At 39.2% G+C, this 72089-nt stretch overlaps 1 protein-coding gene across 1 annotated transcript; it reads right to left on the reverse strand.

Moving 5' to 3' along the window:
* Positions 1-16309: 16309 nt before the first annotated feature.
* LOC145776624 (uncharacterized) lies at positions 16310-45200 on the reverse strand. The gene is made up of 12 exons (XM_082587853.1): positions 45018-45200; positions 43616-43761; positions 42892-43125; positions 41749-41903; positions 41213-41290; positions 40092-40244; positions 39625-39857; positions 38591-38666; positions 26352-26537; positions 20062-20465; positions 19411-19709; positions 16310-19158 (listed from the first exon to the last, which is right to left on the reverse strand). Exons 1-12 carry the CDS (start codon positions 45116-45118, stop codon positions 17516-17518), a joined length of 3708 nt encoding a protein of 1235 aa, XP_082443979.1. The 5' UTR covers positions 45119-45200; the 3' UTR covers positions 16310-17515.
* Positions 45201-72089: the final 26889 nt, after the last annotated feature.

Raw genomic sequence — 72089 nt, forward strand, 5'->3', positions numbered from 1 at the left:
TTTCAGCCTGTGAGAGCCCACTGCAGAGCGTAAGCCTTCCTCTTTTCATGCCAATTTACATGATTATGTGCTAGTTGGTACCAAGTTTTTGATATGATGGTCAGAAATAAAAACAACTGAACTGAACTGAACAGAGAGACTCAATCCAATTCATTGCGATTATTCAACTCGTTAATCACTGGTGAGTCTTCGGTAGTCCCACGCTGCTAAGTGTTGAAGCTTAAAAAGAAGACTAAAATGGCTGATCTCAAATCAAACAAAAGACGAAAATGAAGAATGTGACGATACGAAATAGTAGGCTCTTGTCTAACTCTCACGAAATGTTCTGCGTAAATCATTGTGTCCAATCATTTCAGGCAGGTTGCGCGTCTCTTATAGAGCGCAGTCGATTGTATAGTTGATGACGTGACCTGTAGTTTATTCTTTCACACTAAACTTCACGGATTGCAAATAGATGTCATCGCTATTTGTGTGAGTTTGAACTACGTAATCTGACGTAGGTGACTAAACCAAACCTAGACTTTAGCAAATGCATTTCGTAACGCATAGGCTAAACGAAATTGAATATTTGAGGCCTGTGGAGTTTTTCCACTCAGTGCTTTCATGATGGTCTTCAATTAGTCGATCTTATGGAAATGATTGATCAGTTTTGCCATCGGTAAAACAGGTACCTCATTTAAGCCATCGTTGGTTATAGCACTCGTACATCTTGGAGCAGGTAAGTAAATTAATAGCCCGGCAGGTGAGCGTAGCTTCTTTGTGATGAAGATAAGCAAGGATAAGAAAGGTGTGATCTCATCTATTGTCATTCACGCTGCTTTCGAATCTCTGCATCAGCACACACACCATTTCTGTAATGACACTCATCGCATTGCAGAAAGATGGATGTCTAAGGCAAGACCCAAAACTCGCTTTTACTGTAACTTGTTAGAGAGCTTATGTTTTCCAACAGCTTCCTCCACCAATACATCTGGCATCACTATGGTTTCCTTACCGCAAGGAAAACTGCACGAATTGGGTATCTATTCTTCAAACTGGCAAATATGTCAAAACGGCAAACATTAGGTTTTATTCGCCTGCAATGCTATTTCAAGACCGAGTCGCCCCCACTGCTCAAGGGTGGTCAAAGGCAGAGCTCCTTGATCTTTGGAATGGCAAAGAAGTAAGAGGTTCATGCGAAGATAAAAGCATTTGAAAGATCACACTGAAGGTATGTAACTGTGCCTTCACAAGGCACTCAATGACGTCTTGAAAGTGAACGCGAAGAAATTTACTGATTATGACTTTGAAATTAAATCAAACAACGAAGTTTAGCAACCCTTTTATTTGTGTAATTTGTCTTTTGTCTAATGTCTTTCTCAAACTTCCACGATCAATCGGTTATTCTTAGTGGAGTTTGAAGTACTGTATGTCTGAGCGTTCCAGCTAGGCCGCATGGGTTCTCAACAGTGGAGGAATTCTTCTCCAGTAAAGAATTTTACTGGAATTTTAATTGCTGGAATTTTAATTTTAATGGAATTTTAACTGCAGAGGCATTTTTGTTTTCAAGTCGACATTGGTTTAATTAATTTATCCACATCACTTTACATTGCAGGAATTGGGGAAATGTTGGACATAAATTTTTTGTATCCTCATTTATGTTTGACATTTTAAAATTCTTGATTGCAAAGATAGGATTCCTAATATATGTAGGTGAACATTTATGTTGGTTAAGGCGCCCCGTTACATTAGTTTCGTTTGACTTAAAACACTTTCTGTAAAATATTTTTTGTTTTAAGCGGCACATAATGTATGCTCAATGCAAATGAAATCTTATGTGGCTATGAGTTCGATTGATATTTTAACACGAAGGTCACACAAACTGTTAGAGATTGTTAAATGTTCTAGAATAGCTGAATAGGCTAATAATATGATAAATACTTTTTTTGCGTGTTCACAATACTCTGACCTTCTGATTCTCAACAAGTGCAGCTTTAGTTATTAGACGCACTTTCTTGCCATGCTCAATTGCTCAGCCGATACTTTGAGGATAAATTGGATTTGTTCATTGTCCCTCTGATTTTGTCCCAGCTCATTAGCCTTCACAGGTTAACAAAAAAATTGGCACAAACTGTGAGAGTCATTTTAGAATATTTCAAGGCTCTTGATTCCGAAAATGTACTTGGTTTTTCCAACTGGCTCTATAGTTTTCGAAATATTTGACAAATAATTTTTAAAATCACCACCCGAAAGCTTTCTATTAGTACAGAGGTCACCAAACTTTTCTCTCTGAGGGCCGGATTGCTGCGAGATTAACAGCTGCGGGCCGATGCAAATTGCGAAAAGATATACAACTATTTGGAATCTCTATTGACTTGAATTGAGCACAATAAATAACAAAATCAACGGTGGAATAGCAAAGTTGTGATGAAAATCGAAAGGTTGCTGGAAAATTTATCCCCTGCTGTGATAGGGGAGAGTGAGGTTAGTTGGAAGGCGGGGTTAGTTGAAAAATGATCATTTTTTTAACTCCCGATAACTTTTTTAAATATTTACTGCCAACATGTGAAGTAGTTTATAAAAACACATAATCCATGTTAGTTTCGTTTGTTGAGTCAAGGTAGGCCTATACCTGTTTGGCTGACAATTTTCTATTTTCTTACTTTCGAAGTAAAATTTTTGGCAATTAAAAAACATCTTATGCGTCGATATCATTAAAGATAGGCAGAAGTTTTTTGGTGTGTGTCAGCTATAGGTGTTCAACAACACTAAGACATAAAAAAAATTTAGTCCAATGCGCCATGCTTGCATATTTTAGGAAAAATAGTTTGTCATATGCTAATGCTAATGGGGCTAGTTGGAAAATAGTGGGTGGGGTTAGTTTGAAAATGGTTTGATAACGGTATGACTATGTAGTACGACACGAGTATATCGTCGTGGTATGATAATAAGTAGTATAAGCTCCAATGTATTTGTTTTAAGCAGACATACATTGTTAAATTTTAATTTGAATAACTTGGAAAGTGTTATATATACGGCATCACAAGTTTTAACAATGCGTTTATTAAAAAATGGTTTTACGATGATTAGGTGTAGAATTCATTGCATTTAATTTTAAAGCAGGTAAACATATTTGCTTACAACCCCATGTAAATGTTTGTTGGTTAAAAAAAGAGCATCCAGTTCATTAGTGGGCATTAAACTGACGTTTTTCAACTAACCCCAGGCATCACTTTAAAAAAAAATCTTTCCGACTAGCCCCACTCTCCCCTACACTGCAGGGCATCGTGCTTTTGAAAAGGCATTACATTTTTCCAAATTTGGCCTAGGCTGTCCCCATTTGTGATGGCCTAATGATAAAAACAGAACACAAACATGTAGGCTGCCTGGTGGAAAAATGTACAAATTCAACATACAATGTTCAACGAACTATAAGAACGAACAATATTAACAAAGAAGTCTCTATTTCACAAAAAGGCAAAGCCAAAGACGGTTGCTAATGCCAAGGGAAGCACATACGTACAGAATATATTACAGTGTCTGGCAGTTTTTCTATTAGGCCTACCGGTATTATAGAAAAAGCATTAATTATAAAAACATTCTTATTTTAGTTTTAGAATCTATAATAATTTGTAGAACTTCAAATAATAATCAAGCTCAAGCTTATGCAAAAAGTAGCCCAAAAGTAGCCCAATTTTTTGGGGGTTCTAAAATGGAGCCCAAGCAAAGAGATAAGTTAGGCTATTATACAAAATTCTTCCAGAGCGCTTAATCATCAGTCCCAAGCTATAAGTGTTTTTTCCAGTTCTTCACATCTTTCAGACAGATTGGCAACCATGCATTCACTCAACTGTTTGTTAAAATAACTACAAACAAGTACCTAACATAAAAAGTGGTTTAATTGCTTTTCGTGATGATCTACGGCAGAGGTCACCAAATGGCGGCCCGCGGGCCGCATGCGGCCCGCCACGCTGTATCGCTGCGGCCCGCGGAAGGTATCAGCGTACAAGTATAACCAAAAATACTTTTCTTGGGGAGTTAAAGAGAACGAAGGCAAAAAATACTTTCCGGAAAGCATATTTTCGCATTGCATACGATTCCACCGACCGACCAATCAGATTGTTGTTCTAGGTGGGGGTTGCTTAAAGTTATTCCAATGCGATGTACAGCCAGACTGTCACTGTCCCAGTGGTTGATTAAAACGTCTGTTTTTGAATTTCAAAATCGTCTGTGAGCATAGGGTTGCTTATTTTAAGTTTGCAAATGTCATGCAAACACTAGTGCGAGTTTCACCGTTATTGTGTTTCACGAGCAGTGTTCTCTTTATGCAAGTTTTTGTGGGCAAAATAGGTCGGTGTGCCAACTCAATTTATAATAAATTGGCAAAATATTATATATAAATTTAGAGACTTTTTCTGATTGTATTATGAAAATATTTAGCTTAGTACTGCAACACGTTTTTTTTTTTTTAAGAAAAATGAAACGCTTCACGATTCAAATTCTTGCCACGCTGATAAGCACCGCAAGTGACAGTTGTCTATAATATAAGAAAGACGGTTTTATAGACTCTCACAAAAAGGATGAAAAACCAACTCATTGCCTTTTTAGAGGGAAGACTGTTCATGAATTACGATAGAATTACGATTTTTCGGTGATTTCCCCAAGCGATTGTTTCATGGTACCTGGTTTCTTTTTCCCTGTTATTGGAGCCTATTTTTCGCTGATATGTTTACAGGTCACTATTGTTGCCTGTATTGCGATGTGTCAAACATTTCCTTGTTTACTGAAACTGTTAATTGCAAGATATCTTTTGCGAAGCGAAGTAACAACACCACTCTTGCTTGGCGATGAATATTCTGATGAAACCGCTCGTCTCGCTATAAGTGCACAAAACAAGTGGCCTCGTTTATTAGGCATTGTTAAAAAAGTCAAAAGTGTTGTAAAAGGAGCTTGGCCTGGCAGTAGCGTTGTTCGATTAATTTTGTTGCTGCGGTAGGCTATTCTAACATAAATATGAACAACATGTAACGCTGGATACTGGGTACGAAATGCGTTTTTTTCTAGCATAAGAGTCAACCTACTTAACATTTTATTAGTGCGGCCCGCCACAGCTCTCCTTAATGCCAAAGTGGCCCGCATGCAAAAAAGGTTGGTGACCCCTGATCTACGGTAACGCATCATGAGTGTTCCCCTCAAGACCATCAACAACTTTGATAACCCACCAAAGTCGATCAACAACTATCATTTTGTCTTGTTTTTTACTCATATAATATACTCATAACTCAATTTACTCATATAAAATAATAATATCTTGTTTTTTTACTCATATAAAATATTAAAAAAAATTCACTAGCCTTTTTTTCCTCATCTTTCTAAATTCATAAAAATTTTAGGTGTTGCGACCATGCTATAGATTAAGCTGATTGTCCGGCTTTGGCATCGAGCATGTTATAGCGTCAGTGTTTTGTCGCTTCTACTTTTTTCTAGAACCCTGCTATTTTTGACATATATTGTTTTCATTGTGAAGGTAAGAAATAAAAACAAACTGAACTGATAGTGATGTCGACTGCATTTTCACGGAAACCTGGATCACTTAGGTTGCCAGAGTTGCGAGATATTAAAGCTTAAACATTCACATTTTTGAAAATTGGCATCTTTATACCAAATTGGTAACCCTGCCTGACAGAGGCCTCCTAAAATGCTGCTATTCCATGAAATAACGAATAAAACTACGAATCAGGTAAAAATCTTAAACATGATACAAATTTTACATAAAAATTTATATTGTATTTAAAAAAAAAAAGTAGCCCAATTGGGTGCCAGCCAAAAAAGCGCGCTCAACGCAAATTTTGGCGCCTGGAGAAATGAAAAGTAGCCCATTTGTGCGTAAAAGCGCCCAACCTGCGGGCAACCGCCTATTCTTAACGTATTAGACGTTTTGTAGCAATTTGAGATTCAGTGATCACACTTTTGACAATTTGGATTCTCAAAACTGTCATTTCAAAGGGATATGAAGTAAATTTAGCTTAAAGTTCAAAATCGAAATTACATCGGCCCTCAGTCAGGCCTTGATTTCGCACTTTAGCAAGGCCTGCGTGTATACTGCAGATCAGTGGTTCCCAACTTTTTGTTGTCATGGACCCAATATTAATTCTGCGGACCCCTACCTAAATTTTTCCTGAAACTCAATTCACATAGGCCTACTATTGACTATTGTAATAATTATGCTATTCAACTACACTGTACTGTGTCATATGACATTGCCGCTATGGCTCCTGCGGCAAAATCAAGTTAAACAGTTGCTCAAATAAGAAAATGAATAAATTGTGCAAGAAATGTCAGCAGTAATTGAATATTAAGGTGACCCAAAGTGCCATACCGAAACTTTTTCAACGTAAGCAAATTTAATGAGAGGGCTGTTGTTGCCTTTCCTGAAGTAAACGACTGAACTGTGGTTGAGTTTTTGACAATGCAACAGGCATGTCATCTTCAACGTCCAGGCGATTTCGATGTTTAGTTTTTATTGTAACAAGAGCCGAGAATCCTGCCTCGCAAAGGTAAGTATGGTTATGAACGGTAACAAAACAATAATCGCTTGCTTTGCCAAGAATGGGTAGGTTTGCAGTTGTGAGCACCAAAATTCTTCCACAGGTTTTGAATGAAATTCAATGCGTAATAACTCTTTTGATGTCAAATCAATTAGGTCATCTTTACTGAGATCGTCATCGCTGATGTTGTTCAAGTCAAAAAGAAAAGGATTTCGAATCCATGTTTCAACTTCGTTCGGCAGGTGTTCTAAATTAATATAACGTTGAAATGAGATTTGCAGGGTTTCAAAGTGTGCGCAAAATTTTTCTCTCATAGAGATTAAAAGAGTACATTCTCTTTGAGTTTCATCCATCAAGATAAGATCTTCTAACATTGGAAAGTTAGCGTGATTACCTGCTTCCAATCTGCGTTTCCAAACCAGCAACTTGGCTAAAAACGCTTTCAGTTTTTCAGCTGCATCAATTATTGTTACACCTGGTCCTTGAATGCCACGATTAACATTGTTAATATGACCGAAAATATAGGCTGAGTAGGCCATGCCGTATAGAAAACTTTTGCTCTCAAGCAATTTTGAATGAGGACTTCTTTTTGCTTTCAAAAGAGTTGATACCTCATTTTTTAGCTGCTGCAGTCGTTTTAAAACTTCTCTAGATAACGAACGTATCTCAGAATGATACAAAAGTACTCCGTAATCTGACCCTACTTCTTGACAGAGCGCTTTAAAAGTACGGTGTACTTAACATACTTGCATTTAAATAGAGAAATGAAAGTAAAAAGATTGCTTTTCGATTTTTTCTTCCAAAATTCATCAAGGTAATCACGGACCCCCAAATGCTTTCTCCCAGACCTCCAAGATCATTATAGTTCACATGCGTAGTCGAAACCAAAAGCAGAAAAACTATTGACCGTCAGACAACGTCACAATGCATCATTACGCGATGATGTATTTTTAAACTTAAAAATTTGTTCTTTGTTACATCGACTGATACGTTGCAAACGTAAAACAAATGTAAGAAAGAACTGAATAACTGTTGAAAATAGCAATCACTTTGCCTCAAATGTGCAGTTTTGATAAACAGTAATGAAATTCTGGTCACAGCTTTCTTATCAACCTACTTTGATAGTGCTATGGTCAATCGACTCAGGTTGTAAATGACATTAGACAGCACCGGGTTGGTTCATACGGAGCTTTTTTATACAGGGCCTTGCCACGTTGAGTGAAAAGTCATAGTAATAATATAAACTCATAAAGAAATAAAACTTAGCAAATGTTTAGTAAACTTTCATATTTATAAACATAACAACAGTTTTAAAAAAAATGTTGTTTGATTAAGTTCATCTGATGGATAGTTGATATTGACAGCAAATAGCTGTGAAAAGCATTGCAAGAATCTTCTCTTATGGTATACATTTTTATCACGCTCAATTTAATAATAATAGCAATCTATGTCCAATGAGCCTTTAGAACCGAGGACCTGTTTCTATACCATCCCAGATTCACAAGGTTTCAGGAATACACTGGAAGGCTACTAGAGAGCAGACAGTCTTTGGTTTCATCATCCATGACGCGCATACGTTGTATTCCATTAGGTGGCTTGAAAATGGCGCAGTTATTCATGTTGTGGACGGCGGTCTGTTCCTCGGCACCACATTTACAGGATAAGGAAGAAGCCATTCCCCATTGCCGCATGGTTGAGCGGAAAGCCCGACGTTCGTACGGAGACGATTGAGGCGCACCCATGCCTGTATTTGTAGTGTCAAACCGATGGGACGGGTGTCGGGCTGTCGGCGTCGGAGATGAAAGAATGGAATCTGGTGGTACTTGACTTCCATTCAGAATTCCATTTATGGTCCGCCTAATTAGCCGCAGAAATGTTTTGTTTGTTTATCAAATTGACTTCGTTGATCAGAAGTTGAGCGGCTGGCACAAATGGGTGTCTTGATTTTGGTTGACAGGGGTGCGTAGGAGCAGACAGCTCAGAGTGAAAAATATGATTGGGCTCCAATGTTCTTGATCAAGGGACAGAGTGGCTTCTTCGCGACGAAGCTCAGCAGGTTGGATGCCAGCAAGAATGACAAAGATGGTTAAAATCGTTTTTTCTTCTTTTTATTTAATTTTATAAATTAATTAGAACATAAATAAGATAATAAAAAAATAAAAACGAATATAAACGTATAGTGCGTGTCTGGTCGTGTCTAATGTCTGGAGGAGCGAAGAACTCGCCTGTTGTTGCTTTTCGACAACAAATTGACAAAGTTTTTCAAATTATGATGAAAAAAATTTTAAATTTATTAAATTTTTTAAATTTTTAAATTTATAAATTTATAAATTTATAAACCGATTCTTCTGATTTGGTGTGATATTGTTTACTTTATTTTTCAAATTAGTTTGTTTCTTTTGCAAAATAAACTAAATTGTGTAATGGCTTCGTACTATTCATTGCTGTACGTCATCAACAAAATGTATTGTGCGATTAGAAAATAATGTAAAATTACATCTTTTTGCAACATTTCTAAAACATTAATCAAAACAACTCAATTCTCGGTTTTGTAAATAAAAATGCGCAATCATCAAGATTGAAGACTTTACACCAAAACCAAACAGGTATAAGTTATAAACATCTCCGTCGCAGTTTCAAGCAATGCGACGCTCAATAATTCTATTGGTTCCATATAATTTGAAAACAAAAGAAAAAGCTGATGACAAGCTGAAATACCAAAGTTTAGTTATGGAAGTTATGTCATATCCCCAATAATATATCAAAAAATTGAAGTAAATTGAAGACAAAAATATGGAATTCTAATATTTGTCATATTCTAGGACATTGTATCAAAAATTGGGCCCTTCAGAACCTCTTGACTTTTTCAATTAAACTGAGAAAACACAAACGAAAAGAGCGAAAGAACTAAAGAATAATAGGCTACTAATTTACTTTGTTATTCAGGTTGCTTTCGAATCGCCGCATCAGCACACACACCATTTCTGTAATGACACTCATCGCATTGCAGAAAGATGAATGTCTAAGGCAAGACCCAAAGTGTATCTCTCATCTAAGTAACTGGATCTTTCAAGAGCATATCACAACACACAAGTGTGTGATATTATGAGTAAGAAGCAAGAAGGCGGTTTCCAAATTGGTTCAACTCTCTTGGCCAATTTTCGTGATGGATCGAGGTGAGTGGCCGTTGGATTGCATTGCATTTGTATTTTTGTTGAATAACACATTTGATTGAATCATCACCTGCTAGACCAGTGGTTCTTAACCTTTACTAACCTGCCGAACCCTTACGCTAATCTGCAAGCTTTCGTTGAACCCCAAATTTTCGCTGAGTCACAAAAACAAAAATCTACCACATTTAATAGTTATACATTATTGTATCAATGAGACCTCTGTTGTTGTTTTTCTGAGACCAACAGTGAGGTTCGAGGCTTTGTCTCGGAAACAGCAATTCTCATTTCATTTTCGCATGCAAGCCGGTTTCGTTTTTTGCTTTAACATCCACCAGAATAGAAAACGCATACTCGCATAAATAAGTGGTTACGAATGGCATGAGAACTTCAAGGGCAACTTTTGTAATAAGAAGATAACTTTCGATTTGTTGGCACCAAAACGTTTTTCGGCAGGCATGTTAGGCTGAAGTTAAACAACAGATGAAGATATTATTATTATTCAACATGTTATGCCTGGCGCATGAAATGAACACTGTTAGAAGTGCGCTGTCTTCGTGCTTACTTTTATCATTCGTTGTTATTAATGTTTACATTTAAAATGGTGTGGCCACCATGAGCCTTTCTTTTTTCTAGCATAAATATCTGTGTCTTAATACAGTGAAGAAATAAAATGTAGGCCTACCGGCACTGGCTGATGGCTGGCTACTGATCACTACCGTCAGTCAATACAAAACCTTGAGTAAACCGGCTACGCCTACAAAAAAGTACAAATATATTAAAGTAAAAGGGCTAAAAATTTCCTTCGATTTCTTAACAAAAAATAATTTCCTTAATGTTTCAGAGGACGTTCGCGCCGAACCCCTGAAACAGCTTCGTCGAACCCCAGGGATTCGACGAAGCCTGGTTAAGAACCACTGTGCTAGACCTTCATTTGTTTTGTGACGTAGACGTAATCTTCTAATGTTTGATGTTAGCGCAAGGTAAACTAGCTTTTGTAATAGATTGCGGTTCGCTTTTATTAGCATAAAGTAGTTTTTAAACGATTCACAAATGCTAGATAGGCCTAACCTACTATAATTGGAGTAATGTTGTTGAAAACATTTATGTATTTGCTGCTGGCATTATAATGAATAGTCTACTTTACGTTGCTATCTATTTTTGTTTGCACCGCAGAATGAGATAAAATCCTTTAAAATAATTTGTGTGATAACTTACTCAGTAAAGGAAGAACTTATAATAATTGAAAATTATACTTTTCTCTGATTTTAAAGAACATTTTGCTTTTCTTCAGCTGCTCAGGCAACAGCGCGACCTTTTTTCATCTAGATCTTCTGTCTTTGTCCTGTACTCAATCTTTCCTTGATGTTTCTTGATAACCAATATCTACCAGACCAAAAAGTAGCAGGCTTGTAGAATTTCCGATTCTGCTTCCTCTAGTAAGTGAATCTAAGTAACATGAAACTAAATTGATTGCTCACGCATCCGCCCGTAACAGATGTCGCGACTGCGCGTATGCCGCGTTAAAGCCTAAACTAGTAAAAACTTTCACGACAGAATTGAGGTTTATATCACTGGATGATTATCATAAGATCAGGGGAGAAAGACAATGCGTGTGTTATTTCTAAGGTAATCAATGTTGTGTCGTAACTTATGACGTAACAAGGCTAATAAACATGAAGAAATTAATGATTTTCAGACCGGGGCGGATCCAGCAAGTAGCTTTGGGAGGGGTGATATTCAGACAAAACACAATGATGTGTAACTAACTAGCACAACAAATTACATTAATCTCAGACGGCCACTATCTGACCCTGATGTGGTAAAGATCTGGTAATTATTCGCCGTTTATTTGACGAGTATCTCCTCCTTTCTATTCGTAATATGTGTCCTGTTTTGGCAGGCCTGGAATGCCATTGGTGCCTGGGCCTGGAATGCCATTGGTTCCTGGGCAAAACTAACATTTTGACCGTAGTCACAAAGAAATCACATTATCTAGCGTGATGGTTTTATACAACATAAATAATAATAGTGAGACTGGTCAACATACATGCAGTTGTCAAATAAGATTCCACGGTTTTAAAACACTTTCATTGTCATCATGTGCCGTCTCCGAGCCGAAGGTTGGCTGTCAATTGCTTCCATATGTCACAATCTTCCGCTACACTTTTTGCTTTTCCGATGCTTGACACGTCAGCCCACTGTTTTACACCTTTTCCTCAAGTTTGTCTCCTTTCCCTGCACCTTTTCCTTCCACCACACCTTCAATAACTAATTGATGTAGTTGTCCTGTTGACCCTCTCAAAATATGTCCCGCAAATTTCATGTTTTATTTGGCTAAATCGTTTGCCCATCTATCTTGTACTCTAATTCTTTTTCTAATAGTAGGCTAATGTGTTTTATCTGACATTTTTAATATTCTTCTGTAGCACCAGAGTTGAAAAGTATTATTTTTTTTAAATCTCTTTGTTGTAGGCTTACTTTAACTTCGTGATATTTTGGGGTCGCTAAATCCAAACAGACATTGGTGTTTTTGAATTACTCTAATTTTTAGTATTTTTGCTTAAAAAGTGTGCCAAAAACCAGCAAATTTGACATTCTGTTTGCCTTTATGCTGCAATAACCTCGATCAGACTGTATTTGTCTGCCCAGGCATTTCTACACAGTATTCTTTTGTTTTTGTGGCGATGTTTTAAAACAGGGCAATTGTTACCCAGAAAGCCATCTGTGCTTAAATTAGGTTTCACGTGAATATCAAGCAAAAGCTCAACAGATTAAGCATTTTAAGCGGGAAGTAAGAGATTTTCCAACACAAAATTTAATTAAATCAAAGCGCAAATACTATTTATTTCTGATAGGTTAGCAGTGGTTCCCAACCTGGGGTCCGCGGACCCCTTAGGGGTCCGTGAGAAAGCATTTGGGGGTCCGTGATTACCGTGATGAATTTTGGAAAAAAAAGTTTGTTCTATATTCACGGATGGAGCACCAGCTATGCTCGGGAACAAATCCGGATTTGCTGCTTTAGTAAAAAACGAAGCTCCTCGCGTAGTTGTTACGCATTGCTTCTTGCACAGGTAGGCTACGCCTTAGCAGCAAAAACTTTATCAGCAAGTTTCAAAGAAATTCTGACGAATTGCGTGAAAGTAGTTAATTTCATCAAAAGCAGAACTGCAAACCACCGTACTTTTAAAGCGCTCTGTCAAGAAGTAGGGTCAGATTACGGAGTACTTTTGTATCATTCTGAGGTACGTTAGTTATCTAGAGAAGTTTTAAAACGACTGCAGCAGCTAAAAAACGAGGTATCAACTCTTTTGAAAGCAAAAGGAAGTCCCCTCTCAAAATTGTTTGAGAGTAAAAGTTTTCTATACGGCATGGCTAGGCCTACCATATTTTCATCACCCAAAAAGAAGACATGTTTAGTAAGCAAGTAAAATGCAAGTGGATTTTTACGTTTAAACAATTTGTACCTTCTTAGATGATCATAGGCCTATGTAGCAAAAGTGACAACTAAAAAACATGACCTATTTATTTTTCAGATTCAGTCGATGAACATTTTGCTGTTCTCCTGTTTATTTAATTTTCCTCACAGAAAACATGCGTTTTACATTTGAATTTTGAGCCATAGCCTGTTGCAGACGAATAATTGCTCGATTTTTAACGATTCATTAAAAAATTCATAGTTCTGCAATGTTTGAACTATTCTGTCCATTTTCTAATGTGCCATCATTTAAAAAAAGCTAATGTGGGCTAACTATCAAGTTAAGACACCTTTGCACTAGCTTTGGTAAGTTATACAGATCCAACAGTTTAACATCATCAATGCCAACATTTTTCTCTGACAGATAGCCCAATTCACACACCGCTGAAAAGCGTTATCCTATTCTTTGGTGTAAGACAGAATAAGCATCCAATCAAAGGATGTGAACTCGGAAAATGAAATTAGTGGTCTATTCATCCAGATAGGCAACACAAGAGTCGAACTACATCAGACATGGTCACCGAGTAACACTGCCTTGGTTTGCCACAGAAATAAATGTATCTACCATACTCACAGTCACAGCAAGCAATGTCTTGTCAACTTCAAAGTCAATAAACGCTTTTCTTAAACAAGTATAGCCTACTTCTGCCACAGCTCACAGAAAACATACTTCTCCTTTTTGGTATCGTTGCTTAGCCTTATTTAGCTTTCGCCAAACGTCACATAAATAAAAAACCTTGTTGAAAATAATAGCAATGCAAAAAAGAGGACATTTGAGCATTTTCAAGTGTCCTCGAAGGACAATTCATTTTTTATGAAAAAAGAAGACAAATCCTCCTAAAAGAGCACATATGGTAGCCCTAGGCATGGCCTACTTAGCCGATATTTTTGGTCATATTAACAATGTTAATCGTGGCATTCAAGAACCAGATGTGACAATAATTGATGCAGCTGAAAAACTGAAAGCATTTTTAGCCAAGTTGCTGGTTTGGAAACGCAGATTGGAAGCAGGTAATTACGCTAACTTTCCAATATTAGAAGATCTTATCTTGATGGATGAAACTCAAAGAGAATGTACTCTTTTAATCTCTATGAGAGAAAAATTTTGCGCACACTTGGAAACCCTGCAAATCTCATTTCAACGTTATTTTAATTTAGAACACCTGCCGAACGAAGTTGAAACATGGATTCGAAATCCTTTTCTTTTTGACTTGAACAACATCAGCGATGACGATCTCAGTAAAGATGACCTAACCTAATTGATTTGACATCAAAAGAGTTATTACGCAATGAATTTCATTCAAAAACTGTGGAAGATTTTTGGCGCTCACAACTGCAAACCTACCCATTCTTGACAAAGCAAGCGATTATTGTTTTGTTACCATTCATAACCACTTAACCTTTGCGAGGCAGGATTCTCAGCTCTTGTTACAATAAAAACTAAACATCGTAATCGCCTGGACGTTGAAGATGGCATGTGTGTTGCATTGTCAAAAACTCAACCACAGTTCAGTCGTTTAGTTCAGGAAAGGCAACAGCAGCCCTCTCATTAAATTTGCTTACGTTGAAAAAGTTTCGGCATGGCACTTTGGGTCACCTTAATATTCAAATACTGCCGACATTTCTTGAACAATTCGTTCATTTTCTTATTTGAGCAAATATTATTTTTTTTCTTATTAACCTGATATTTTCTCTTATTAACCTGATATTTGCCTCAGCAGGCCTACTCATAGCGGCAATGCAATATGACACAGTACAGTGTAGTTGAGTAGCATAATTATTACAATAGTCAATAGTATGTTAATTGAGTTTCAGGCAAAATTTAGGTAGGGGTCCGCAGAATTAATAATTTGTCTAAAGGGGTCCGTGACAACAAAAAGTTGAGAACCACTGGGCTATAGCAATGACCTTACGACACAAAAAAATCGAATGTTTCAACACACTTTTATATTGCAACTTGTAAAGTCTGTGTTCAACTATTTCTCGGTAGTTTTCAGATTCCAAGGAAATGGTGTGACATCACAAGGACCAACACAAAACCTTACATTGGCTTCATTTTAGTAGCATGATCGTTGCTTACTTCACAAATGTAGATACAAATGATATGCTTTAGCCCAGGGGTCACCAAACTACGGCTCGCGGGCCGACTGACTTCATCCGGCCCGCCACGTGCTGCGGAAATAACAGCTGCACTACAACTGTTAAGAAAAAAAGTTACTGTAGCAAACTTTTTGTAAAGGACTGACGTTGCTGTTGAGCTACACACAACCTGCTAATGATTTTTCTACATTGTTTCTTCTTATGACATCACAAACTTTGTTGTTGAAAACACCCTAGCCTAGGCCAAATTTGGAAAGATGTAATGTTTTTTCAAGAGCACGATGCCCTGTAGTGTATCACAGCAGGGGGTAACTTTTCCAGCAACCTTTTGATTTTCATTGCTATTCCACCGCTGACTTTGTTATTTATTGTGCTTAATTCAAGTCAATGGAGATTCTAAATAGATATAGGCTATATCTTTTCGCAGTTTGCATCCGGCCCGCAGCTGTTAATCTCGCAGCAATCCGGCCCTCAGAGAAAAAAGTTTGACCCCTGCTTTAGCCTGATGCTGCGAGTTCTCTGTGGTAGTAGCGGTTTGTACTAGCTTTCGGATCACAGTTCCCTAGTCATGTGCTATGACGAATGGTGTTAAAGTCAGTGAGTCGTTTTTTCTTCGGCTTGAGGTTGCTGTCTTAAATGCTTTTAGATTTTCAAAACCTTTTCAAATACTTAAAACCTTGCTTTCAAAAGAGAAAATGGTTAACACTCCCATGCAAGGCGTTCACAAACTGCTTCATCAAACGTTCAAACCTTATCGTAACTAAACATTCATTGGTACTGCTATTTATTGGTGATGTTATAGCTTCACCAAGTTTCATTGAATCTCTCAGAGGCTGCACTTTACCTCCCAGCCATGAGTTATGGGTAGGCATACGCGCTATCCTGTTTGACAGGAAGATGATTGCATAGAAGGCCACCTTGGCATGACCAGTTTGGTGGTCACGCAAACAGTTTATCATTTTCAAAGACTTACATATGAAGTAGGCATTTTAGTAAAAGTCATCATTTAGTTTCTGTAATAAGGTTATGTTTTTGCAGAATACTCTTTCACTAGTTCTTTGGAATGGGAGACTGAGAAATGCATATCCGCTGCATGAGTATACTATGTAACAATACAAATTTTAAACTTGTTTTCGAACCAATCGAACGTTATTCTCGTCCACTCATGGACTACGTTATAGGCCTATGATTAACGTTTGACTATGTTATCAAAATAACATGACGATTAAAACTCGATATAAAAGTGAACAAGCAAATTACGACTGCTTGCCTTGTCAGCTATACGCAACAGAACAAATGAAAACATTTGATAAAAACAAGCAAAAAGTTTTAGAAACTTACTAATGCATTCCTAAATTTTGAGTAAGTCATACAAATGAAGCATCATATCACAACAAACTAATCGTGTCACTTTCAGGAAACTTGAGCTTTCACAATCTGAGGATGTTCGAATGGAGCAGGCCAAATTATGAACAAATTTGTTCCTGGTAGGGTGTGTGGCAGCGCGGTAGAAGATCCAGGGGCACTTAGTTAAATGCCCTCTCAAACGCGAAAAAGTCATGTAAATTTTGTAAACAAATAAATTATTGAAACTCTTCTGCGGTCGTAGAAAACTAACTGTTTGAAACGTAAGTCCAATTTAAAATCAAAGCTTGTCTCTAAAATTTCTAAAGCAATCTAGTTTTAATTTAATGAATTTGGATAAATCTGGCCTTGTGCCTACCAAACTTTTTTCTCGATTCGTTATCGTAATGCTAGAATGCTAGAACAATTCATTCGCTAGTTGTATTGCACATTCAAAATTGTAGAGGAATCAACGAGGAACGTTTGTCATGGACCTCAATGTAGCTCCGGATTGGAGGATATTACAACATCCTACTCCTAGGAATGTTGCGAAGGTACGAAGTGGATAACCATGGTGATGAGAGGTAATAATGCTCTGAAACAATTCACAAGACCAAACACGTAGAAACACTATGAAGTCACAAGGACCACGTTACCATTGATTAACACGTTATTGCATAGCCCAGCACTCCTAGTGTTCATTTGATGCATAAGGATCAAACGTTATTTTCATCCATCAAACGTTAAAGTTAATTTGCTACTATGTGTAGTTTTGAGATCGATAGCTACTTGAAGTGTACTACGTTTCGAATACTACGTTCAGTGTAAAAAGTAGACGGTACAGAATACAGATTAATTAAACTAGATTAATACAAAAACACATTCTCTTTTATAAATTAAACATTTTCACTTTTATCTAAATCTTGGGAAGATATAATTGATTTCTCGTCGTCACTGGCAATCTCTGGTATAATGGCAAGTCCAAACGTGCTTGCCTCCAAGCATGACTGCTCCACGCCGTCTTGGGGTAAAAAAGAAATTGTCACATCATCTGAGAAACTGTTCAGACGTGGGTTCATTTGCATATTTTCGATATTGTCCTTCTGTAACGATTCGGGTGGATATGCTGTTTCGTCGAACTGTCTTGTCGTTTCATCGACTATCAAAACGCTTGACTGAGATAAACCGGTCAAGCTTCTTAATTCTTCAGGAGTTGTATTATCAAACGAGTCGCAAAAAGTGGCCGGACTAGTTTTGACAACGTTTAGTATTTTATTGTCAGCCCCGAAATCACTTTCTTGTGCTGGAGATATTATAGAACATAACTTTACAGGTTTGTGTGAAATTATTTCGTTTTCATGCGATTCATCCGAAATGTCGACAAGATGCTGTCCAACAACTGAGACAGCTTCTGTAAATCGATGCGCCGCTGGAGGACGCAAATGGGCTACTTGTACTTCCGTACTTGTAAGTGTTGCTGAATATTTTTCGTCAGTTGTTGTAAGATTTGTTGTTGATTCGTAAAGGTTTGTTTTGCTTCTGACGATTTCATCATCATCATCATCAGTGGTGCCAGCCACGGCGTTGTTTCCAATCTGGGGCGGCTGAAGTAAATGAGAAGTTTTATCGTCATTTTTGAAGCTGGTGCAATCTTGATGTTCCCATCCAAACACTTCAGGTTTTCGTGGCAGTGAATCGTTTGCTTTTAGTTGCTTTTCAGATGCTGCAGGTCTTTCAAGAAATTGAAACGAAGTATTTGAGTTTTCTTTTGACATTGTGCTGCCGAAATTGGTAACGACAAAATTTGCTGTAGTTGGTTTTCGCTCTTTTCGATTTCCATGATAGACATTATGAGGCTCACATTGCTTTCCAATAGAAACCATCTGTTGCTGCGCCTTGGGTAACAAAAGAAATTCATCTCGGTTTCTTTCTTTCACTTCTTTTTTCTTGGTTTTCCAAGTTTTCAAAGCATTCCATATCCCACTGCTATTCTTTCGAGTCTCATTAGGAACAATGGTTTGAGTTGCTTGATGTATTCGTTGACACAAAAGCGGGTCGTTTTCTAAACTAGAGATTTTGTGTTTCGATGCAGGACCGTCTGACACCGGAGCTGATAATTTTGTCAGATTTTGTGATAAGTTGTGAGATTTTTGGCTCTTTCCTGCTTTAAATTCTTTCAGTTGTTTTTTCAAAACTTCGGCATGTCTTTTCATTGTTTTGGTTTTTGAGCTAAGCTGAGGTTTCGATGATGAGTAAGATGAAGAATTGTTGGTAATTTTCTGGTGTCTTCCGGTCAGTGGAGATGCTGGAGCAGGGGAAGACAGAGATACAATTTGCAATCTTTTGCGTAAATCATCAGTAAATGGAGTAATTGTTTCTTCTCGGCCAGATGATGCGTGAGAATTGCCCCTTCCAATGGTCAGGCTGGAATTGTCTTGCAACAATGGATTGTTTTGACCCGAACGAGAGTCACCTCCATTCAACCAGTTCATTCCTAGAGGTGGAGATGTTGCAGAATCGGTTGCCAGGCCTTCCGTTCCTAAATGGAAAGGAGATGAACTTTCTCAAACGGTTGTTCTAACAAACTTCATATCACGGAAAACCAGCCCTCAGGTTATTATACTTAATGTCAGACCCCCATCTTGCTGTGTTCAAGGAATATGAACATCTAAAGCCCTATAGCATAATTTTAAACCCGCTTTATCGAAACACAAAAAAGCACAGCAATGTAATAGTAAAGTATAGACTACTTTAGCAATGATGGATAGCGACGCTTGTGTACATTGTTTACCAGAAGGACTAGGCACTGAAGACGTGGCGGATGTGTTGTCTCCGTAGACGTTGACGGTTTTGCTTCTGAAAGCCCACCTCAGCTGCTTCGGTGACGGAATAGAGGTTGTACATGACATCATAGAGCCAAACGGAGAGTCCGTGGTGGGCCCGGAACCGATGTCGCTCTCGCTGAACATCGCGTCACCGCCTCCTGGGTGAACCTCACTTAGCTTCCGCTGTTGGCGACGAAGCCACAAGCTGTAGCCACTTTCAGAGCGACGTGTTCTTTTGCGCGGAGGAATAGCGTTTCGAAATTTCCTGCAATTTGTTGACATCTTACTTTGAATGCTCGTAAGTAGAAAATGTTGATCATCCCCTTCACCAACTATACACTGTGTTCGATTTACTTGTGCTGGAGTTTGTTGTATCACTTTTCTGAACAAACACGCTCACCGAAGGTAGACACAGCAAGAAATTCGCAACCTCAAAAATAGCGAAGGACCATCAAGTTATTACCATGCCAACGCATGCCTGCAATATATTTAGCCGATATGTAATGACGGTATTCTAAATGCGGATTATTATGTAAGCAATCTGTTGTTGGAATATATGGTTGGTGTTGATAATTAACCTATTTCAAACCCTTGTAGTCTACTGTAGCGTAACTGACCTTCTGCGGGAAGCAAGGTAACTTCGCTTTTCTGCATTTTTTCGTTCTTGAATTGTTTCGTCATTTTGTGGCAAAGTTTCAGCACAAAAACCAGCTTCTAAGTATCGTTGATTGGAAATCGCCGAGAGATCGAGGCGCAGACCTCCACCTCTGTTCTTCCGAGAAGATTCGTAGCTACGTCTGATGAACAAAGGGGATTCTTGTTGTTTGGGGGATGCATTAGTGGAATGCATTCGATTTGTTGCCATTTCTTCAGCAGATAGCTGCGATGTTAAAATGTCTTTGGCATCATCTTGTAGAGTGACGTCACGAATCGTTGTAGGCTTCACGTTATTGTTTTCTACGTCACTATCGAAAAGTGTCTTGAATTCTCTGGAGCCCATGCTGGTACGTTTCTGTTGCATCTGAAACAAGTTATTTGAGGTAAGATAGCCCAATCAAGAAGAACAAAAGGAATTTGCGGACTGTTGTCGCTGATGATTGAGTTTTATTCGCTGAGAACAAATGCTTAAACCAGGTCTATAATGCAATTTAAAACTGTTGAATTTGGGGGTGAAATGATGCAATATTACTGCTTGGTTATGATTACTAGTAAGCAAACCTTGTTTTACTTTAATAAGCGTTTTAATTGTCTGCTTCGGGTTGGATACAATAAGCAGTGGAAATGCGTTTGCTGAATAAGCGTAAACACACGGTGGTAACAATAAAGAGAATAGGTGGTAAAGTGCAAACATGTGCCATAAAGGGGAAGAAACGCTTTCGTGTGCTTCATATCTATTGTCAATGCACGAGGGTGAGTAAATTGTTCTACAACAATCTATGAGACAGATCTATTGTTGGAAAGTTAGTGATATTCCAAGTTAAATTGAAGTGGACATTGCTTTGTGTCACGAGAGAAATTCTCACCACCACGTGATCGACTGATCGTGCCACATGCTTTATTTCAGAAGATTTACTGAATTTACAATTAAAGTAATTCTCGGCAAAGACAAAGAACTCCTGTGTACAAACAAAGGCTCGGGACGACAAAAAGAACGAAGGGTCAACACTCCAGGAATTATTGAAGGCAGCGAGGCAGGGAAACCATAAAACATCTTGGAAATATCATGAACTAGCTTTGCCGTGACACTATTACGGCGAACTTGCAAAGTACTGTATCTTTACTGATCAGCTCTTTGTGCAGTATCTTTGTTTTTGTGTAGGGGGGGAAGAACAAGCACCTTCTCGTAGTCCCTCCCGTCAGTACCATATTTTCAAGAAAAAAAAATATGCGAAGCGAAGCTTGTCACACTCGAGCAAACCAGCCCCAGGTTCAGCGCAGGGTGGATAGGGAAACGCCCTTATCAGGGCGCGGCAGCTCCTCTGTCGAAAAGTACCGACGACCCACCGTACTGCAGCTGAACACCGAGGGCATTACGGCCAGCCAGCTCAGCATCATCGAGTATCTGGCAACAAAACATCAGGCCCTCGTTATTCTCCCCCACTGCACATCTGTGGATAAGTTGATATTACCCAACTTCACACTCGCAGGCGCAACCATCAACAGGAAACACGGCCTCGCCACGTTTGTCCATGAGCAACTGAGCTGGACGCCAATCGACCAGTCCAGTGCCCAATCGGAGATAGAGTGGCAATGCATAGACATATCAGGCTATCACATCATCAATGTCTATAAGCCACCACCCTCACGCTTAACACCAACAGCCATCCCAGTGTTCCCCCCACCCAGCCTCTATGCTGGCGATTTTAATTGCCACCACGTTGACTGGGGCTACAACACCACCAATATCGACGGAGAAAGCCTGGCCTCATGGTCAGCCAATAATAACCTCACCCTACTACACGATCCCAAGGGTGCAGCGAGCTTCTTCTCCGGACGCTGGAACACTGGTACAAACCCCGATCTGGCTTTCGCAAGTGACGACCCCGATAATTGCCAACCGGACAGACGTGTGCTAGAGAAGTTCCCCAGGTCCCAACATCGACCCTTGATTATCACGGCTCCAACGCTCATAATGCCTGTCCCGAGCAAGCCTGTTAATCGATGGAACTTCAGAATGGCTAACTGGGAGTACTACAGCCTCCTCACCAATAAAGCCACACAATATCTCCCATCCCCTCACACCAACAACGTGGAAGAAGCCTACCAGGACTTTTGTGATGCAATAACATCAGCGGCAAAACAATCCATCATGGGATAAGGAGTGCGAAAGCCTCTACTCCGACTTCCTCCACGCCCCTCAGGGCAATGACACCAACAGCTCAGCCACAGCTCTGCTGGCAAGGCTGGAATCAAAGAGGAAGGAGCGCTGGACATAAGCCGTTGAATCAATCGACTTCACACGCTCCAGCCGCATAGCATGGAGTACACTGAACAACCTAACTGGCAGATCACGTGCCTCTCGTCAACAATGTCCCGTTTCAGCAAATTCCATCGCCTCACAACTTGTGGAGAACGGGAAATCCAAATCGAGAGACCGTGAATCAAATAGATCCGTCTTGCAAGAAATGACGGACCTCTGGAGGGTAACAACCCCAGACGGGGACAACATCTCGGGTGAGTTCACCCCGGAAGAATTTTCCGCCGCCCTCCAGCACATAAAGCCAGGTAAAGCCCCGGGCCCTGACCACCTATGCCCGGAGTTGATACTCCATGCTGCTGCTTCCTTAAAGTCCTGGTTAAAAGACTTCCTTTCCTGCTGTTTGCGCCACCTGAGAATTCCCAGAATCTGGAAAAGAGCCCTTGTGGTTGCAGTTCCTAAGCCGAAGAAGCCCCCAGGGGACCCGAAGAGCTACCGTCCAATCTTACTGCTCTACATCCCCTTCAAGATCCTTGAGAGACTCATCTACGCCCGTGTCAAACCAATAATAGATCCGCAGCTCCCCCGTGAACAAGCTGGTTTCCGACAAGGACGATTAACCGTAGATCAGGTCACACTTATTACCCTAGACATTGAGGACAGCTTCTCGGCTAAAAAGAAGGCTGGCGCGTGTTTGTTGATCTCACGGCTGCCTATGATACCGTATGGCATAGCGGCCTTACCTGCAAGTTACTCCGTCTGCTCCCTGACAGACACATGGTCCATACGATGATGGAACTTGTGCAAAACCGCAGTTTTACCCTCACAACCGGTAGCGGTCGTCAAAGCAAACTACGCCGACTTAAAAACGGCGTCCCACAGGGCTCAGTCTTGGCTCCTCTCCTGTTCAACATATACACCTACGACTTACCCCCCACCATCTCCAGGAAATATGCTTACGCAGACGACCTGGCACTTCTGCACTCAGCAGGAAACTGGCAGTCAGTGGAGAGGAACCTCAACCAAGACATGCAAACACTATCAGCATACCTCCAGAAATGGAAGCTACAGCTCAGCAAGTCAAAGACAGTGTCGGCGGCCTTCCACCTTAACAACCAGGAGGCACAGCGTGAGATAAACATCAACATTGATGGGGAACGCCTGCCCTACTGTGCCGAACCTACATACCTCGGCATTACCCTGTACAGGTCACTCACGTACCGCCGGCACTTGAAGTCACTGCGCAAAAAACTATCTACACGCGTCGCACTTTTGAGGCGATTGGCGGGTTCCGGCTGGGGAGCTGGTGCTAAAACTCTTCGTACAGCTACCCTGGCCCTTGTTCATTCCACCGTTGAGTACTGCGCGCCGGTCTGGTGTCGTAGTTCTCACACCCACCAGATTGACACCGCCATCAACGACGCACTGCGTACTGTGACTGGATGCCTGCGTCCCACTCCAACGGACTGCCTACCCATCCTAGCAGGCATCCAACCCGCTGAGCTACGCCGTAAAGAAGCCACGATTTCTCTCGCTCGCCGCGCTTTGGACCCCGACCATCTCCTCCATGCAACATTCGGGCGACCACCACCTATCAAGCAGCGGCTGAAATCAAGACGCCCCTTTGTGCCTGCCGCACAACAACTACTTAAGAACGCAGAAGAACTTGGTTTAAGTGCGGCACACTGGACGAACCACATGTGGAACACGGAGTGGCAAAATCACACCTCCACGCTCCGTGACTTCAAAGCCGACGCCGATCCCCGCCCACCAGGGATGTCCCTCGCAAGGCTAACCTGGGTCAGGCTTAACCGCCTGCGAACTGGCGTCGGCCGCTTTCGTTCGGACATGCACAAGTGGGGCCTGGCTCCTTCATCAGAATGCGAGTGTGGTGCCACGGAACAGTCCGCAGACCATGTCATCCACCACTGTCTAACCCACCGGCCTCCACACGGTGCGTATGGTCTGAGCGTCCTGGACGACGAGACTGCTGAGTGGCTGAAGATTTCCTGCCCTCCAATCTAGCCTGGAAAGATCGCTCATACGCCATCATCATCAGCTCTTTGTGTCAAACACCGCACAGGCTTGTACTGTATAAAGTTTGCTGATTTTTTTAAGCAGACCCATAACATCTTGCGAATATGCTTCTCGACAGCCGATAGTAGCAAGAATTGACAGCGATTGAAAGCTGTGTTTCGCCCATGAGGCTGGACTCGTCAGTATCGCATCACTAATTCTCCCAGTTATGCTTAGCGAATCGCAATTACTCGCTGTACTACACTCAGCCTTATGCTTATGGCCAGTAATAATGCTCCCTTCTTCACAATCTATGTCCTTGTGGGTGGAGTGATGCTTTTTTAATATGTATGATTTCAGCACCACTGACAAGCCAACATTGTTATTGCCTAGCAAAAACATTTCAAACGATCAGAAACAAAATTGAGTTGAACTACCCGCTCTACAAATATACATTTTGCGATATTGTTTTCAAAATATTGACACAGGTTGTTGAAACGTGATCAAGTAACTACAAACTTGAGGAATTTGAAACATGCCAAACAAATGTTTTCACTACGAAACTTAACAGAGACAAAAACGAGGATAATGAAATTTAGTAACGAAACGAAACAAAAATTTGAACCCTCCTGCATCGTGTTTGAGACCCTCAAGCAACAATAGTTCGCAAATCTTCACCAAGCATTTTATGCGCAACGCTACAAATTTTTTAGGTTACTTTGCGACGCTTGCAGCGTTTTAACTATTCTTCAGCATATAACTTTTCCTTCGATTGGACAACCTAACAAAATAGCCAGAATTTCAAAAAAAGACAAAATAGTTTTGTGTTTCAACGACAAAAATAAACAAAAAGAGAGTCACGTGTGTCTCTTCTGAGGTTTCTGCGTGTGTTTCATATGACACAGGGTGGCGCGTTAGGCAACGTAGACGGACCTAAACCATACTTGGACGCGGCAAGGCCTATGTAGGCTACATGGCACTTGGCAATTATACAATGTATAGGCTAATATGTATATTGAAGAGCTTGTTTCCAAAACCGCTTAGGCGCCACTTTTACCAAAATTGAGTTTAGAGTGTCATTAGGTAGAGTATTACCATATGTACCTACTATCAATTCCTTTTTTTCCAAAACCTTCTCTTTCTGCTTCAAATTCGACACTAAAAATTGCGTTTTCTTCCAAAACCGCTTACGCGCCATCACACTTTGTTTCCAAAACCACTTGTATCCACAATTAACCAATCATATTAAGCCATTGTATCACGTGACATATCGCTGATTGTTAAACCGTTTTCGTCATCGTTTCGTGATAAGCAGCAGTGTTACCATTTGGTAAATTTCACTACCAAATTCGAGATTTGGCAGAATTTTACGTTGTTTGGCAGTAAAATTTTGAGTTGGCAGAATTTTTGCAAACATTTTTGGTGAGTTGACAGTCAGTCTCTGGTCAGTTTGGCAAAATTTGAAATGTGTTTGGTAGTTTGAAGCATCTACTATCTGGCAACACTGATAAGCACTGTTATGTTATAGGCTTGCAGCCTATTGTTGCAGCTACCAACGGTGCTTAGACTGCTTAGTAGCCTACTTGAGCTTTATAACTGTGTTTTTTTGCTTTGTTTAAAGTGGATTTGGATTGTGGTGGTCAGCTTGGGAAAATGGTTTCAAAAATTGGTTTCTGTCATTCTGGCAATTTTTATTCTCCAGTTTATTTCCAAAACCGCTTATATCCACATTTCTAATTTTATAAAAAGGCGATTCTAAGCCTTCTAATATTTCTTAGATCTGGACAAACGTCATGGCTCAATTCAGTAGGTAGTTATACATCGTTAGAAATCAAAAGCGCATTACATTTACCAAGCGAAACTGTCATAAACGTTTTTCGTGGTTTTCTCGAAATCACCGAAAGTGGATGTAAGCGGTTTTGGAAACAAGCTCTTCAATTATACATGGCAATGGCAATTAGGCCTAAAGTTCACCTGAATCACTGTATGATGGCTGTCGTCATCACTGCTGTCGTCACTGCTAACTGAAGGAGTTGTGTCGTTGCTCACACGCTTTTGTCCAGAGTAAAGTAACAGAGGAACACTCGCTGGCTGCTTGGTTTGTGTCGACTGGACCAGTTGAGGATAGCTCGATAAATTTCCTCTTTCTTTGTTGAAAATCTGCAATGTTGGAACACACTGTATGAAATGTTTCTCGAAAGCCGGTTTGTAGAAAAAATAAACAGCGATAGACACCGTGTTTCGCCCATGACCAATCGGCTGCCGAGAAACTTAATATTGTTGATTGGATGGTCTGAATGGCTAGCGTGGAAGCTACACCGTTATGGTTAGCGAATCGCAACTGCTCGCTGTACTAGTGAGTGCTTAGACCTGGGCAGATAGCCGGGGGGAAGAACGCCCCTTCTTCACACTGTATGAAAGTTATCTGCATTGAAATTATTACTTGCCAGTGTGCTGTAAGTATGAAACGTTGTAGTTGACCTAAATACTCTCTGTACATTGGCAAAACAAAAGAAATGACTCTCATGATCTTGCACAGTTTTTGTAACAACCCTGTCTGTGAATCAATTATGACAAAGAGAATGAAGTTTTCAAAGTAAACCTATAAAATTACAGAAAGCCAAAAAACTGAAATCGCTTATGCCAGGGTGTCCGAACTCATGAAGTATGGTTTAACACCAAACACCCCTGCCCAGTAAGGCGATGTGAAAATCAAAAAATTTTAAAAAATCAAAAATCGAATCATCACACAGGGTGACTATTGCTATGTAGAGTATTTCTGTAAAATTTCACGCAAAAATATTCAGTAACCTTAAACATGTAGTCGATTCTGTCTTTGGCATTTTTTGCCAGCACAGAGTTGCCAGGTACAATTTTTTTGAAGAAAAAACTTTGTTTATCTTATTTAAATTGTAAAAATTTCCAACTTTAACAACCACAACAACAATTACATATGATGTGACTGCTAGTTGCCCTTTTAGGTAAAGTCTGGCGGTGTACGGTAAGATATTAAACAATCACCTGGCAACCCTATTTTTGCTTGGTCAGCAAAAACTGATGATATTAAAGCCTTTTTCACTTCTATGGCAAGAGTAGGAATGCACTGTGCATAAGATGACACTTTGGTTTTGTTGTAGTAATATGTATTACATAATCACACAACGCACTGCATTAATATTCGATTGTTTTCGCCGATTTACATTTGTTTTTTGACAGATATAGTAACTGCAACTCTCCAATGGTAGCTTACATATCAACCAACCAACTTTATATGTGCTTGTAAAACGTGCACAAACGAATGAAGAATAAAGACAATGAACAAGAAACAGTGGTGAATATCAAAACATTATACTGCAGCCAATGAAAGAAAGTCAGATTTCGTGTCTGCTTTCGGCAAGACCCTACGCGAAGCAATTCTCGCCCGAATGAAACCATCCCGTCGTTGATGGCCAGCAATACTTCCACAATCGTTAGTGACTTCCCAAATGAGACGCTGCACAGCCTGAGTATGGGCAGGAAAATGAGGGTATTCAAACTTTGTGTTTATCAAACCCTTTAGTTCATCCATGGTCAAGTGTGAAGTAAGGATAGACTCAGTAAGCGTGGCATGGTCCCAATCAAAGAGAACAGTGAGTTGGCATCCAAATTTAATTTTGATTGGGTAAAAGTGCGGACAGAAACATCACAAGAGTTACTGCCTTTGCGAATATTTTCTAACATGTTCACAGAAAAAGATTGCAGAGCAGGATCATCACTGAATACCGGGGCATTGTTACATTCAGATGTACCAGGTGCAGCTGGTTCGAAAGGAGAGTCAATTTCTTCATCAATTGCTGCAGAAAACTGCTGTTTCTTCCAGTTCTCTTCCTCTATCACTTGTGACTTCTTTGCTGCAGCGAAATCATCTCCTCGCTGTTGTTTGAGGCTCTTGAAAAACAAGTTTTTTGTGTGATTGATAAATGTAAAGAACACAAAATAATCCATGTAAATCAGTTCAGTTTGTTTTTATTTCTGACTGTCACAACAAAAAACAATACATGCCAAACATAACAATTAATACTCTTTCGGACAAATGGCAGTAAAAATCAGTGATAGTCAAGAAAAATCTTCTCGCCATAGCACGACTAGCTTTAGTGAAAGCACAAGCCTGCCTTTACAGACATAGAAATCAGAACATCTGAATCACTTTCCCACGAGGAAATGCTTTAGGAAATCGAAAAATCCTTAAACCACCTACTATCTAGAGTTGTTTGAACTACATCTGCAATGGTGAAGTGGGGTTGTAGAATTGGCAGTAACCCATTCTCCTTCTCATATGGCTCCATTCAACAAATATTGTTAGAAGAGCCATGTCAATGGCAACAACAGACCAACCCCAGTACACAACATGGGACATGTCTATGCATGACCCTGTTATCAAAGAATATACTTATAAAAGCCTTACATTTCATAGAAAATTACTAGACAAAAAAGTTTGAAAAGATACCGTATGTAAGAACTTACCTTTTTGTTAACTCTCTTTTGAAGCGTTGTCGTTGTCCTTTTGTCAAGAGGCCCAATTTGGTATAACGGTGCTTCTACTCTACGATAACGTTGGGAGAGGAGAAACCTCAATTGTTTTAGGAATGCGATCTTCATTTGAAAAGAGAATAGTTAGCTTTTTTCCAGCTTCCTGAAAAATTAATTCCTTATGAGTGCTCTGTCTCTGTAAACGTGCAATTAATTATTTCAACACATTAAGGTTTTGAAAAGTGTCTTCTAGTTGGTTATTGTAGCCTACGTGTACTGTTCATTCATGCAAGCTATATGTTAGTATTTTTAACAACTACCCTTCATCCATACGAAGATATACGAGTTGGTCTATGTTTTATGTCACTACCAAGCTTAATTAAAACCAGTCAGAGAAAAACTTGCAGTAATAAAGTACTTGAGTATCACCTTTAACAAAGTACAGAATGCAAGAACATATCGTAGTGTTGGTAAATCAGCAGTGGGAAGCTCCTTGGAGGGTCCAATGACAGAAGAGCTTTCCATGCTTCTTACTCTCTTTTTAGAACTTTTAGGCATGATTTAACAGTTAACAATGCTACCCACAACAAGGTCAGCTTTATGAACTAAAGATAATATGTGAAGAGATTAATGTATTTTTTGAAGAAAAAAAACATAGCCCACTTACAGTACGGTACACAGAACTAAGAATTTAATTGCTGAAAACTTAGTTGTCTGAGCCTTCCGTAATACTATGAACTTTATTAGTGTCATTCTCAAAGCTACATATAAAAAATACAGAACCACAAACAGCAACTTCACCTGAATAAGCAGTTCTTATTCCAGAAGACCTGATAATTACAGACACTGCCTCTTAGGCCTACTTTACACAATTTGGAAAACCTAGCCTAAACTAACTTTGAACCGAAGCCTGAATGATTATTTAACAACCAAGCATAAAATCATAGCAAACATTTCGGCTGAACACAACTTCTTATCCGAATTTTGCAGCCTTATCTTCAATAATAATAATCAGCAATTCAGCATCTCAAGGTATAAATCTCTCAGCAGCAGACAGCAATCGCTCGCGCGCGCGCGTGTGTGCGGCACACAACGCGTTTTCCCTAACTAGCCATTCAGAGCGCGCCATCTGGATCACGTGGATTGATGCGTTGTGATAGTATTTTTTGTGGAATCACCTTGCAAGAATTAGAAAATACTAACCTTAAAACGCTTACATGTTTACGGATACTGGATTTTATTGCATAAAACTTCACAAAAATACTCTACACAACAGTAGTCACCCTGTGTGATAATTCGATTTTGTCCATTCAAATTTCACATCGCCTTACTGCCCAGTAGGGTGGAGTGAAAACAATTTTTTTTCTGAAATTCAAAAAAGTGTAGTTCTTAAAACCCGACAAATGATCCAAAACCACCATAAAAATTGATTTTAGGGGGTTGCCACTTTCATTGTCCTGGCAACCGGCCACAAGATGGCCGAAGAGGCCCCAATTTCTGAAAATAGCCATAACTCCTGAACCGATCATTCTAGAAATACATGGTTGGTCTTAAAAGATGCAGAACTATCAAGTTTCTATATGTCCTAAAAGAAGTTTTTGGTCTAAAGTCAACAAGAAAAAAGTTATGTGAAAAAATGTACATTTCTCCCAGAACGAGCAAAAGCATAAAGCAAAGATACATTTAGGAGCAAAATGAGTGGAGCGTTTAGTTAATCAACGCTAAAATATAAGAGCCAACAGATTATCAAATAGACTCATATCTTCATGAGACATTTTGGATAAAGACTATATCCAATTATCCATCATCAGTGTTAAAATTAAGCTAAATTATTGCATTGACACAATAGAGTCATTGAGGATCAATACAAAATACACATCACAGACCTGTTTACACAAATTGCTTCTTGGTATCAAATCGTTTCATCAGCCTCCTCGATTTTATTCTTTGAAGAATCATACCATCTCTTCGATCATGTCCTATTACAGCAGAGGAAGCTTCCGAAATTAATTTGACATGCCTTTCTATGGCTTGATTGTGGCAGGGTTGTATAAATGTTAAGGGTTTCATCCTCAGTTCTTCAATAAGCGAGTCAGTGAGATTTCGGATTGCTGGAGGTTCTTCGATGTCAACTGCATTGAGGTTAACAAGTCTGTGGTAAGACTTGGCATTGAGGTTGAGACGGGGTAATAGAAATCGCCTTATTGATCCGCATCTGGCATCAGTTTTGGCATCGTCCTTGTCATCGTCACGTTCAACATACCCTCCTTTAAAATTATTATCACTTATTACAAAAGGTATTTTACCCCTTAATGCCTGGACTTTGTTGACTGCTAACCTGCGGATATTTTCATCCTCATCGGAAAGCATCCCAAGAAGAATATTCTCAGGGTGTCCAAAGAATGCATTTCTTTGCACAACTTTCAATGAAATATCTCGAATTTGTTGGTTGGGAAATTGAAGAATTCTCTGCACAAGATTGAAGAAATTCTTGGATCCATCAGTGATTTTGTTTTAATTTTATTTCAAACCAAGTAGGAAAATAGATATGAACACAGAACTCAGCCAGGAGTATTAAATTTTTGGATGGTCTCCTTGTTGAGGTATAATATCGGAGGATTCGGCAAGCAAGAGTGAGCCACCTTGCATGAGCAATTGGACCTATCTCCAACAATTTTAGATCCGTGTGTACCGTACCAAGAATGATTGCCATACATATTCTGTAGCCATAGTATTGATCATGGCTTAAATCATCAATAATTTCATTTGAAAGTGTTGGGAAATTTTGGTTTGGTATCCGCTTGAAGTTTTCCACTGGCCAGTCTGAAGCAACCCCACCAAACATTTTGCCAATATAGGTCTTGAAAATGTAGTTGGACTCTGAGTTGTCCCATCCAGACTAAGAAAGACATGTCTCAGCTGGGCAATTCGTTGCAGCGTAAAAGACATATGGCCCATTGTAGTGGCCTGTTCACTAGTTCTTCCAAAGCTCTGATGCACCCATTTTTTGCACCAGTCATAGATGCAGTGCCATCTGTCCCAGCAATAACCAACGCTTCCTCTAAATCAGTACCTTTGATTGTGTTGTATATATCTTGTGCTATAGTGCGACCTTTACCATTCTCAGGGGATATATGTGTGAGGTAAAACTCTCCAGGCTCGCCAACTATAGCATAATGCTCTTGTAACTGTGTCGATCTATACAATTTTTCCTTTTCCCCCATAAGCATAACCAGAGTGGCATCCTTTCTTCCATCAAAATACAAACTATCGACCAAATCAAAGTACTTCTTCTCTTCTTCCTGCACTATACATCTATATTTATTTCGCTCCCTTCTCAACTTGCTTCTGTCAATCACGTAGGATTCATCTGCATCAGTTATTACACCAGCATCTTTTATCATGCCTCTAGATCAGTGGTTCTCAACCTTTTTTGGCTTACGGCACCCTGCAAATAACCAAAAGATTTTGCGGCACCCTGCAAACAGTCTACAGCCAAAGAAAAGAGTTTTAACAAAACTAACAACAGCTGCGGTATCATATTATTAACGATTTAATGAAGTTCATTTTAAACAAAGTCAGTGAGAAATTTGCGCTTGATTTTTAGCACAAATCCTTTCAATGTCTGGGCGCACATTTGATAATGCTACTCTCATCTCTTCTTCAACCGCAAGTAACCTTTCTCGTTTTTTTGTTTTTATGTTAGTCAAAACGGAAAATCCAGTCTCACATAGATACGAAGTCGAAAATTGAAGTAAAATCACAACCGCCTTTTCTCCAATGCAAGGAAATTCATTTTGAATTTTAATCCAAAATTCATCGAGCGACATCTCATTGTACAATAGCTTTATGTTTCCGTCATTGCGAATGTCAATAAGTTCTTCCTCTTCTTTGAGATTCAAAGTAAAATGGTTGTCCTGCTGCAAAAATGGGTTTCTGACCCATGTATAGTTTTCTGAGCATAGTGTTGGAAAATAATTCTCTATTTTTGCTTGCAAAGATTTGAGATGCTGAATAATCAATGGGATTATTTCCCGGTTATTTGTTCCAGAGAAATGAGAGAACATGCCAAAGGTTCCTTCTTTTGCACGTACTGACCACACTTTTAATTTTTCTTGAAATGCTCTCATTTTGTCAGTTGAAGATAAGAGATTTTCACTCTTGCCTTGCATACTAGAGTTTGTCTTGTTTAAATGGTCAAAGATATCTACCAAATATGCTAATTTGGAGACCCAGATGTCATCGCAAAGCAAATCACAAAATTGTTCTTGTTTTTCAAGTTTAAAAAAAGCTAACATTTCTTCCTTCAGCGCATATACTCGTGATAATGCTTTTCCACGGGACAGCCATCTTGCCTCTGTGTGTAGCAGAAGATTTTCATAATTTGCTTCCATTTCTTTGCAAAGTTTGGTAAATAATCTTGACTTAAGTGGTCTAACTTTGATGTAATTAACCATTTCTACAACTTGTTTTAGAGGTTGCTTTAAATCCGAGTCTAATGTTTTCCCAACAAGCACTTCACGATGAAGGAAACAGTGTGTTGTTATTATTTCATTATTTACCCTTTTTGAAAGTGACACAAATCCTTTGATTGACCCAACCATGGATGGGGCTCCATCCGTACAAATTCCTACACATTCTTTCCATGTTAATCCATTTTCTTCCAAACACTTACTTAAAGTATCAAAAATATCTTGACCAGTCGTCCTTCCCTTGAGCTCTTTACAGCAGAAAAACTGGTCAGTTATTTTTCCATCATTGACAAACCGCATAAATGCCAACAATTGGGCCTTCCCACTGATATCAGTTGATTCGTCAACTTGCATCGTAAAGATTTTGCTTTCCTTCACAGAAGAAATTACAGTATCTTGTATATCTGTGGACATGTCACAAATACGTCTACGAATGGTATCATTTGACAAAGGAATCTTTTTTACTTCTTTCTCAGCCTCTGTTCCAAACATTGTTTTCACAATTGCAGTGCAAGCAGGGAGAATAACTCTCTCCGCTTCCGTGTGAGGTTTACAATTTTTAGCTATTATCTCTGCTACCAGATAGCTGGCTTGTTTCGATTTCGTGGAAACTTCAAACGTTTTGGTGAATGTCTGACTTTGTTGTTTTCGCTCATCCAAGAGTCTTTTGAAATAGCTCGGCGGTTTGTCGGAGAGGTGCCCATGCTTTGTCGAAAAGTGCCTGTTCAATTTACTTGGCACCATAGCTTCATTTGACAATTTTGCGTGACAGATAAGACAATCTGGCGAAGGTTGGGTTTCATCACCACACCAAGTAAAGCCGATGTTCAGATAACTGTTGCAATATAGGCGAATTTTCTTTGCTTTTTTTTCTAATGTACTTCCACTTTCGATAGCTGCTCTTTTTTTCGTTATAAACTTCTCCATTACAATAATGCAAAAAGTAAACTATTGTACTGTATTAGTGATCTGTAATAAAGTATTGTATCCTGTATGAAAAACACTGCGTTGCTCTGTTATAAAGCTAATCATTTATTAAGGCTTTAAACAACTTAAAATGTAACATAAACTCTGAAAAACACAACATTAAAGACAACTCAACAATCACTGAAAAGAACCAACTATCTCGATCGACTGCACCTCGTTACTGAATACGATTGCGAAATGTAGGACAAACGTGTAAGTAAGACAAAGGCAACTGAGCACGTGTAAGACAAAGGCAACCGATTACGTCACGTCACAATGCTAAGTCATAAAATTCCGTCACAAGATTCCGTTCCAATTAATTTGGATGTAATAAGAATTGTACTGTAATATGCAATAGCTCGCGGCACCCTTGCTAAACGTAAACGGCACCCTAGGGTGCCGCGGCACCCCGGTTGAGAACCACTGCTCTAGATCAAAAGAACTAGCTCATTTACATACATTAAAAATGCATTTTATTTTTGGTTGCACTTGCTCTAAACTATAGATTTTTTTCAGATAACTTTTTTTCTAGTGGATTTAGACCAAAAACTTCTTTTAGGGCTTATAGAAACTTGATAGTTCTGCATCTTTTGAGACCAACCACGTGTTGCTAGAATGTTCGGTTCAGGAGTTATGGCTATTTTCAGAAATTAGGACTTCTCAAACCACCTAGTGGCCGGTTGCCAGGACAATAAAAGTGGCAACCCCCTAAAATCAAATTTTATGGTGGTTTTGGACCATTTGTCGGGTTTTAAGAACTACACTTTTTTGATTTAGGAATTTCACTCCACCCTACTGCCCAGGGCCCGATTAACCATGAGGCACACGAGGCACAGGCCTCAGGCCCCCTGGATTTGGGGGCCCCCAATTTTTTTTACCTTAGTACCGTAGGCGTCAATACTTTTATAGGTTTCAAGCAGTGCCGTGTCAAGGGGGCCCGGACCTCGGGCCCACCATCTCAGGGGCCACAAATAATACATTTTTGCGTTTCAGTAAAGTGTTTTTGAGTTGCTAAAGTTCACTGCAGGTACTTGTCCATTAAGAAGATGATTTAGGCCCTTATTATACTAAAACATCTCAAATTTGGGCCCTATTATACAAATTTGGGCCCTAACTACACTGAAACATCTCTAAAAACAAAGTTAAAATGGAATAACATTAGTAACATGATCTGCAGAAATGTATTTAACATATAACAGGTTTGATGCAATTGAATATATGAATTCAAAAAGGGCCCAATTGCCACAAAGTGTTTTTGGCACAACTGTTTTAATTATTTTGGTCATTTACTTTTGTCGTGAAACTTCGATAATGATTATATGCTTAAACATACTGGTAAGAAGCATCATACCTAAAAAGTTCACTCAGTGAGGATTCTGTGGAGAAACTACAAAGAAATTAAAGTGCAATTGCTGTAGTTGGACCCATTTTAAAATCAATGGAAAAATTGATAGGGTATTTTTTATGTGTCTACCGGTATGTTTGAAATATTTGGCTGTTTTTTTAAAGTATCATTTAGAAGACATTGAAAGAAATCGGAAAGCACAAAAAGTGAAAAAAAAACTGGAGGGCCCTTTTTGAATTCATATAATCAATTTCTTTTCATTGAAAGAAATCGGAAAGCACAAAAAGTAAAAAAAAATGGGGTTGGGCCCTTTGTGAATTCACATATTCAATTTATTTTCACCAATTGTTTTGTTTTGTTTTAAAAAATTGTTAGGTGTAAGCAAAATAGCATTTCAGATAGTTTAATTATCATTTCATTTTAACATTTACAATACCGTAATTATAAATATCCTCGTGACTAGTGATGTTGCGAGCAGGAAAAACCTGTCCTGTACTTTTAGCAGAAACGTTCTTCTGTATTTAATTTTTCTGAATATATGCACATGAAATTGCTCTTATCTTCAAATACCTTATAAGCCTGGCATATCACATGTTGTACGGTACAAAACAAAAATCATTCTTAACACAAGGAAGCTGTTTATTCTTGCCACTAACCTAGGCTACCATACCCTAAAAACTTTAATTAGACTTGAATGCCTACATAAATTTATGAAAGCTTTGCCTTGGAATGAAATAATGTTGAATAAAAATAATTGAACACCTGATCCTCAAAACGCTTTACACTCCTTTTGTTTACAATTACTGTTAAGGCTACAATGTACAGGCTACAATGTTTTTACCTTGGTTGACAGAACAAGTAATGTTGCCAGATAAAAAATAAAAATGGAGAAAAACAATTGTTACCAGATGACCAAATCTGAATGGAAATTAATAATTTCTACAGTTTTGGTTTTGTCCTCAGATTTTATCTGCGCGGTACCGGGCGGCAAAGTTCAAACAGTCAAACTTTTGTACGATGGTATTACCGCGTCGTGACCGATAGCCTATGTTTGATATGTTCCATTGCCAGTATTTTTTTTATTAGAAATTGTTAACACTTTTGGCTTTCATTCCGAGCAAAGGTGTAGCTAAGAAATGATAAACCTGTGTTTGCGGTTACTTACACTTGTGTTGTTTTCTAAACTGGTGGGAAAGTCTATTGAAATGAACCACATTTCCATGTCGGTGCAGTGAAAATATACACAATATTATAGGTCTGCTTGACGGTAGAGAGCCCGAAATTATTCTGGCCCCGGGGCCCACAAAGGGTTTAACACAGCACTGGTTTCAAGGATCCATTAATAAACTCTGCTAGTTCAAATTCAAATGTAGCCTATATTTTGCTAGTGTTTCCAGTATGAAATTGAAATGAGCTCAATTTCCAATCTGTTAGAGAGATTCTTCATCCAATAATTTTTGTAACAAGTATAAGAGTGTTCATACTGTTAGAAAGTTGTAGGTAAATTGCAGGGACTCTATCCACTTTTAGAATTCGGGGGGGGTGATTTTTGGACAGTGGGCTAAAATTGTCATAGTCATTTCACCTTCTGGGGGGCTGCGCCCCCCAGACCCCCCATTTGAAGCATCAACTTCTTTCTGATCGAAGCATAGGGTTTCCAAGTCGTTTCACAAAGTAGCCTATGTTTCGGAAAGGGCATTTTTGGGTAAGCAAACTGGTAGTTACTTAACAAGAAATATTTCTGGCACTGCAATTGAAAACTCGAACCAATCATAAACTACGTTTTCCGTGACGTGAAAAAAGAGCGAAAAGAAAATGATAGCCTACAAAGCAAATCAAGTGCTGGATTTTCTATCAGCTGTTTGTTTGTTTATTTGTTTTTCATATTTTTACCCTGCATTGCGAGAAAGCGGACTTGAACGCTATGCATCGGTGTACGCCTTCTGACGTACACCTGACCCACGCTGCAGCCGACGGCAATGTCTGTTTCCGGTTGTCTACTCTACTTATGACTTAAATTTGGTACTACCCATTACTCGAAATCGATCACTGAGTAGAGGCAATTATACTCATAGTGAAGTTTCTTCCCCAGAAAAACAACAGCAAGTGCGGGGGGGTGGAGTCGAATATGCAGGCTCTCGACTGCGAGCCCAACGCGCTAACCACTCGGCCACTGCTGCCGACTAAGTTGGCAGCTGGTTGGCTGTTTAGGGGTTAGGGTTAGAAAGTAGTCATTTCATTGACGTGGGTTCGATTCTCACAACTGCTATTGCTCTTTTTTCTTCTGTAATTACCAAATAAAGTTTAAAACAAAGATTAACTCTCTGGCTAAGTGCGAGAAAGGTCACAATTGGACGGTAGCCTCTTATAACATGTTCTGATTGGTTGGCGGTGTCATTCTAGTCATTTGCAGTGGCAGAATTTTTTCTTGTTAAAGTGGCTGCCAAGCAAACTAAGAACACAGTGTAAATGCCTGGCTCGTAGTTCAGGGTTGCCAAACCAAAAAATCACATTGAAATGAAATATATATTCATATTAATAAAAAATTCAAAATGTGCTAACAGCGAAAATATATTTTTCAAAATTTGATCAATAAAATATCACAAAACCTTGTCAAAGCCAAATGAGTGGGGGGGTGATTTTGCATTGATCACCCCCCCACTCCAATTAGTGGGGGGGTGATCACCCCCCTCACCCCCCCTTGGATAGAGCCCATGGTAAATTGGCTAAATTAATATTTATGAAGTTATAGTTTTGCTTGAACTATTTGTTAGCCCATATTTCATCATTCGCAGAGACTACATGGTATTGCATTGAAAGCGATTGCCAACAGGGGCCCCTAAACTTAGCTGTGCCTCGGGCCCCCATGAGCCTTAATCAGGCCCTGCCCCTGCCCTATAACATCTTTTTTGCTGTCTTACTTTTAAAGTGCTTTTTCCAATTCTTCTGGTTTCGTTGCTGACTTGAGGCGTAAGTTGCATATCTTCTTTATTGATGCTGTGTAGAAACAGATGTGTAGTTAAATTGTAATATTCACCCGGCTCAGCAATATTCACTATTAAATTGCAATATTCACCAGTGCAGCATCAGAAAGAAGTTTGGGAAGGATTTTAAAAAAGTGATTTGCGGTTACTTTGATTCCAATAACTTCGTTATCTTCTTCTCTTTCTCAGAAATTGTTACATCTACTTCATCTTTCTTGTGTAAACCTTTTTCGCCACTCCAAGGGTCGAGGGGCTTTGCCTTTTACCACCCTTGGCAGTGGCGGCGACTCGGTCGATGTGTGTGTCGAGGAGCCACTGAATCGGTTTTTATGAGCGAGCTGCTCGATCATATCAATCTTGCAGGATGTGATGCCTTCAGCTGTTCAGCTGTAAGATGGTGGGGCGACGGTACTTGTCGACAGTGGGACTGCCGCGCTCTGAAAAAAGCGGTTCCCATCGGGCTTGCCTTCGTTTCGCATTTTTATGATGCTACTTACAGGGGACCGTGTGAATGTGTTTCATGTTCCATCCATAGTGATGTGATTTGTCTATTGTTTGAACATTCAAATCTTAAAGCGATTTCCCGGAGCATTATGCTCATTGGTTAGTTTCATAATGCGGTTGTCGTGTGGAACCACAAATTGGCAGTTTCCATAACAACCAGCTATTTTGTAGATGTTGATAACAACGTTGAAACAGCGGGTTGTGTGTTGTGTAGCGGGTTGAGTCAACACAAGTTTGTGTACCCAGTGCGTCACCACTATGTTTACCTGACAGACGAGTGGTTTCTACAATAGTGAGATGGCAATTGTTTACAAATATTCAAATACCTAGTTGGCAACGATGTCTGAATGAAAGTGACAATGATTTTGTCCATGATCATCGAAACAGCGCTACCTACCGATTGATTCTTTGAGCGATCGTTTGGCGATATAATCCAAAGCGCACAAGTCAGATGTTTCAAGACTAACCTCATATCGAAGGTGGATCCCATGAAAGGTTCAATCTTGTGGCTGACTGAGGCAGCGGTGTATGGCAACACCGGGTTGACATCATTCCAAAACTTATCCTTTTCCAGCTTGGGATGTTTCCCGTACAGTTTATCTACAGCGATCATAGACACTTCTACGTTTCTGTCGATGCACCAGTTCACTTCAAAGTCATCGTCGTCCTCGCCGAAAGGATTGATCAATTGCTCGGCAACCTGAGATCAGCGAATCAGAAATTGAACGACAAACAAAAACCGAACGAGTAGAAATTGCAAAGACAAAATCCCTCGTTGGTTATCTATAGAGTGGGATATGATCAAATGCAAGAAGCTTAAACATATTTATTGCAAAACTATTTTGTAGCCAAATTATTTTTTGTTTTCAACAATCCTAGGAAAAACCTAAAAGAAGGAAGTTACCAATCAATTCTAGAATAAAGAGCAATCGACCTTGAGCCATCCCATGTAGAAGAAGAATTGTCCGATGGTGAACAGAGGCACGTATAAGTCAACCTCGTGACCTTTATACTTTTGTTCAGTGTCAAGGAACTGCCGACTGAGTAGCGTTGACATGAAGAACATGTAGACGGCAACCGTCACCACCTGAAAGCACAAACTTGTTCATCACTTCTGCAAATAAATCACTCACTGCCCAATCTCCATATATATATAAATGGGGTTAGTACAATTTACAACACGGGTAATGTTTAGATTAACTATCACTTTGAAAAGTACCGACTACTCTTGAAGTATTTGCATTTGATGCTGAAGCAGACGAGCTTGAAAAAATTGAATAAAATTCAATAGTGCACCACTCTTAGTGGAATCATAGAACCCATCAAAGTATAGATGTTTGACATAGAAGGATTAGGGAGTACAGACGATTGAACGTTGGAATTAAGTCTAACGTAGAAGTGTACACGCCGGGAGGTAGGACCCCAGACAGCGACTTTATCTGGTCCAAATCTTTACCAGATCGGGTACGGATCTGACCAGATTTTTATCGAATAAAGTGGCTGTCTGGGAAATGAAGTGAAGAAAAGTAACGAGGTTGCTGCGGCGAAGTTTCTTCAAAGGAATGTTGAAAATTTTGTGAATAAAAAAGTAGCAACAAAGTCCTAAAGTTGGCAAAACAGAAGGAAGTTTTATAACGACTATTAAAGGCAATAGATGAAGTTTGTTAAGTATTTTCACAGATATGGAGATTTGGGAAAAGTAACACTACGCGTGGTTCAAGGAAACGAAGCAGAAGTCGACAAAGTGTAACGTAGTTATGGTTTTAATTAGTCTGAATAAATGAGTCACAAATAGCCTACAACAGTCAAAACAATGTATATCAAAGGAAAGTGGAGCCTGGAAAACCATGATCGCCAATGTTTGTATCAGAAACATAATCATCATAAAAAATTGAGATGTAATATTTTCTGCATATTGACTTGAAAACTTTAGTTGAAAGATTCAAAACATTAAACTTATTATGTCAACACGACCATATGTGTGGTTTCGAAAAAAGTTTCTATTGGGCATTCCATGAATAGGTGTGAGTGTAAACAGAAAGCAGGATGACTGACCTGCGTATAAACCAATGGTACGCTGATCCAATCGTAATTGATCAATTGGCCACAGCAGCTTCGGAAAGTGTTTAATTCCTGAAAATATCATGCAAATTTGAAAATCTTTTTCTGAATGCATTTGCAATATGGAACCAGCATTACAAAACTTTGGAAACGATTGTGTCATATTGGGTTGCTGCACTTTAGGAGGTGAGAAGGTAAACAGTTGGGAGTTGATCGCTTCCAAGTTGGAGGTAAGATTCTGGAATCTGGATTCTGTCTAATTCCAACCGGACAACGCAAACCTGCGATTCAAATTCAGCAAGTTCGAATATTCGATAGCCTATAATGCTCTGTAGCCTATAGGCTTAATAATCCAAAACTGCCGATTTGTACCAAATGTTGGCAACCTCGATCTCAGACATAGCTCAAAGCGTGGATGAGAATGTGAACGTGCATTGCACACGAATAGAGTGCTTTGACCTAAAAAAATGAAAGGTAAAACTTGAGTATTGTCCTGTCGCATGAATGGTCAGTTACATGTTGCAGTTCACCTTAATGATCAGGTTGAAAGTCATGTCGTCGTATATTCTCCCTTCTTGGCGTACTTTGGTGAGGAGGTTACTGAACCACAGTAATGGGATCCAGTACTTAAGGTTGGCAGTTTTCGCACTTTCGAATTGTTCATGTTCATTCCCGGTCATGATACCTGGTCAAGAGATATTTACTATAAACTGCAAACAAGTAGGCGTATGTAGCGCCATAAGCATTGAGCCTATGGCAACAATAAGCGATGTGTTTGACCACGTTTCCTTGTACATCCCACCAATGTTTTAGGCTCGGCAAGAAGTGAGCAATGCTTTTCACCATCTAGGGTAAGTACCGAACCAGGATCATAGGTTTGGAGAAGTTAAGCAACGGGATAACATGAGATTCAATCTTGAAAAGTTAAAACATTAAATTGTTTAGTTGGTTCATTCTTGTTGCAGTCTGCTTGTTCTGTTTCGTTCCGTAACATTTTTCAAATATTGCCATGTCATGTACGTACCTGAACAAATGCAAACGTCGAAGAATCTTTGTTTGTACCAATTGTAAAGAGTAATTCAAAAGGATTGTACATTAATTTCATAAGCAATTAATAATTGATTAGGTTCATATTACAAGCGATGTATTAATTTCATACTTTCTGGTTTGCATCAAAACTTACATCGAAACACATTGAGTTTGGATGTCGGTGATCATTTTGCGTGGCAAATAAAATCACATGCAGTTAATGGAAGCCTTGGACTATATTTGTAAATATTTATAATCTTATAATGCTTAACCCTCTTGTGTTGCTGTTTTTTGCCTATTTGTGGTACAACAAAGCAAACTCTCTCCCGAAACTATAAATAATAAAGTATAGTTATATATATCGTCAGTGATTAGTATAATGTATAAGTTTCCTGCAGCAGCAATCGATTACAATTAAGCTTAAGACAAAAGAGACCTTCTTCGAACCAGGAGAGTACTCCCTTGAGCAAGCCGTTATCTTTGCTTAAAAATAATTATTTTGTAACTTTTATGAATCGAAAGATGAACAAATTTTGTTATCAATTCCTTTCAAGTTCATTTTGCTACTGCAATCAATCAACTGCATTGGTTGGTTTGTACGGTTGTACTCCCCGTCACTGCTTCCAACACAACCGATGGCTCACCTGCGTCCACTACGTGTCGTATTGTTGGAAACCTCTTGTAAACGGCGGTGGAGACGCTTCTGTAGGTGAGCACTTGCGCGAGGTTCAAGTATCGAACCAGCGTTCTTCGTATCAACCTGCCGCGATCGTCGACGCCGTGCACGTTCGAACCGATGATGATCATCAGTCTATCCGGCCAAGGAATGTTCTCGAATTGGGACCACCATCGGCCAACCACAATGGACACGTAAAAGCCTGTAGTGGGATGAGTGCATTGGTTCAGCCGCCACACTATGCGCTGGCATGTTTGGGTGGCAGCTAGTCTTGGTGAGTTGGTAACCTTTCCTTGTTGTGCACACTATTTGCGATTTATGTTTGTTGTAGGCCTAATTGCGCAGTTTTCTTTTTAACAAAACCAAATAAACAGAACTGCAATACAGCGAGCCGCTCAAGCTATGGCGAGATGCACTCGCCCGATCATGCATCCGTGGTATAGATGTGCGTGGTTACGCCGTGAGCAAATGATTTGATAATTAATTCAACAAACGAGTCTCGAAGCAATCGTTGTATTTGTTTAAACAAAAGTTGGTTGAGAGGTTTTCTTTTACTAACATCTTCCCCACTTCCAATGAGCTCGGAAACATATCGTGTATTTATCCAACAAGAAACTACTATACTAGCCTATACAGAAGCACTTTAGTCGCGAAGATCAAAGCTATAATGATATAGTGCTATAAAAACTCACCTAAGACGAAGCTGATTGGAATGAGGTCTGTGTAGTGGTGGAACTGTATGCACAACTTTTCGAAGTAAACTTTGCTGCTGCCTTGCAGAACGAAACGGTAAAGGAGGGAGAGGAGAACGTACAGTGCGATGTAAATGAAGAATTCACTATAAAAACAAATCTTTTGTTATTCAGGTAACAAATGTCAAACATCGATGAAGATATATTTTGACCATAACCCTATGATTGGAAAGGCAGTCTTCCTGTAGTATGTGTTTTATTTTATGTGAAAAACGTGCCAGTATTTTCGTATTTACAATATTTCAGTTTTTAGCACTGGTTGTTTGAACAGTTTAGTCTTCGAAAAGTTTGTTACACACGAGTTTACTTTCTGTATTTTCTGCATATTTTTTATGTTGTGATCGCAGTGTATGTTGTTGCAACGGGCGCAAATTAAAACATGATTATTATTATAAATTCGGTTAGCAACACACAACTCTATTAACTTAGAAGTTTTTGGACCATCATTTTTGCGGAGGAGCTGGTTTGCGAAATTTTTAACGATTCATTTTTAGCCAAGCAGTAAGGAGAAGTGACAAAACACTAAGTAAACAGACGTTCAATGCTTGGCAAAAGTATCCTCGTATGCAGCTGGCAAAGTGTGGTCGAAGCGACGAGGATACGAGAGCGAGTTTTCTTGAATCATGGCAAAGTGACGTGTATAGTAATGAATGAGAAACGTCGCAGTTACATATTTGTGTGCAGAAGTTACATACTTGTGTGCAGAAGTTACATACTTGTGTGCAGAAAGTTTAGACAAAATTGGGTTCAGTAATTTAACCGGATGCATCTTTTTATTCCATCCAAAGAGTGCGTGGAGTTTATTTTTGTTTGTTGCCATTAGTGATCTATGCTTTTGATGGAATACTTGAAAGTAAACGGTGTTACAAAATAAGTTTTCAATGCTATAACTTAGTATGGAGACCAAGAACAATAATGATAATAACGAGAGTTTGGTAGCTACTTAGCCTAAGTGATTTTTTTCCTATGCTAGTCGGATACTAATCCGCAACCCACCTACTGGCCAACTTGTATGTGAACCAGGACATGACTCGGGAAGCCTCTTTGGCTTGTTTGCGTTTTGATTTGTTGACTTTGTCTTTGCAGTGACGTCAACAATGAACCCGCATGGTACCAAAAGCGATAACAGTTCGGTTTGTTTGCGTTTATACTAACACAACACAAGCTAAGTAGGCGGGAAATATCACTATGTTTGTTTCAAAAAATTATGCCTGCAACTACGATACCCATTCAGGCTGGGTTGAAGATTCGTTGATGTGATTACAAATATTTTTAACTCAACAAGAAATGGAAGACAAGACGTTCTCCGCTAAAAGTCAAATGATCAGCATGAACCACTTACCGATAGAACAGTTTGTAAACGCTTCCCTTCCATCTAATCAGCAAGCTGGAGAAACCACCCAGCCTTGCATTGGCGACTTTGTGAGTGTACGTCACGGTCATGATATCAACAATGTGATCTACGGATTGATCTAATGCAGTGTCGTAGAAAGTTCGCTTTATTACATTACAGGCATAAAATATTCAGCCTACGTCTAATCCCCAAGTCCTCTGGTGTCTGTCAATGATCCGTGCAATGTTCAATTTCTTATTCTTGTTAAACACGGAAATAAAATATTTTGATTGAAAAGGGATTTCGTTACCTGCAAGATTGTTTTGTTTTCGTTTCTGCATCGAATGCAATTTATTTGCAAAAATTTTCGTTTCGCTTTATTTCCAATCGCTTCCCATCAAATTAATTTTGTTTCGATCAACAAAAGCTCGTTTAGAAAAGCGCCTCGCCCTACATTTCCTTTGTAAGTTGTGATTCACAGAGCGAAGTGACATTGGTGTCTGCTTGCAGAGAAGCATATTCCTTTCACTGCCACTTCCTATTAACACATAGCCTGCTATAAGCTGAACTGAGATTTCTATTTTAACTATAGATGGCCAGGTGTGCTCTGATGAGCTTAAAGAAGTCGCAACTAAGAACGACAACATTGTTCCCAACCAAATGCTTCAGCCGAGTGAGGTAGAGATTCCAGCTATCGATCTGTTACATCGTCAAGTGACGTCAATCTAATGTCAGGTTTTATGGTTTACCCACTTGGAAAGTGAGAAACAACCGTTTATCTTTCACTAGATGATGCAATAAAAACTGATTCTTGCGCCAAGCGCCTCAAACCACCTGGTACCGGTTCGACAATAAACATGACGTCATTCGTTCACTGCTTCGCATAGATGCGACTTCAACTAACGTAAGATCCACAACAATCTCCTGTCGTGCGTATTGTTGCCCTGGCAACATGTAATTAAATTGACCTGACGTTGATGAACTGAGACACCTCTCTTGCCCAAACTTTTATGGTAGAAGCAGCAATAGCTAGTCTGCTGAGGAGCACTGATAGACCTAGCACAATCTTATATCTTAAACGGACCTTTTCAACAACCACCGAAACTTTGGTAGCCAGCCTTCATTTGCATTTCAACAATATTCCGTGTGCGTCGCTGTTTCGAAACAAAGAAATGTCGCTGCTGTCGCGCCAGAGCTGTCTGAAGAACTCGTTCCAACCAGTGTATAGCGGAACCAATCGATACGACGCTTATTCACTTACAACAACAACAAGCTTGTGGAAGCCGAGTGTAGCTGGGACTGGTCACATGCGACTGTTGTGTTTTGGATTATGAAAATTTTTATTCCAATAATATCCTCTTATTTCTCCAAGAACGAAAATCAACGTTGAAAAAACAATGAAATATTGATAGCTCATCAAAACAGCAAGCTTACAAAGTGGTCAGGGCTAAAGCTACGACTACTTAACTAAAGCGGTCGGATATTTCCTTTGTAATACGTTGCAATATTCTTTGTTCACCTTTGCATCAGCTAAATATTGTTGGCTTGAGGTCAGTAGAAAACAAGGATTGACGACCGCATACAGTTGTATTGCGCATCTTACATGTTTGAAACCAAGTAGGTCTACCACCATCAGGGAGTTTGACATCTTTAAATTAGACATAAATCGAACGGTCTTTGTTTGGAAAAAGTCCTCAGAATTTAAATGTGCCATGAAAGCTCCAATTGTAAAACGTTTTCGCCGCTTCTAAGATCGTATTGTGTATACCCATCCAGAAAAATTGCTATTTTTTGACATTGATCTAACACTTAAAGCCGTTGAATCAATGAATGAAACTAGACCAATTTTGTTGGCGCTTGAGAATTGCCGTTCAGCTTTATATACCAAACTACAGAAATGAGATGTCAGAGTACCAGAGATGTAGCCTATTGAATCAGGTTTTCTGGACTCCTGCTCCACTCGGACTCTAAAGTCTGTGATTCCAAATCCAATCCTGCTACAAGTATTTTGGAAATATATACCAAAACCCAGGTTTTGAATACAGTAACTAATACCTTCCCTATCACCTGTCATAAAAAAAAAGAGTATTTTGAAATGAAAAATGACTTCTTAAAAAATAAAATCACAGACAAAAATAATTGCGCCAAACGCATCGAGAATATTTGTATGTTAGAAGTATCAACGAAAAAAATTAGACTCTGACTCCAATCCGACTGCAAGAGCGCTGCAAAGCTGCAAGAGTGCTAATGCACAACGGTTCATACGATGATTGCTTGCTAACAGATTAATTAATATGTGGAAAATAACTCACAAGAGTAAAACAAAACAACTGGCGAGCTATCGGGAGAGCAAGTTGGCCAACATAATTTATTGGTTAATCAATTTAAAAATGTTGCTCGGACGACCTGACGCTTCCTCACAGATCCCAGGGGTCCCGAAACACACAACTTGAAAAACAGTGTTTTAGTATCTAAAGATATTAATATTAAAATAAAACTAGCATTCTTTATCAAATTGTTAAGCGGTGAAGTTGATACTGTACTTTGATACAATGTCGGCTGTTGGTTGGTTGGTTTTGAATCTTTATCTTCGGACCGACAAAGCCTTGATATGTTATTCCTGGTAGTTTCGCGTACTTGTAAAGCTCTTGACGCAGGGCTGGTCACCGAGATTGACAGAGTGAAGTTTTCTGATTGTTGAAGTGTTGTTGCCGGGGAATTATTCCATTCACTAGGTGCCGCTGAATGGAGAGCAGTCCTAAAATGCGCTGCTCAAGTGCACAACCCGAGAGTCGAACCAGCACCGCGTGGTTTGCTACATGTCCATAATATTCACCGCAAGCAACATACAGTAGCGGTACCACGCCAATGTTTTTAAAATTCTGGCAAGCTCTTTAACTGAGTAAATTCGTTACGCCAATGTTGTTGTCGCCCATTCAGAGGAAGGCAAGTCAACTTTTTGTGTGGCGCTTCTCCCATGTTCATCGCTGCCAAACGTTTTAATTGGAATGTTAGCTTAATGAAATAAACTAATTTTTAATGGAATACAATGAAATATATTTGGCTATGCAGTGGAAGTTTTTGTAGGACATTGAAGCAAACTAAATGGCTTATTGTCATTGTGACGTAGTTCCTCAACCACCAGACACCATTGTGATAAGTTGCTGACTCATGATTGATGCGTCAGCGATGGCATGATGTTTGCGCAGGGTCAGCTGGTGTGGTCAATACATAAAATACTTGTTTTGTATCTCACTTGGTAAGTTTCAAACTCGCCGAGTGCTTAATAATTAATAACAAACGCCTACGGACCTGACCTGGTACAAAGATATGTGGCCTATAGTATTTTTGGGGGATTTTATTTGTAAATTCTATATAGTTTTTCGGTTATTTTTCTTTTGTTACTTTTTAGCCAATATGTTATACCAAACGTAGGCTGTGCAATAAGCAGTTACCTTTTAAATGAAACATGATTCAGTGTTAGTCTAATTCTTACTTGCGCCGTAAAACAACGCTTGATTTCTCAATATAACCTTGCAGTGGAAGGTTCAACAAAGATGCAATCGTATTCGTATGCTCTTGATTGCACGTCGAACCAAGGATCTATGCAGCCGATTTTGAGAGATTGTGCATATTGCTTTTTATGAATTTCTTGTCTTTCGTCACTCCTTCCATTTATTAATATTATTACTCGAGGATAGCTGCTTAGCTGGAAGACCTTCCATTTCATGAGTTATTAGTATCCATTCTATCATTTTTGTTCAGTTATTCCAGAAGTGCAAGTACAATGTAGAGTCTTGTAGACATCGTTTGGATTATTGATCAAGGATACGTTGGTCATAAATCCTCAGACCCGACCCGCTCAGACTTGACTTTAGAAACCTTGCACTTTGCTGTTAGTGCATGACCACGAGGTGGCACCATTGTTGCGCTTGGTCGGTAGCCACTTTAACAAGTCGAAATTCTGCCACTGAAATTGACTACAATGCAGCCGCCAACCAATCAGAACGTGTTATAAGAGGCTACCGTCCAATTGTGACCCTTCTAGCACTCATCCAGGGAGTTAATGCTTGTTTTGAACTTTATTTGGTAATTACAGAAGAAAAAGAGCAATAGCAGTGGTGAGAATCGAACACGCGACAATGAAATGACTACTTTCTAGCCCTAACCTTAACCCCTAAGCCAACCAGCTGACAAAAAATCCATCACTTAATTTGCTTTCTATGATCTTCTTTTCGCCATTTTTTACGTCACTTAAACCGTAGCTTATGATTGGTTGGCGGTTGCATTCTAGTCAATTTCAGTGGCAGAATTTCGACTTGTTAAAGTGGCTACCCGCTTGGTCACTCGCTTGGTCATGTTTTGATTAACGTGGCTGTGCAGTGTTGCCGATTGACAAAGTGTAGGTTCGTTTCCCTGCTGTGCTACTTTTTACATCCACTAATGTCGCAGAAGATGAATAGAAAATAAAATAAATTCATTTTAATTAATCTTTCTCAGAGCATGTTACAGTCCGAGCCTGATACCTGATGGTTGGAGCGGTGGTGATGGTTGTTGCGGTGGGGATGGTTGTTGCGGTGGTGATGGTTGTTGCGGTGGTGATGGTTGGAGCGGTGGTGATGGTTGTTGCGGTGGTGATGGTTGTTGCGGTGGTGATGGTTGTTGCGGTGGTGTCCATCAATTGGAGTCAAATCTCATTGAACTTGACGAATTATTTTTTTAAGTATTTTATTGTTTATGATGGATTGATGTCTATTTTACTTGATCACCGCATTCTGTTAATGATTTTGACTAAGGAAGACAAATTTTTTAAACTGTCTATTTAAAAATTAAAACTTTGTGTCTTTTTATACAAGAAGCATTTTGATTGACTCAATCTTTAGGTTGGACTGGGAAAGCTTCTCGCAGAGCTTAATCCTGGCAGTTTCGCATACTTGTAGAGGCTTTAAATCACTGACGCAGGCCCGGTCACCGAGATTTACAGTGTGGAGTTTTTCCGATTATTGAATGGAGTGCAGTCCTTTACGTTCGTTGCTCAAGCGCACACCTCGAGAGTCGAACCAGCGCCGCTTGATCTTGAAGCTTCTTCGTTCACGAAATCACGCGTATACTAGAACCGCAAGGTTTGTTGGAGATTCTTGTTTATCTATTTGCTCAGTGTGTTGACTTGTAATCTCTGTGGAAGTATCTTTAGAAGTTTTAGTAGAATTCGCAGCTAGTTGGCCTACTGTGAGTGTGTAATGTGCTGACAGGGATCGCGACGCGAACGCTTCTACTATGACCCCTTGTGTTTTATTGATAGGGAAATGAACAATCTTTCTGTATTCCAAGAAATTGTACATGATAAATTGATAACTTAAAAAGAAAACGTTAGTCTGAGTAGTTTTTATCTAATTTATAAATGTTTCACCGGCTTCAACCAACATCTTTCTTGTTTACAGTACAATACAGCGGTTTGAAGCGAAGCTTTGTAGCAATAAGATCTTTTGACTCAAAATTTTAAGTCTTCTTTTATTTCAAAATAGCAATTTCATTTCGTCATGCCCTCCAAACAAACATGAAATGCATTAAAATATTAGAACACATAAAAATGGGAAGCTTTGCGTATGAAATGCTTCGACAACATAAACAAACTTTTATCTAAAAACAAAATAAAACGACGTTTGACAACATAAAAAGAAATCTAACTCAACCCCATGAAAATATTCTGTAAAAGTAACGTCGGCGAGGTTCAGACAATGTTATAACAATGAACCTTGATGCAACTGCCAACATTTTGTGGCCTACTGAAAGCTTACTTTTATTTCTGTTGTAGAATCGTAAAAGTAAGTTGCCATAGTAACAAGAATGCCTCATGCAAAAATTCCCATGAAAATTGCAGCTTACCCCACTGGGTAGAAGTGAAATAATTCAACAACACAAAACCGGGGGAACGAAGATTTTATGATTCTTCGTAGCTCGCTTACGAAGCTATTTAACTTTCTTGTGCAGGTTTTTGAAATTTTCAAATCATTGGTTTGTCGAAATAGATCGAAAAACTAGTTCCGTGCAACGGAAAAAAGCAAGCTCTGGGAAAAGTGAGAACAATTGAAATTGGTTTCTTGTTTTTCAACTCATCAACTCAGGAATCCCTCAGGAATCCCTCAGGAATCTACCCGGCAACTGAAGTCAAGACACCCTTTTGTGCCAGCTGCTGTTGAATTACTACTTCCATTCAGCGATCATGCCATCAGCGCAGCACACTTCATGGAAGATACTTGGAATGCAGCGTGGTGCGCCACCGACACCAAACTACATGGTTTTATACCCCACCAAGTGGCGCCCCCCCCTGGTATGGACCTGCCTCGGCCGACTTGGGTCAAGCTCAACAGAATCTGAACAGAAGTCGGTCGCTTCCATTCCAACATGCACAAGTGGGGTCTGGCTCCCTCATCGGCCTGCGAATGCGGCGCGGAGGAAAAAACTGCTCACCATGTCGTTCTCGAATGTCCCATTTACAAGGCACCAAATGGAACGCATGGTATAGCAACGCTGGACGAAGCTACACTCACCTGGCTCTCCACCACCTGCCCTGAAATTTGATCTAGTCTCAAACGAAAGAGAGAGAGAACTCATCAACTTTTTGAATTTGCGTTTTGCAAATGATTTGTTTGGTCTTTTGTCTGACAGCAGCATGCTTACTTTTATCTTGGCGAAATCAGGCCCGGATTTAGAGGGGGCAGAAGGTGCAAGTGCCCCTGGCCCCCCGTTTGTGGAAAAATGTGATTTTGTGGTTTGTTTTTATTTTTTCAGCCTTTGAAGTTTCTGCAAAATGCTGTGCAGTGCTGGATTAATGCTACTGTAGACGTGGAGGCGGTTTATCGCGCCGCAGGCGCGAAAAATTTTTTTGCACGGAACCCCCGATCTAAAAGTGCCCCGGGCCCCCCATCAGCTAAATCCGGCCCTGGGCGAAATAAACAAACGGCATAAGGAGTATTGTGTTGGAGATAGATTATATTGTAAGCAATGCATACATTTTATCATACGGTATTACGTAAATAACCTACTTTGAGTAGAGAGGCTACGCAAGGAGGGTGGTTTTCTGGCACAAGACTTCCTCGTGCCCGTGAACTTCAATTCCAATATGAGCAATTTTTATTGTTGTGGAAATGCTTTGTGCTTCTATTGCACATTATTCTATGTTTAGTTATTAAGGTATTTTACTGGGCAGACAATAGGTGTTTGCAGAAGAAATTATGTTGATATTTACTTAAGAAGGCTGGCAAGCGGTAGTCATTTCTCGGAAAAGATTCCTCGCTTTGATTTGCAAAATAAAGAAAGAAATTGTTTAATTCATATTTTTTTGAATTGTCATTGGAATAATTTTTTGGAATTAATCATCAATGCGTCATTTATTAGTCTGTTTCGCGCATGACAAGCGAGCACCCTTAACCTAGTCCTGATAGATTTAATTAGCGGCCAAATACATACAATCGACAGGTTATAACGCCGTTACCTCTTTCATCATTGCTAAAAGGTGGTATGAATATTAAACTCTCATTTCCATTGTTTAACTTGCCTGGAAATAATTATTCACGTTTTATTCAGTTTTATTTGCAGTAACAACATCAATAATTTATTTTTTCCAATATTAAAGATATTCCAGAAATATTGATTTTCTAAGCCCTGTAAGTTCCTTAGGCATGATTTGCCCGTTCTGCTCAAAAATGATTTGTATCAATGTGAATATTTCGTTGCGTAAAATCATAGATCAAGATGGGACTTTCATACTCAACAAGTTTGCAAATCAGTCTCATGAAAAAGTTTATAAAATGTTATTTATTCCAAAACAAGCAAACTGTGGCGCGCTTCATTGAATGGACCAAGCCGCTTGGTCAATTGTGTCGTGTAATTTCAAAGGTTGATGATATTTGGCATAAACTTGGGAGATCATTGACTCGGATGCGGGAATTTATTTCAAACGGAATCTTTCTGAAACGGAGAGAGATCTTGTTTAACTGAACCAGCAAAGTTGACAAACTTTGTTCTATTCTTTTGGGGCTGCATTGAGTATCACAAGGTGGTAGGTAGCTTTTCACTAATGACGAAATAACTTCAGGGGTTGCCGAGTCAGAAGACGCCGAGGGCGAAGTGACCTGCAATATCGACAAACTGAACAGTGGATTCCTTTTACCAAACCACTAATAATCACGAATGAGTAACCAAGACAATAAGTTGAGAATAACATGCAACAGAAAGGTAGTAGCGTAGGCAGGGTCGATCAGGGGATACTTTTGTACTCGGCCTGAAATCTTCCTAGTGGGCCTGGAAACAAAAAACACCACATATTCTTTGGTACCATATTGTTTTCTTTGAAACAGTCTTGTTTGTGTGACCCGAGCATTTTGTTGGTCCTGGGCATTTTGTTGGTAACGGCTCCAAAAATATCATCTCAACGGCCTTACAGATGTGTAAAGAGTTCACCAACTCTCACTTTACTATCTTTCACTCTTCGGGTGATAATTGAACAACATGCGATTCAAATATTGGGCTTGGTTGTAAATTCTAAATCGCCCCCAAAGTGAAAGTTTTTGATCGCTGCAAGCCTCGTACATTAACTTTTCATAGGGCCCTTGTTAAGTTTAGCAGGCCTGCTTTAGTAAGAGGAAAGAGGAAAGGGGCATCCCAAGATGAAATGGCTTGATACAGTGACCAATGACAACGGAATGGGCATGAAAAAGATGGAGGATTGTGGATTGTGGAGGGAGAAGGTTTACAGAGTGACTGAGAATCGAAATCGACTGAACTGATGATGATTTCCCAATTGAAACAGCTGAAATAATTAAATTTTTATTGCTTCAAATCGTTACTGGAATTGCAAAATAAAATTGTGGAAGTTCTTTGCAAGTGAGTTATTGCCTTTGCAGGCACGCCACATCCCATGATGCTGTTTAAGTGTCCTGACCCGTGGTCCTGACTAACACCGCATGCTCTTGAGCGATGTGAAAACGGCGCCGAGTATTGTACCAGGGCTCTCACAACTTGGCTATGCAGCCGACTTATTGAATAGCTACAACAGTGCCACAAGTAAAACTAGTTTCCTGGGACAAAATCAACGGATTGCAACTCTGCATTGTTGCATTAATTCGTCATTTGTCCATATTTGTTACAGACTAATTGAAAGACTTGCTTTGTGTTGTACTGTAAAAGCGAAAATCTTTAATTTTCCTGCACGTCACAGAAGGCCGAAGTATCCGTAATGCAGTGAGGATATGTCTGGTAATAATATGATGATATTCTAATTCTGATACAAAATTATAAATGAGGGTGTCGCTAAATGATCTTAAGCGAGTGTAGAGCCACAAAAATACAACCATAACATTATTAAAAACAGAGTGAAACTCTTCTCTAAGCATTTGATAAACACTGTAAAGTGACTTGCGTTCTTCTGGTGACAGTAGAGAGTAGACTGCTAGGTTACCTCTTGATGTTAAGGATGATACCTAGCCTTTTTTTACAGACGTTTTATCAGTCAGCACGATAGACTTGATCAAGTGGGTTGAAACAGGTAAACACAACCTGTTCACCTGTTTAGCCACAAATGGCACAACACAAAAACAAACTGACGAAATGAATAAAGTAGCAAGAATCAGAGTTAAAAAAACGCAACAAGATTACCGCTCAGTTTAATTGATAACGCAGTATTGACTAAAAACAGTAGGCTACTATCCAGAAACGTAAATTTATCGACCTCTAAGATCAACGTCAAGACACGTTGAAATAATATGAGACAAGACAAAAATGAAATCAGCAATTACAACGATAGTGAAGAAGCTATGAGCAAAAAAAAAGATGCGAAATCAAAGTAATTTTTTTCTACACAAAGGAAAAGCTCTGACCTTCATTCTGGTTAAGAACACATCGTGCCTTTTGATTTGTCTACCAACTTTCTGTAAACAATCTTTCTGTATAATCTGTTTCAGTTTTAAGAATAGCAGCGTTGGTCCAAATAATTTTATGGTCTGAATTTATAGAGTGTTTGCAAAGAGCGGAATGCTCCGGACGTTGAAATTTAATAGCTCTTTGGTGCTCATTGATTCTTGATTTAAGATCACGTTTAGTCTGCCCAATGTAGATTCAGTCACAGTCTTGACATGGAACTTGGAAGATCAACCCAGAAACTTCACCATCTTTCATGGGGTCTTTAGCCGAGAAAAGGTATTTACTTATTGTCAGATAGGGTTTCATCGCAACCTTTATTCTTATGCCATTGAGGATACGCTGGATTGCATCAGAAAACTCCCTTATGTAAGAAAGACAAGCAAAAGATTTAATGTCCATGACGACTGTTGTATTTCCCTTGTCTGCTTTCACAATCTTGATTGAATCATCGGATCGCAGGGCTTTTAACGCTTGCTGGTGTTGTGGAGTTAGGTTGGGTGGAGGAGGTTTAGCTGATTTTAAATTTTGAGTGATCTTTGCTCTGACCACATCAGTAGCTGATGGGTCAAGGAGCCTTTTAAACCGTTTTTCGTTGCTGCCACAATGTCCAGTTTTGAGATCGATTTTGGGGACATAGCAAAGTTTAGACCTTTTTGTAAACTTGTGTTTCGCTTAGACTTTTAGAGCGAGCGATTTTTGACTAAGATTTCCAACTCACCATTCTTTTGAACGTTCAGATTTCTTTGATGAGACTTTGCATTTTCTGATTTTTTTCAGTGATGTACGCGCATACAGAAAATATTGACGCCGTCAGCGTAAACGCAAACGTTCAAAAAACCATACACCGTATGCGTCAACGTAACTTGTAAAAAAAAGTTGGCGGCGTCAGCGTCAGCGCATACACCAGCGTAAACTCATTTTTTTGCTAGGTGCCAAACATTTACACGGTATAAACCACTCGAAACAAACAAGTTTTATTTTGAATTTCCACAAAGAAACACAAGCATCTGAAAGTGTTCATCTGACATTTTGCTGCGTTTTGGTTCCAATATGTCTTTGCCCATTGAAAACATTCTTTTAACTTATTCAAAATTTGGAAAGTTTGATAAAAAAAAATGCAAACAACAGCTAAGACATTAAAAAGTATGCGTTAACGCTATGCGCTAAAAAACCGCGAAAACTTTACGGCGTAGCCTCAAGCGACAACTATCCAAAAAATGTGGCCGCAAGCGTTAGCGCAAACAAAAAGTCTACGCCGCAAGTCTACGGTGTAGAATTTGCGGCGTATACGTACATCTCTGTTTTTGACAGTTTTTGTTCTTGAGATCATAATATTATTGACACAATAATGAAGTAATTTAATCTCATGCGGCTTGCACTTAAAAGCTGTATATAAAGATTCTATAAAGATTGAAATATTTCTACAATAACCAATCTACTGAAAATTGAATGAGGCTGTTCACCAGGCATTTAATTAAATAATATCAGGCGTTCTACTGGTGCAAATTAAGCTAAACTATCACAAGATGTATACAGTGACAATCTGCTTTTATTCCGACGTTTCGTCAATCAGACACGACTGACTTCTTCAGGGGGCTAGACCAGGTAGTGATTACCTGTCTAGAATGGCAAAACACAGGACCATGTTGCTGAAAACAACTAAACATGTAAAATAAAAATTCAACTTCTGGACAAAAAATTATCGCACGCAAAGTTTGAAATAATTTAGAAAAGGGGGCTTAAATGTTAACGATCAACAAGAAACTTAAACAACGATGAGAGAGGAGAGTGAACGGCATGAGTCATAAATCGAGTTTTGTACGCACTACTGCACAGTTTTACAATCAGCATGAAACCAATTTAAATAAGCACTTACAGTAGTTTTTTGTAGATAGCAGGAAAAGAGATGCCATCATTGCGATTCATTACATGAGGCTTTTGATTGATAAACCAACTTTCAAAAAACATTCGCTTTTTATAATTACTTTCAACTTTTAGAATTTTAGAATTGCTCCAAGTTATTTTATGATCTGAAGTTATGGCATGCATGCAAGGAGCAGATTGTTCCGGCCGTTGATATTTGAAATCTCTTTTGTGTTCATTAATGCGAGATTTAAGATCTCGTTTTGTTTGGCCAACATAAATTAAATTGCAATCATCACAAGAAACTTGGTACGCTAAACCTGAGATTTCGCTTTGTTTCAAGGGGTCTTTTAAAGACGGCAAAAATAACCAATCTACCAAAATACTTTTGATGCTTGTTTATTTAATTTATAATTTATAAGCCTTTTTCGAACCTCTGAAATAGAGCTATACAAATTCAAGGGAGTCCGGATATAGAACATGTACCCGACGCTGATGTATCGTCGGTTGTTCTCATCGCCAACACCACCGAAGATGATTGCCTGACTGTAACATTGATTACTTATAGCAATAAAGGTGGAGGCTAATGCTGGGAGAAGATAAGCTGCCACAATGTTTGTTTGTGATCTCAGAGCTTCTCAGGCTGGAGCTTGATAGAAGGCTTTCAGGGGTGCTCGATATGGAGCATAACTTACGCGTGTGTCTGTTCGATACCGCTGCATCACTAGCGTTGGCAGGGGTGTCCAGGGGGTACTTTTGGACTAGAGCCCGGGATAATTTTAGGGGCCTGGAACATTTCTAAGAGTCCCGAAAATTTGAAGAAACACCGCGTATTCTTTGCTTATTATGCGTTTTTCCTATAAATGTCTTTATTTGGGGCCTGAGGATCGTATTGGTACCGGGCCCAAAGTATCCTCTCAGCGGCCCTGGCACTACCCGATTGAAATACGTATTTGCAACAAACAAGCTCAGCTCTCACGTCATTATAGTTCAGCATATACAGCTGAAATAAATACGGTTATGAAGTGTGTGCGATATTCGTGGTCCTGGTGCATAAAGTCATTGAACTTTTAAATCACAGGTTAATAACCTTTGCATCATGATTTTTATCGAGAATCAATAATTATGTTACCACTTTATTTGGTGTCAGCTTACAAGGAGTTCGCGATAATTGTTTTTTAACTTGGGGGTACTTAAGGGGACAAAGTTAGAGAACCCCTATTTTCTGGAAATACCTTTTAGATTTGCATTTATCCAATTCTGTTGTTGTTTCAGAGAGTAAGATGAAAATCTTTGATCATTTTTCTGTCAAAGCTCATGTTTTTTGCTTTAACAAGTAATGTTTCAAACAAATTCTTTGATCCTTGTCGATGTGAAGAACTTTGTTTAAATTATTGATGGCGTATTGTCTTTAAATTTTCATATATTTTATGACAAATTCAAGCATATAGGTAAACTTCTTATAAATCAGCGCCGCAATCGCGTGACAGCGAAAAATAAATAAAATGACTCAATGGTGTAAAAACATTTATTTATAGCAAAAGTAAAACCAACAGAACACAGCGTGCAATATACAGGCTACGTTTACAGAAAAATAACAACTGCACAGCGTAGTTTCAAGTTCAGATTTTATAATATATTTCGATTAATATACATCGACGTTTCATAAATAATGTAAATGGAATGCGCAATACCTTTGATGTGTAATAATCCCATATGGGTCCCATATAGGTCCCACTGTGGTCGCATTTGTCACATGACTGGAATGTTTTACTTCAACTTTGAAGAACTGTGATTGTGATTATTAGACTTGTCGGCTGCGTGAAAAGGACGCGGGTTTGACACCGCTCCAGACCACTGTGTCTCGACAAAGGCACTTAATAGCGTGTTAAAATAATTGAAGCAGCTGACTCGACGACTACAAGCGTTACCACCGAGTGGTAGTGATACACAGCAGGCGCGGATCTAGGAGTTTTTTTCGAGGGGCAGAAAATTTGAAAATCAATTAAAAAGAAAGAAATAGATAAAAAAAAGGTATGAACTATGTTACTACTGTGCGACATACACGGTATGCTATAAAATAGACATTAAAACAGCCATTTTCATCAATTGTGAATGTTTGAAAAATAAAATTTGCTTGAATAAAAATTGCTAAGCATGCAAAGTAGGGATAGTAGAAGTAGGGGATTGCTCACTCAAAAAGAAGGTGGACAACTGGAGGGTCATAGCGTTATGACAAAATTTGGTGCAACTACAGCTTGAAGTCCACTACCATATGTCACATATCCAGGTGCAGCATATGTGACCTGGCTGCGTGTGCACAAAGTGTGTATTGCCAAAATAAATGTATGAAAGTATGTGATATCATGTTTATGTAATACTGTGCTATAGTCATAATAAGGCAGCAATAGAGTTTCACGCTACAGTGGTAACGGTAAGTTAACCTCACACTGCTATAGCAAGGTTCTGCCGATGTTCTAGCATCCTAAACCTCACGCAAAATATGTAATTTAATTTGATAAAAACGAACTTACTTAAAAGCAAACAAAAATGTTTGCAGTTCTGCCAATGTTTAATTTTGCAGCTGTCCATACCTTCCAGCTGTCCAGTGTCCATATCGCAAGAAAAATCAATTAAGCGAGTTGTCCCAGTATTTTACTGTCCCTAATTTAAAGTAAACTTGAAATCTGGTTTAAAACCCTGTATGCAGTGTCCATGACTAATTGCATATTTGTATGTTTGCAGGCATATACGGTAATTGATTGAAATTATAATGAAAACTAAAAACTATAAAACAGCCATTCAAGGTTTCAGATTGTTTCAACTGACGTCATTTAGTTCAGTTTTGGTTTCAGCTGAGTCAGCTCCAACAAATGATGCTGTTGAAATGTATTTGAAGTTGTATGAAAGAAACTAACGAAGTCTGATCGATGGACAATTTCAACCATAACAATAACAAAAATTACTGCTGCGGCATAACTTAAGTCCGCCGTGGGCCTAATATCAGCTGTTTAGAAGCATATCAAACCATTTGATACGGAAACATACAATTTCAAACAATTCCTCAGAAAATTTCGGGGGCCCGGGCCCCCTGGGCCTGTTCACTAATCTCTTTGCTGTAAGGCTACCACGGACAGTAGGTCTCACATAGTCTGCAGTTGATTCTGAAAGGTTTCCTCCAAGATCTCCTAAATATTCTGTGAAGATTTGCATCGTCATAAGAATGATCTGAAATAGAAAAAGTTTTTATTATTAAGGAAATGTCAAATCGTTGTTGATCTGTAACACCAAAATCGAAAATATTCGACTAAGCAACCTACCTTCTGTTTATACGGGTTATAAGAAGTAGCCCTATGCTTCATGGCAGAATATTAAAAATACTGAAATGTACAAGTTAAAACAACTACAAACAATAGAGTATTATAATTTAGAAATGAGCAGCGAAACTTTATGTGTTTACAAGCCTTCCACATCACCTTCTTTCCTGAGCGAGCCTCTCATCGGACCATCTTCTCTGACGCTTCGCTTTAAAATCCGAGGTTTGCAGTAGGATAACAAGTGGTCACACTTCGTCTTCACCCGCCCGCTGCAAGTCTGCATCTGTTCGCTGCAAAAGACACGAGTCATTCACTCAGACAAAATTCCACTCATTGTTACTCAGTGCAGTATCAAGCATCACGGTATAAGGTCGATCTGCCAAGACAAATCCGGGGGTCAGTCAAAAACCTTCACTGACAAATAAACGAACGGTTCCTGCAAGGAACTCAAAACCACAAGCAGCCGGTTTCAGCTTGTTTAAGTCTCGTCAACATGGTACAGTCACTCCAGAGAATTTTGTTATTTCTTATTTTCACATAGTTATTCATTCCACTGTCGCTATTACACATGTTTTTATTCAAACTGTTGTTTTACTTACAAAAATCTTCTTTTGAATGGGATGGCTTGTGACGCTAGAGCTAGAAACAGCAAAATGACTAAAACCGTTAACATCGAAGATTTGAAGTGGCTTGAAAGGTGTCGAGTCCTGGAATCCATGAGCTTCGTAACGTTGTTTCCTCAAAGGTAAAGAATGGGCGCGTCTGTCTCGAGAAGTGACGACCGGCATCTTTAGCTCTCTCTATTTATAAATACAACGATTTCTTTTTCCTTTTTCAAAATGTCGATTTCTTTGGTTTCAGCGGTGTCTGCGTCAGCTTAATCATCGACCCGCTCCTTCCAAAACAGCAAGCTGGGTTTTGGCGCAAAAAATCTACCACAGATCAGGTCACACTCTTGACCAAAGACATCGAGGACTGCTTTGAGACAAAAAAGAAGGCCGGTGCTGTCTTTTTAGATCTCTCAGCTGCCTATGACACCGTATGGCACCGCGCCTTTCTTGCAAGCTGCTTCGCCTGTTTCCTAACCGACATATGGTCCGTATGATTATAGAACTTGTCAGGAATCGAAGCTTCACTCTCACCACCGGTAGCTCACGGCGAAGAAGACTAAGACGCCTGAAAAACGGCGTCCCACAGGAATCGGTCCTGGCTCCACTTCTTTTTAACATCTACACTCACCACCTTCCAACCACGGTCTCCGCAAAATACGCTTATGTGGACGACCTGACAATTCTCCACTCCACAAAGTCGTGGGAAAATTTAGAAGACACCTTGAGCCAGGACATGAAGACTCTCTTAGCTTATCTCCAGAACTGGCGACTGAAACTCAGCGAAACCAAAACTGTGGCAGCAGCTTTCCACCTACTCAATCGGGCTGATCGTGAGCTACATGTCCAGAACAACGGAAAATCTACCTCTTTCTGCCCCGAACCAAAACACCTTGGGGTGACACTACACAGATCGCTCACGTACCGCCACCATTTGGTGTCAACGCGCAAGAAACTCACATCCCTCGCTGCGCTACTCAAGCGCCTGGTAGGCTCTAACTTGAGTGCGAGGGCCGACACTTTGCGTATAGCAGGCTTAGCTCTTGTTTACTCTTCAGCAGAGTACTATGCACCTGTTTGGTGCCGCAGTGCTCAATGCCATTACATCGACACTGACATAAACAGCGCCCTGCGCACAGTGACCGGATGCGTGCGTCCCACACCATTGGACAATCTCCCCATTCTCGCTGGCATCCAACCTGCTGAGCTTCGTCGTAAAGAAGCCACTCTGTCTCTCGGCCGACGGGCACTGGGATTTAACCATCTTCTCCACCACAAGATCTCTGCTCTCCCATACGAGCACCCCCATCGACTGAAATCAAGACACCCATTCGTGCCAGCCGCTCAACTTCTGATCAACAAAGCTGATGAACAAGATATCTCTGCGGCTACTTGGCGGACCATAAATGGAATTTTGAATGGAATTTAAGTACCACCAGACTCCATTCGTTCATCTCCGACACCGACACACGCCCCATCGGCCTGACGCTACAAAGACAGGCATGGGTGCGCCTCAACCGTCTTCGTACCGGCGTAGGGCTCTTCTGCTCAACCATGCACCAATGGAGAATGGCCTCTTCCTCCTCCTGTGAATGTAGTGCCGAGGAACAGACCGCAGACCACATCATCAATGACTGTATCATTTTCAAGCCACCTAACGGAGTGGAAGGTCTGCGCGTCATGGGTGATAAAACCAAAGACTGGCTGTTCTTTAATAGCTTTTCAGTGTAGTCCGGGAACATCGTGAATCTGGGGTGGTAAAAAGATAGACCCTCGACCCCAGAGGCTCACACGACGACGACAACGAAGACGACCAGACGAGCGGTGTCTGATTTGACTCTGCAATACAATTACCAAATATATATAAATATCAATCACGGCCGAGGTGGCCGTAGTCGGAGGAAATTAATTATTGTAAAAGTCAATCTTTTGTCACGGAAATGTATTCGAAACCAAAGAGGCACAAGGCCTGCCGACTTGTTGATTACGTTACGATACGTTACAAAAACGAGGCATTGATTTCAGATTTTTCCAAGCCAACATACAACTTTACTCAAAATGACATAAACGTCCAAATTTTTGAGGAAGAAATATAGGCCTTCACCGTTTTGAGGTAAGTTTTTGTAAAAATAAGCTTTTGAAGACCAATATTTGAATAAAAAGTTTTCAGTATCCTTCAATCTCTTGTTTTTATAAAACATTTCAACAACATCCATAAATATTTATGTGAATATATCAAATGTAGTAATTGCTTTCTAAAACTTCTGCAGCTTGTTTCAACAGCCTGCTTAACAATTTGTCTTGCTGAAAAGCTGGCCATTCTAAAGGCCGATTGTAGCCACCTATTGAACTTATACAAACGTTCTGAACTGGTTGGTAAATGTCGTCATCGCAATAAATTTAGACTCAAATACTGTTTTTGCATATTTTTCAGGACCTTCTCATGATCCCTCTTTTAGGGTGAAGCAGGTTGTGGAGATTTTAGAAAGTGATAATTATATTTGATGTAATCTGCTCGTCTTGGCTTTTTGCTTGGTATTGAGCACTTTTTGTAGTGTTAATAATATTTATTGTTTATGTGAATATAAGTGTACCGGTACATGCAGAAGTTTATAGACTGATCAAGAAATCGCTCCTTGTTGCTTTCCGACAAGAAATCAACAAAAAACTTACCACATCAGTCGGTTTATTTTATGAGATAAATTGAGTTTTGTCAAGAATTTTTCTACTGCTCCTTGTTGTAAAGAAGAAACAAAATGTATTGGCCATAGAAAATAATGTAAAACGACATCTTTTTCAGCATGGCTGATCGTATGCTCTCTGATAATTTTAAATTAACTCAGATGTAATTAAAAAATTAATCAAAGCAACTCATAACTCGAGTTTGCAAACAAAAGGCGGAATCATTACAGTTGAGTGCTTTACAACAAAGCCAACTTATGACATATCTGCGTCGCAGTTTCACGCATATTTTAGCCTGCCACCAGCTAGTCAGGGGCGCCGGAAGCGGGGGGGCAGGGGGGGCGAATGCCCCCCCTGCCCTCAAATTTTCTGCAGATGGAGGGGCAGGGGGGGCAATGGTGCCCTTTTAAAGTCATGTAAGCTACTGCACATTTTGCAATATAACAATTTCTGCTATTCGCTTTTAGCCTAATTATAATCTTTCATTTTTGCCTCAAAATAATATTTACGGCACAAAATTTTGCAACACAGTACAGGCCTTAAAACTCGTTTTTTTTCGACAGCCATCGTGGCCTAACGGGAGCTCCTTCTCGGCGGCCAAATCTGCGTGCTTGGAGGCCAAAATACAAAATAAAAATAACGATAGCACAAGTAAATAGAATTAAACTTGCAACAATGCTAAAATGATCACTTAGCGTTGTTGAAGTCTGGGCCTGGGCGACGTCCTACAATAGAATCGCTGCACCACGCAATAACTGCTTTATCGGGATTGTAATCCAGTACTATTCAAACGACACTCGCACGAGTGTCTCCAATGTAGCTGATTTTATAAAAGTTCGCTATTCCCCTAGAATTCTTTTTAGCAACGAAAAACAACGTTCGACATGTGTTGACGATGACCGCAAGGTAATAAAATAAGTATTTCAATGATTAAAACATTACTTGTAGGCTTTAACTGCCCTTTATCAGAACTGACGATGCACTAGCAAGTGCGAAATATTTTTTCTGTTACATCTACTGACATCTGATCCTGTTGCCTTAGCAATTGAGGTTTTAGCTATTTCAATGATGTACATTACTAAAAGACATTACTAAAAGAAGCATAATTTTTGCAAAATATGATCAAAAAATGTTTTCCCATTGATGTCAACTAACTTTGTTCTCCTTTTTAACAACGGTTCAATGTCCGACAACATCGAATCGACATAAAAACGACAATATTGCCAGCCGATGTAAATTAGCAATTCGGATTAAGACTTTGTTAAAATAAACGTCGGGAATTACAACCAAGACTTATAGCGCTGGCGATCGCAGATGGATATTCCATCAATAACAAATATTCCCCACACAATGCAACAGTGGCGATTATGACGCGCTGATCTAACTTTGCGTCACTCTTTGATACTGCATGTTTTCGACAGTTAATCCACGATCATTGTATTGCGAAATTAAATAATTGGCTAGGAGAGACCGGCGGCCAAACTTGGCCGATTAAGGAGGTAGCACCGGCGGTTCATTCAAGCACTACTTAGCGGCCATGGCCGCAGGCTGCTTTAAGGCTTGACAGTAGGTTACATCATTATAAAATAGCATGATGCCCTTCTTTGTATACCGGACACTTGTAGGCTATCATTACTCAATACATAGTGAGCTGATAGATTAGCATTATCGCTATGTCTTATCTTAAAACTTGAAAAAAAATTGGCCTTTTAGTAAACAAAAGTGCCTTTTTTCGTAATCTTGCCCCCCCAGTCAAAAATCGTTCCGGCGCCCCTGCAGCTAGTTTTTTTGTTTTCAAATTATAAGGATTAATAGGATTGCGGAGTTCTTTAGTGATGTTGCTTTGAAAAGTACCAAGTCTCCCTTCCCTCCACAGGACAAACGGTTAAATAACATTTCTTCTTTCTGTGTGAGCACATAGGTGTTCTAACACAGGTTATAACGATATAAATATGTAAAGCACGTATTAGTCTGTGAATCATTGTAGTGAAGCAAATTATGTGGCAGTACGATTTGTGAACCTCCAACCAACCATTTCAGTTTCAATGGAATGTAATGTAATGTAACAAATCTTCCTGCAAGAAGGCTGTATCACATTTGTTGTTTGCGCTCAATGCATACTGGACTATAAGTGGGACATACGCACAAGCGGGCTGTTGACGTTTTGAAGAAAGCCACGTCATCAAGATAAAGGCAATCTTTTATTTTTGATTTAATCTAAGGATATAGATTTTTTCCATTAGAAAGTCACCTATGCAACATGCCAGGCAACATTGCCAGATCTTTAAATTCATGACGTTGTAAGGAAACAAAAGTGCCGCAGAGATAATTAGCTCTTGCTCTCCGGCCTATTTTTACAAGTTACTGAACTGACAAGTGCCATGGCAAGTCAGGCATCACCAAATGCAGCACCCTCAACATTTTCCTTATTCGAAAAGTTTTCAAAACCGAATCAAACCTACAAGGTGATGAATTATCGCACACATCACAAAACATGAACGAAACCAAACCATAATCTAACGTTTCCAGCCTTCTGTGATGACAGTTTCTTGAGCAAAACCGAATGAGTGATATTATTTGTCGAACCAGGTATGCCACGGTCTCGTTACATTTTTAGTGAAAGAATTTCACCCGCTTTAGGATAAATAAAATAAATTGTGTAAAGCTAACCAATAAATGAGAGGAAGAGAAACTTTTTGGTTAGAAGGCAAGAAAACGTATATTTTTAATGTTTTGATGTTTCGTTATTATTATTATTTGTTATTTTTTTATGTTTTATTGTGTAATTTTCGCTTGTTTGAAAGGTTCAAAAATCTTTATCGTGTTGTAGATCCAAATTGTCCGCCCGTTAGCTCAGTGGCTACACGCCCGACTCAAGATCATGCGGCGGAAGTTCGACTCTCGGGGTGAGCGCTTGAGCAACACATTTCAGGACTGCATTACCTAATGAACCTAATGAAATAATTACATCCAGCGGTACCTAATGGATAGAATAATGGATAATTCTGACAATAACATCAACAACAATCAGAAACTTCACTTTATCAATCTTGGTGGCTGGGCCTGCGTCAGCGGTTCAAAGTCTCTACAAGTTTGCGAAACTGCCAGGATTAAGTTCTCAAAGAAGCTTTCTCAGTCCGAGTATAAAAATCAAATAAATCAATCAATAAAAACTATTTTTAAGGTTTATAAAAAGCAGAAGAGACAGTAAAAGCAGTTAAATATGTTTCATCCTTGCGCAGGTGGTATGTTTGACCCGAGTCGTAGTAATGACCGTTTCCATGGCAGTGAATAAGCGATGGCCTACACTCTACAACAAAATAATTAGATGTCGGTCTTCGCAATTCATATGTTGTTTATGTGTGGAAACTTGCACAAATATGACAGCATTGTTTTATGTGACGTAAAGATGAGTTTTATTATCGTTTGCTGATGGTCGGACCTATCAAAGCGCGTTAATAAATGAAAAGTTTATATTCGAACAATTTTGGTTGAGACGTGACTTTTTGAACCAAAAGCAAACGAAATTAAGCAACAACGCGGCATTTAAATGCCGTGTAAATCTCCGACCACTCTGAAGTGAAATTTAATTTATTTCGAGAGAATTTTGATTTCTACTAGAAAAATGTTTTGGAATAAAATTATTTTGCTTGGTTGCTGAATCACAGCGACTTATTTTGTATATATGTTTCATTGTTTGAAGCTTCCGGGTTGTAACCTGCATAAACAAATCTTCATATCCCGATTCCACTGGTGGTGTTGGGTGAAGTATGATTCAGAACAAACCGACAAAAGCAAATTGTTACGGCAAGTTTAAACAAACCGATTGAACAACTAAATCTCAAACACAAACACGAACACTCATGAGATTTTCAATATTTTGTGATTTCTTTCAACATCATCTGTTTTTCAAAACAAAATGTAGCGATTTTTTAGAAGTCTGACTAATCAATGATTTGTTAAATTCAGGTTTACCTCTTAGTCTTGTTTTGAAGTTAATCTGAAAGAAACTAAGACATCATCTTCAAAACTATTTACATTTAAATCTTGAATCAGACAAAACTCATAAAGAATTTCCAAATAAAACTCTTTGTGTTTAGTTTATTGATGAGATAAATATTGAATTGTCCGAAGATGATTCTCTTCAAGTACCGCATTCGTCTAAGCAATTTTATTTGAAATCCATTTAGTAACTCTTCGTTGGATACTCTGTGCAGTTACAAAGGTAGACCTAAATAAAGTGACTTGCGTTCTTCTGGTGACTATAGGCTACTAGATTACCTCCTGATGTTAAGGATGATACCTAGCGTTGATTACCGACGTTTTGTAGACCTATATTAAAATGCGTTGACTCACCTTTATAGTCTACAGGGTCCTTGAGTTTTCAGTCGCAGATGAAAATAAGTTGGACTAGCATGGATGCATGTAAAACAGCTTGAAATTTCAATTTATTTTGATTTTTTATAATTTGGGTGAAGTTGCTTGGTATGGCTTCTAGCATGTTTACAAATTTATCGTTTAGAACTTTAGATTGTACAATAGTTTGAAGTAGCTTGCTCAACGCTAAACATCTTTAGATTAAAATTCTCATTTGCGTTCACTAGACCTTTTTGCGTTTGACATGCATGCAGATGTAGAAGAGGAAAGCCCTTTCCAGGAAAGGAAATGATCGAATAGTTTTATTAATCTAATGATTGCTTTGTCCCACTTGCCTTGCTTTGACTTGAGGGAAGGAAATCTATTTATTTGAACCACAACAAATTTAACCGAGTGCATTGTAACCTTTTTGTAGCACAGAACACTTATTGTATTGAAAAAGCTGAGCAGAGGAGAAAACTAAACTGTATTGTTACCATGGTTGCAACTCAACCTTAAACTAAAACGAATTTTTTCAGTGTGACATCTGGGCTTCTTTTTCAATTGCTTTGAAATGTGAATTGTTAAGTACTGGTCTGCAAGCAAAATAAGGCTGACCTTGCACAGAAAGATTGTCGTTGAACCAGCAGACTTGCCAACATTTTTGTTATTAATGAGTTCGATATGGCAGAGTTTCACCACAAAGCAATTGGTATATCATTATCACGTGATAATCAAAACTTATTTTGGAATACCTGACGCTCTTCGACGAAACACTGATGTCCCAAAGTAGTCATCAGTCACAGATTTAGTTCTCTCAATATGTGTGACGAATGGAGGCTGTGCACTGTGCAGCAGTGTGCTATGCAGGGCTTCCCAAACTTTTTTGGTCGCGACCCCTTTTAATCTCCTAAAATTTTCCGCGACCCTTTACGATTAAAAGGATAATCTATGCGAAATATACGTTTGTGATATTTATTGAAGGCTTAATTTAAACGAAAACTAAAAACAAGCTATCCGTACTCGAAGCCTAATACTTTACTACTTGTAGCCTGCTGCAAACAAAACCAAAAAGTAGCCTAAACATATTTATTCAGTGTGATGGGTGCGACTGCTCTCTGCCACAAAGCGGGTCCAGCCGTCGCTCGATGTTTGTCAATACGCGGTTTCAATGTTATTTACGCTGGAACGGTAGTTTATCAACGTTGAAAACACTGACACGCACATATACGTGGAGACAAACCGCAGGAGTGCGGTTACTGCTAAGCCATATAATGGTGAATATTCCGCTCTAACGTTCGGCTAAGCCAAAAAGTGTGAAACTTTTTTCCAGAAAATTCAAGCCACAACTTAGAGTCAAGAGATAGATCTGCAAATTTTTCCTGAGATGTGAAAGAGAGGTGCTCAGTACTTTGCTTTTGCATTGCAAATGGATTTTAGATCCAATCTAAATTGGTATTGTCCAATTCTAGAAGAAACTACTTTTTAAACTCTTTTAACAGTCTTGACAAGTGTCGATAACTAGAGGCTTAATAACGTTTGATTCCACGCCATTGTTAGCCAAAAACTTTCAGTAAATGAGAATATTTCAAATGAATCATTTTCAATATTTTGTTTCTAGATGTTTAATTTTTTGATGAACGCTCCAACTTTAGATTTCAATGTGAAAACATAGATGTTTTCTTCTTGGAAGGACAAATAAAATTCGTTCCCCCTTTTTCAAGCAAACCTGACAAGCAGCATGATTTGAAAAACCTTTCCAAAAACGTCTTTACAAAAACGGCAGACAAAGGCTAAACTTCCGTTGGAAAAATCACGACTTAATTTTTTAACACTAATAACTTTTTAAAGCGTTGGCTTTAGTTTTGAAATCCACGTTTATACAACGCAGCAAAGAGGGTTTTAAATTCCTATTCCATATTTCATTATATAATCTTACAAAAAACGGGTAGCCTATTGAGTGCACGACTCTTAATAAAGTTAATAACTTTCACAGCATCTTGCACATACTGTAAGTGTTAATATGCAGTGCTTTGTGTAAAATTTGTATACTTTCTGCGACCCCCGAAGTTCGTTACGCGACCCCTCAAGGCGTCGCGACCCCCACTTTGGGAAGCCCTGGATAGACTACTGTCTGTGTGAGTCAGGCCGTCTGCGTTCTGAACTCAACAGATTAAGTTTTTGTACACGTTTGTCTACACTAGTTTTTACAACAAAAATTAGGATTGAAAATATTTTTGAATTGGGCTAATTAGAAAAAAATTCGTTTTGTAATTTCGAAACGGTCGATTTTTTTTCGCTTTGAATCAAAAATATTTGTCTTGATTTTGTTTTTAATTAAATATTATGCGAAACATTTCGTTCGACCAGCAAAGTTTGTTTCGAGCGGCTTTTCAGGAAACGTTCAAAGGGTAATTATGTCCATGCCTTGCGGATAAGATATAACAATACTAATACACCGCGCAAGCGTACAATATGAAGCATAGTGAAAGTACGACAATGAAAATAGTAAACAAAATACACAGAATGCTGATAGATTGAATCTTCATCCTCGAGCTGACAAAGCTTTGATAGGTTATTCCTGGCAGTTTGGCATAGGCCTACTTGTAGAGCAGAGGTCTCAATCTGGGGTTTGTGAACCTCTAGGGCCTAAAGTTTCACAAGGAAATTTCTAAGGATACTTGAATGGCAGTTAAGTTTTCATGTGGTGCTATTGTTTAACATTCTACGCTAGAGAAAAATGTGTGATAATTAAAAATAGTGCGTACATTTTGCCTGAATTCGCGTTATTGTGATGCAACAATGCGAAATCCACGGCTTTGCCAGCAAGCTTAATGTGAGGCGAGTGTGCGATGATTGCGACTCTGTTGACCCTGTTCCAAAAAATCCATTTGAAACGCTCACCCCGACCAAGTTTTGGACGAATATGAGTGTGACCTACGCTGTTGTATCTGACCTTGTTTTGAACTCCGTGCTGATATTCCCCAGTACTCACCTGTGTGAGCAAAAATTTTTAACGCTGTTAAATAAAAAAAAAATCTTCGATCACGGCTTAACATGGAGCATCACTTAGCCTACGGTTGTGCCTCTCTAATACCACGTCAAGAATAGAGAAACCTACTTGCAACAAACAGGCACAGCATTGGCACTAAAGTTAAGAATAAAGTGTTTGAAGTAAATATTCCTATTAATATCCTTTGCAATGCCATTAAAATTTGTTAGTTACCATTTGGCTCAATGGTTCTTAACCAGGGTTCGATCGGACCCTGGGGTTCGACGAAGCTGTTGCAGGGGTTCGGCGCAAACGTCCTTTGAAACATTAACTCACGGCCTACTGAATGGTATATCAGCGAATGTTTTTGGAAAATATTGTCCAGCCGAAACTTGATTGCGAATAAACATTTGTGTGTTTGACGATAAAAATGTGTTTGAGTTGTAAAATGTAATAAAAGCTGAAGAGCAAATGAGTGTTTTTCAGAAGAAATTGCAGTTGTGGTGGCAGCGATTGGCAATAACAACTTCGCTAACTTTACACGTCTGGACGAGGTAGTAAGTAGTTCCGATACAGTAATTAATGACGAGGTTGCAGAAGTTCAGAGGCTTAAGTCAGTATTTACTGAGCATTTGCAGAAGTTGCAAAATTTATTTCAAAACTACTTTCCTGAACAAACGCAATATCCAGCATGGATACGTCAACCATTTGCTTATGATACTACAACGCCAGATATAAACATTCCATATATAGTTGGGTGACATTATCGAGCTTCAAGAAAGCGAGATGCAGAAAAGAAACTTCAACACAACATATCTCCAAACGTTTTGGTGCCAACAAATCGAAAGTTATCCTCTTATTGCAAAAGTTGCCCTTAAAGTTCTCATTCCATTCGTAGCCACTTATTTATGCGAGCATGCGTTTTCTATTCTGGTGGATGTTAAAGCAAAAAAAACCCGGCTTGCATGCGAAAATGACATGAGGATTGCTGTTTTCGAGACAAAGCCTCGAATCTCACCATTGGTCGCAGAAAAACAACAACAAAAGTCTCATGGATACAGTAATGTATTATTATTAAATGTGGTAGCTTTTTGTTTTTGTAACTCACGGAAAATTTGGGGTTCAACGAAAGCTTGCAGATTAGCGTAAGGGTTCGGCAGGTTAGTAAAGGTTAAGAACCACTGATCTAACTGTTAATCAATATTCTTACCACTCAATAATGAAGCCTTAATTCAAACAAACGACCATTAGTTTGGTGTCAGCTTATTGGGAGTTCGGGTTATTTTACGACTCAGGGGGGTACATAACGGGAAAAAGATCAAGAACTCCTGTTGTAGAGGCT

The sequence above is a fragment of the Aplidium turbinatum genome, chromosome 9 (genome assembly GCF_918807975.1).
Source record: "Aplidium turbinatum chromosome 9, kaAplTurb1.1, whole genome shotgun sequence".
Lineage (NCBI taxonomy): Eukaryota > Metazoa > Chordata > Ascidiacea > Aplousobranchia > Polyclinidae > Aplidium > Aplidium turbinatum.

What these genes read in the sequence shown, in the direction of transcription:
- LOC145776624 (XM_082587853.1), bottom strand. Translation starts at nt 45,118, where the DNA reads ATGACCGTGACGTACACTCACAAAGTCGCCAATGCAAGGCTGGGTGGT. An exon ending in GGATCCACCTTCGATATGAG is followed by an intron (nt 38,667 to 39,624) that starts GTTAGTCTTGAA and finishes GTTTCTACACAG; the next exon opens with CATCAATAAAGAAGATATGC. An exon ending in TTCAGTGCCTAGTCCTTCTG is followed by an intron (nt 19,159 to 19,410) that starts GTAAACAATGTA and finishes CTTTCCATTTAG; the next exon opens with GAACGGAAGGCCTGGCAACC.